Source organism: Bidens hawaiensis, unplaced genomic scaffold (assembly GCF_021521415.1).
Source record: "Bidens hawaiensis isolate Kalapana, Puna unplaced genomic scaffold, B.hawaiensis_p1.1 tig00000888_1, whole genome shotgun sequence".
NCBI classification, from domain to species: domain Eukaryota; kingdom Viridiplantae; phylum Streptophyta; class Magnoliopsida; order Asterales; family Asteraceae; genus Bidens; species Bidens hawaiensis.
Genome location: NW_027491051.1, coordinates 4,713,590 through 4,785,678, shown reverse-complemented (window position 1 = coordinate 4,785,678; position 72,089 = coordinate 4,713,590). Strand labels below are relative to the sequence as shown.

At 34.5% G+C, this 72,089-nt stretch overlaps 1 protein-coding gene and 1 pseudogene across 2 annotated transcripts; both read right to left on the bottom strand.

The window, feature by feature from the left end:
• Nucleotides 1-21,831: 21,831 nt before the first annotated feature.
• Nucleotides 21,832-23,867, bottom strand: LOC143544636 (protochlorophyllide-dependent translocon component 52, chloroplastic-like; annotated as a pseudogene). Its single transcript, XR_013137285.1, has 6 exons — nucleotides 23,255-23,867; nucleotides 22,915-23,187; nucleotides 22,682-22,832; nucleotides 22,420-22,599; nucleotides 22,159-22,346; nucleotides 21,832-22,092 (listed from the first exon to the last, which is right to left on the bottom strand). The product of XR_013137285.1 is annotated as a protochlorophyllide-dependent translocon component 52, chloroplastic-like (transcript).
• A 14,789-nt stretch (nucleotides 23,868-38,656) lies between these two features.
• Nucleotides 38,657-49,769, bottom strand: LOC143543886 (protein FAR1-RELATED SEQUENCE 5-like). Its single transcript, XM_077036108.1, has 6 exons — nucleotides 49,471-49,769; nucleotides 49,039-49,297; nucleotides 48,661-48,868; nucleotides 48,305-48,582; nucleotides 48,099-48,175; nucleotides 38,657-39,140 (listed from the first exon to the last, which is right to left on the bottom strand). The coding sequence occupies exons 1-6, from the start codon at nucleotides 49,767-49,769 to the stop codon at nucleotides 38,657-38,659; spliced, it is 1,605 nt and encodes a 534-aa protein (XP_076892223.1).
• Between the last annotated feature and the right edge of the window lie 22,320 nt (nucleotides 49,770-72,089).

Sequence of the window (72,089 nt, the reverse complement as noted above, 5' to 3'; positions counted from 1 at the left end):
TATACTAGACACGAGCCACTAAGTTAGACCACACTTGTTAGCCGAAACAAGTGTGTGTTTTAGGTCCGATCCTAAGGGACACATGACACATGGATGTTGTAGCTCCCACTCGATCCCGCATCCAAATGCTTCGAGCATCTTCTTCAACCCCGTTGTGATCCATTGGGCTTGAACTTGGGCCTTAGCTTCCATAAGCTTCCATTTGGGCTCAATAGGTGGGCTTAGGTCCTTTTGGGCTTGAATCCCCTTAATGGGCTTGTGAGACCCATTATCACCATACCCGGCCCAATAAGGCCCAAACTTCCAATTTTGCAATCTTCTTTAAATTTACAAAACAAATGTCCTAATACATTTTTTCTATAAAATAAAGATATTACAAATAATCTATTTATTACATACCCATATGAATAAATAATTACAAAACTGCCCCTAATTAATTATTACAAACCGAAACTTGAATAATTAATTACAATTATCAACCACAAATAAACATCCATTTTGGTCTACGGCTCCGTCTAGTTTTAATAATTAATAAACATAACCCGTTATGTTTTAGGATCCCGTTTCAAAACCCCTTGACTTTATCGAGCCTAGCCCAACCCATTTTGGGCTTGACCCAATAACTTGATTATGAGCTTCGGCCCACATGTCCAAAACACATGGGCTTCGGCCCAATGAAAGGTCTCATGGGCTTCAGCCCATTTAACCAAAATGGGCTTCGGCCCATTTCACTTTCTCCCCTTTTTTTTCGGTTAGCCCATTAACCAAAACAAGTGGGCTTCGGCCCAATTTCACCCGAATTGGGCTTCGGCCCATTTACTCGGTTTTATATTTTTATTTATTTATTTTTTTTTTTTTGAACAAAGCCAAAAATAATAATAAGATTAAATACAAAAAATCATGCATGTTAATTTTTGTATAAAATCTTTCAAGGGGAAAAATATAAAACCCGATGCTTAGTTTCCCGTATCCCGGCTCTTGATGCCATTTGTTGGGTTTCTATGGAAATTTTAAACTTAGTTAACCATTTAACTAGTCATTAATTAAGGCGGAAGCGTGATAATCACAAACTTAAACATATGTATCCATATATATATATATATATATATTACAAGTTTATATGATATGTTAATCTATGAATAACCCTTTATTCTTGTTTCAAGATTACCATTAATCTTAAGATTAGAAACCCGAGACAAAAGATCAAATAGTACGGGAAAAAAACTAAACTATCAAAGATTGTAAAACTTACATTCTTAAACCTTTAAGAGATGTAGTTGATGGTTGAAGAAGATGATGATGTTGATGCTAGACTTTCAAAGGGAAGATCCTCAAACGGAAGATACCCCGAGCCTCCAACACACACCGAGCTATGTTAGGGAGCTTGAACACGAGAAAAACGAGACCCGAACCTCTTCTTTTCTTGTCTTCGGCCGAACCAAAAAGCAAGAGAGAAAAGGTGTTGTATATATCTTCTTACTTGAAAGTATGTTGATGCTATTTAAAAATGAGATCATATCTCAATCAAATCCTTGGTTAGGTCTTGGTCAAGTAAGTCTTACTCAACCTACATCAACTCTTTACCAACTTTGACCAAGTGTATGGAGTGTATGTGACTCATGTTTTTAAATGATATATATATTTTATACCTTATAAAATATATAAACACCCCTTCTTTTATAAACCATTTTATAAAAGAACACATGTTTAAATAATCATTCCAATAATAATTATTTGAATAAATAAATTAACCAATTAATTTATTTAACACTTTCAAGTAATTATTCAGAAACCCGATTTCTGAATGTGTCGTGTTCTGTATTTGTTTTATAGATCATATCTCAACAAATACATAATTGGTGTGTGTCTAACTCGTTATTGGGTATGACCCGACTTGGATCAAACACAACTAGCCACATTAACCTAATTATGTGTCTCGGGCATACGGTATTCCAACAGTAAATTCATTAACTTCATATTCTTCGAATATTGTGCAGCGTTTGCAACCGGAATATTCTAAATTTTTATGTATCATTGTAGCTACGTCTACCAATTCTTTGACCCTATTGTGACATCATTGTTTTCATAATCTATTTTATTCCAACATACAATATTTACCAACCTTTCAAGGTAAAGAAATATCGTTTAGGTTCTTCTGTATAATGACATTTAACATTTATGTAGTATTGAATGAATATTTGTGTTTAAAGTGTAATAGATCCCTTAGACTCTAATAGATAATCTTAGGACAAAATTACTTACGACTCGTCATAAAGAGAAGAAATATAAAGAGAAGGTGTTTGCATAAATCACTTTTCAAGACGCGAAATGCACATAATTGTAGTAGTCCGCCTGAAGAGCGACTGCTATCATTTCGGAAAAGACTAACTTAGAAGGATGGTAAATATGGATGCGGATATCGGCTAGATAAATTCCTCCTCATGTCAGAGACAAGATTAACCTCAAAGAACCAGTGCTTAAACTAGAGGCAAGATTTGGTAGTTTACTTTGATAGACTTATCAAAGTTTGGGCGTGCGCTTACATATTGAAGTAGAGTATGTGCTTATGCACAACACAGTTGCACTCATAAAGATAACTACAAGACTTATGACCTGGAGTTAATTAAGGATGTTGATAGAAAAACCGACACCATGATAAGTATCTAACGCTGTCGTCTCAGGGAAGATTACCATACGATCAAGAAGATATGTTCTCGTTAATACCGACTAAAGATTTTATTCAAATCAGAAACGTGCACCTAGTCACGATAAAAAATTTGAAAATTTATATAATGGTAAGTTACTTACAAGATTGCAAGTTAAATCAAATCATTAGAATGTTATATCCTCAATGCTCAGTCAAATCTCGAGGACGAGATTAAAATAAGATGGGGAGAATGTGATGCCCAGAAAAATAAAAAGTATTATTATATTCCATAAATGAGATTAAGACATGTTTAGGCTGGATTAAGTGAAGACTAAGACCCATAAGTTAAATATATTATTTTAAGCTAAGAATGAAGGGAATATATACATTGTAAAACATGTGAGAAGTGAGACGACATAAAGAAATTCAAGTGATAAATGACGGAGAAACGAACGTATTCAGTTAAACGTGTGAAAATTCAACCCGAAGTTCGATAAAGTGTCCAGGGGTTAATCCATTTGAATATTTTAAAGGATCGAAAACCGAGAACACAGGCGAAAACGTGGCTCAATTCTGAGTTATAACGAAGCGGAAAAATGCAAATTAGTATTATCGAACACGGTCGTTAAAGCACATGTACCGATAAGCTTGTAAAAGTTGATATTATCTCCGTATTTGAAGTTTAGCATTTAGATAAATAAATTAAATAGACACCATAAGTTTGGATGAGTTGGTTTTGGGAAAAACAACACTAGTTTTATTAAGTTCGGAATAACACGGAACCGACATTGGGTAACAATCGCCAATAACTTATTAACGGAAATAATAAGTTAACGAGATAAATTTAAGTCGAGACGGAATAAGAATAAGTATTTTGACGAAATGTATTTGGAAAATACAACGTCACTTGTAGTAGCGGGTTCGTTAAAGCGAGAGACCGAAACACGATCGCAAAACGCGTTTAAAACCGGACTATATAAGGTGGGTTACCCCACTTCATATTCATTTTAACATCATACTTCCGAATTTTAGAGAGAGAAATTTAGAGAGAGGTTAGAGGATTCCGGCAAGGTGTCCGGCGGCCAGCGGCGGTCTGGCGGTGGTGCACGGTGGCCGGTGGTGGTCCGGCGTGGTGGTCCGGTGGCGGCCGAAGTCCGTATTTTAGCCGGAACCATTTTTCGACCTCCCGAACGCAGTGGTAAGCTCCGATTGTCCTAATTTTGAGCTTAAGTTTGTTAAAAACAAGTTTTAAAATCTGGACAGATTGTATTAGTTTTGCATGTATGCAAAGATCGTTCGATAACTGAAGATCTAACGATCCGATCATCTTAATTTTTATACAGAGGGTTCATAACCCATAGATAATCATTTTGAATGGTGGAGATGAGGATGGGAGTTGCCTAAGTTGGGTTTCTAAACCCGTTTTAGTGTTCAGCTCGCTGGGCGGATTTTGAAACCACATCTCTAAGGAAATGCAGATTCCCAGAGATCTGGCCATCGGATAGAGCTGAAATTTTTGGTGAACCTTTCTAACATATAGATATTTGATTCCACTGAAGGGATCTATGATCAGATGTTTAGATTGTTAGGTATAAGCTTCATAAGTTACTGGTCAAATTTTAGAACGAAAATAGTTTCTTAAAATGAGTTGCATGCAGGTTTTGAGGTGTCGTACGGACAATCCGAGACCGGAGAAACGTTCGTGACGCAAAAACGAACGCGTTGATGTATCCGGATTGCATTGCATGCGGGTTTTAAACAGATTTCTAGACTCGAACCGTACGCGATGAGGTATATCGTTTATATCTTTAAGTGTTGAAAGAATTGGATAACGAGAGATTGGTATAAATATTGTTATCGAAAATAACTTGGACAATGAAAATCTTGTTAATAATTATTTAGAAAACCGCTAGATACTATCGAGTGATAAAAATGGTACAATTGAGACTTGGGCGATTTCGTGCGTTTGTATATATTTATAAACACGATATTTGGACTGAAATAGTTTATCCGGATAGTGACCATAATTAATATTAAAAATAAATATATACTTTTAGAAAATGTAAATTTTTATATAAAATATGAAAAAAAAAGTTTTTATATTAAGAATATTAATATAACACGTTTCGGTATAAATAATAATTACGATTATATTATGTTTTGTTAAGAAAGTGGTTTATAATATATTTGTCAGAATTCAAACACTCGTCTATTAATAAAAGAATATTATATTTTAAAATAACTATATATACTTTTATTAAATAACGTCCAAGTGTAGTTTCAAAATCATATATTAGTTTTACAACGATTATTTGAAACTATGGTGTTCCAATATATTTATAAGATATTTTAAAACATTTGATTCAGTTACGATTTTTCCTAAACAATAAAAGTTTGTAATTTAGTTATTAAAATTATAATAAATAAGATACGTGAGATTAAATAAATTAAGTTATGATAGGATTCCATTTGTATCTATGTTTATGTGTTAATATACTTGGTATTAAACATAGGAATCCGGTTATCATTTGGATGACTATTAATAAGATCTTGACGTTGGTTGGCATTTTATCACACATAAATGTTATTTGAGCTGAGGCAAAGGTGAGTTTTCTTTTGAATCCCCACTTTTAAATGTTTTAATGATTTATAAATGTTTTTGGGGGAAAAGTATGTAAAGTAAAGGCTATATATTTTAATATACTTTTCAGGTAAATGAATAAAATGGATGTTTCGTGAAGGATTCGGGAAAATTGTGTTGTGCATTTGAATGAATGATAGTTGGACTTGTAATTTAAAATAGAACCGTGCATGCTTGACACGTGTAAAACTCTGATATTTAATAAGTCTAACTAATGGTTCATTATTTTGAATATGATTGGCTGAACAGCATCTGTCACCGTCCAAATTAGTTGATTAAGTCTTCGGCTGTTAAGTTAAGGTTTTTGGGGTGTGACAATCAATATCATCGTTCAACAAGTATTCCATTATATACGTGTGTTTACGTTTGATTTACGTGTTCGTTTTATTAGCACCCGTATCGTATGCGTAGGGGATTCCGCACCCTCGTGTTACGAGATACTCCTGTGTAGATCCGGCTGGGAACCTTCACTTCTCTTTGTATACCTTCAATGGCTTGTAGTTCATCTTCGTGGCATCTCTGTTCAAGATTATCCTGATTAGTTCCTTGTTTAGTAAGCCTTTCTATTCTTCCACATTCAGCCTGCAACGCTTCATAGGTCCACCCTCTGAATCTTTGTAAGGTGAATTTGTACTTGGCATTTTCTTTTAGCCAAAATAGTACTCCATTTTGGTCTTTCAGATACACCAAGGCTTCTTTCGTAAGCATATTGTTCCAGATCTCTTGCCTTCAGAAGCTCTTGTTGATACACTCTTGCAGTTTCTTCATCAGACATCCTTTGTGCTGCTTCTACCAAAGCTTTTGCAGCTTTTTTCTTTTGATGAGAGATCATTGTCGGTGAATCTCGAAGGGTTTAACAATTTACTTTCTCACATCGTCCTTTGACTTTTGTTCATTAAACCAGGTGAGTAATCACTCCCTTATTTTAATTATTTTCAAATGTTTTGGGGACTTGTGCGTACCAACTATCAATTTACACATCTTATTTTATTCTCAAAAGCAAATTGTTAATATTTGTGTTGTGTATCAATTGAATGACTACTTGCTACTTGTTATTTGTTTATCTGTTTATTTATCGACTTCAGAGAGATCCATCATTTATCAATTGTCACATCATGTCGTAGTGGCCGGGGTCCGATCGCATGAGAATGGTTTCACCAACAACTCAATTATTCTATCATAGTAACCAACGCCCAACTCGCATGGAAACGGTTTAGTCCACACATCATTATTTGTTTGTAATATTTACATGCTATGGTTTGCTTGTTTATACTCACAAATAATAGTTTTGTGGTTTTCTTATATATTTTATTGTTAGTGTAAAAAACTGATGATTTTCTCACTCAATCTCGTGTTGACAAACCTATTCTATTTGTACGCATTTGCAAGTTATCAAGTTGGATCGCCTATAAAAGTGAAGAATACTTAGTGATTACCTTTAGAATAAAATTTATACAAGATGGTTAAGATTTGTTTTGTAATGTTCTATGAATTAATGTACTTGTTTGTAAATTTGTTTATTTAAAATAATTTGTTAGATATGGTTATATTTAAATTGCATGATAGTACCTTGTGAGCTCTGAACAATCAGTTCGCGCCCCGACATTTCTGCCTTAGGTTGGGGTGTGACACATTCCGTGGCGTAAAGGTAATGTTTCCAAATTTTCAAGGAACACACGATCGCACCTAGTTCGATATCGTGCATCGTTTAATTTTTCTCATGAACCTTGAGTTGGCTCTAAGTGTAAGCAATGACCTTGTCTCGTTGCATATGAACATAACCAAGACCTTGGATGGAAGCGTCACAAAATACAACAAAACTGTCGTTTCCCTCGGGAAGAGAAAGGATTGGAGCATTTCAAAGCATGTCCTTAGGAGTTTGAAACGCTTCCTCTTGATCGGAACCCCATTCATAAACTTTTCCTTTGTGGGTTAATGCGGTAAGGGGTGAAGCAATCTTCGAAAAGTTGCAGATAAAACGACGGTAATACCCCGCTAAACTAAGAAATGAGAGAACCTTCGTTGGAGAGGACTGGGTCTTCCAATTTTAACGGCTTCGATTTTAGCAGGATCAACATGAATACCCTTGTCGTTGACGATGTGTCCCAATAATTGAACTTACTTTAGCCAAAATTCGCATTTGGAGAACTTAGCGTAAAGTTGTTATTTTCATAACAAGTCGAGAATGGCGCGCAAATGGTCTTTGTGCTCAGTCTCAGATTTAGAATATATCAAGATATCGTCGATGAAAACAATCACGAACTTATCAAGGTAGGGTTTACAAATACGATTCATAAGGTCCATGAAAACGGCGGGAGCATTAGTTAACCCAAAAGGCATAACTCGTGACTCAAAGTGGCCATAACGAGTACGGAAGGTGGTCTTGGGCATGTCATCTTCGTGTACATGGAGTTGGTGATAACCTGAACGGAGATCAATCTTAGAGAAACATGCGGCTCCTTGGAGGAGATCGAAAAGATCATCGATACGCGGGTGGAGATAACGGTTCTTGACAGTAAGCTTGTTGAGCTCGCGGTAATCGATAAACATACGAAGAGTACCATCTTTCTTCTTAACAAACAAGACGGATGTGCCCCATGGAGATGAACTCCGGCGAATGAAACCCTTATCCGTGAGTTCTTGGATTTGGTTAGAGAGTTCTTGCATTTCGGAAGGTGCGAGACGGTAAGGTGCTTTGGCTACGGAGTTTGCTCCGGGCATGAGATCAATTCAGAACTCCACTTGGCGAAAGGGTGGAGTCCGAAAACGTCATCGAGAAATACTTCAGGGAAGTCGGGGTGTCGGAAAGTTTCTTTTCTTCATCGGATTTCATGGTGATGTGGGCTAAGAAAGCGAAATATTTCTTGCATAAGTAACGTTGGGCTTCGAAGCACAACATGAGGTTTAGCTTTAAGGAGGGTCTTTCTCCGAGAACGTTTACGATCACGCCCCCCATTGATAAGATTCGAATGAGTTTCTCGAAACATAGAATTTTGGCACGGTGGAGAGAGAGCCAATCTATACAAACGATGAGGTCGAAGCTACCCATTTGCATAGGGATAAGGTCGATGAGAACTTTTGCCCATTGAGAGTAAGCGTGCAATTCCAAATAACGGAGTCAATAGTGATCGAACTACCATTAGCAATAGTGATCGAACTACCATTAGCTATCTCTACCATGAAGGGCTTATATAATTTACTACGGGGCACATCAAGTATGTATTCAAAATCAAAGAAAATAAAGCTCGAATCAAATAATACCGAAACACGGTGCTTATTAACTAGAAATGTACCGTTCACCACAACATTTGAGTTTGGGGCTTAATGAGCATTGATGGTGAAAGCTTGTCCTTGAGTTCCTTGGGGTGCTTGGGTTTGAGAAGTCGAAGCTTGAGGGGTTGGAGCTTGATATGCTTGCATCTATGGGTTGAGCTTGAATAGTTGGAGGATCCATGAGTTAGGGTACTTAGGGTTGATAAGTTTGCACTTGATAGGCTTGGGAGGCGTAGTAGGGTGGTGGTGCAACATAGGCTTGGTGGGATTGAGCGAGTCGAGGACACATATTACGGAGGTGATTTGGGTCATCACAATTGTAGCAAGCCCTAACGGGGTTAATGATTGGATCACGAGGGATGGCTCTATTGGGTTGGTTTGATTGTGCGAACCATGGTGGAGCGGCTTGCACACGAGGTGCTTATCGACAATATTTGGTAAGGTGGCCGAACCGGTGGCAATTTGCGCACACCCGACAAGTGGATTGGGTCGGATGGTGGTGTTGGCAAGTGTTGCAATACAGGTGTGGGCTGGTGTAGGGTTTCTTGTTTGGAGGGGCTTGTTGGGATTGTGGTTGGGCTAAGACATAATTTTAGGAGTTGGGTTTTATTTTGTTGTTGCGGTAGTGGGATGAGTTGTTGTGGTTGTTAGGCTTGGAGAATTCCGGATTAGATTCTTTAGTGGGCTCGGATGTGGGCTTATCATTAAGTTTCTTGGAACTCTTTCGCGTCAAGGTCCCGGCCTTAACGTGGTTCTCGGTGAAGGTACCGGCTAGGGTGAAGGCATCATGTAGAACTTTCAGGTCACGGCTCAAAATTGGATTTGCATAGGCAAACCCAAGATGTACTTATCAATGGACCGCTCCAAAGGAGTGACCACATGCGGGACGAGGAGGCTCAAATTCGTGGAATCGATTATTGTATGCGACATTATTACCACCTTCTTGCTTCAAGTTCCAAAACTCCTATTCCAACTTATGGAGTTCATATTTTTGGCAGAACCTTTTGAGCATGCGTTTCTTGAGGTCTTCCCAAGGCAAAGTCATGCAACCTCAGCCCCAAGAGCGAACTTTTCACCATTCCTTTAAGTGAGGACACTTGATTTGAAGGCGCTCGAGGCGTATGTGGTCTTCCTTGTCTTCCGGGCATGCACAATGGAGAAATACACTTTCCATATGTTTGAACCATTGGAGGAGGGTGGTAACACCCTCGGCTTCAAGTTCTTAATTTTAAAATGGTTCTCACATTATCCTAATCTTTTAAATAAATATATATATATATATATATATATATATATATATATATATATATATATATATATATAGTAGAGCTACATATGTGTAAACATATATGAGCATGAAAGTTTGCAGTTTAGTTTAATAACATATGTGTATATATGTTGTTACATATATGTAGGGGTGTTTAAAACTAGATACCCCGAAGTTTCGGATATTCGAATCCGTATCCGAAATTTCGGATATCCATTCGGATAGTGAAACGCAGAGCCGGCTATGGGGTATGGCAGGGTAGTTGACGGCCACAGGCCCGACACCCCGCTAGGACCGATTTTTTTTTTTTTAAATTATATTTACTTTTATGAAAAATATATGTATATTCAATGTTTCAACATAATTGCATGACCAGTATCTTGGTCTAGTAGTAATGGGTGTGACATCTAACTAAAAGATTGTCGGTTCTAATCTTATTTGAGACATTTTTAAGCTTATTTTTATACAAATTTTTTTTACACAACTCAAATCATAATAAAGTAAACCCATTTGGAATTAAATTGTTTAAACCCAAAACAATGTTCCTTTTATTAAAGGCCCAAAAGAAAATTTCGCCTTGGCCCAAAAAAATTTTCGCATTCTCGAAGTCGGGCCCGGTGAAACGAATATCCAAAGTTAAAAAAAATAAATAAACAATTTCCTCTTCATATTTTTCAACCTGCAGATTCCTTTCCTTAACCCATATGCATTGTTTTGAAACCCGGGCCGGTCTGACCGGGACCCGGCCTTAATACCGGTTCGGGTCAGGGTGTATAACCCGTTTTCTATTGGGCCGGCCAGTCTGCGCGGGCGCCGGTTGGACCGTAGGTCGGACAGGCAGATTTGTTTTTTTTAAATGATAATAAGTTCTTTTAACCAGCTTGATACATCTTGAAAAATATATGAGCACTGACTTTTATTATCATTTTATTAAGTTATATTTTATACCTTCAAGATTATATTTATATTACACTTAACCCTAAACTTGTTATAATGTGTAGTTTTGTTTTCTTGTTTCTTAACTATATATTTTTAACAAAACTTGGTTATTATTATTATTATTATTTATTTATTATGAAGTCGTCGGGTTGATGTCCGGTCCGACCTCCCCGGTCGGTTCGACCTTTGACCCGGTAAGGTGTCCAGGTCGATGGCCGGTCCGGGTTTGAAAACATTGCCCATATGAACCAGATCTATACAGAAATGGCATTTGTAGTTCTTGTTCTACCCATGTTTCTTTCTTATTCTTTTTCATTAGGTCCACAATTAAACCAAATCGAATACTAGCATAATATGAGAAATGTTCAATCGATTGAAGGACGGCAGTTACACGACCAAGTCGGAGTCTAAAGATTTCAGATTCCAGTATACGAGCAGGTCGACTTAGGGAGTTTCAGATTACGAGTTAGTGGTTAAAATCAACTTGTTGGAGGAGGGTAAGAACATGGTCCGACGAACTGATGACCGGAGATGTTATATGAGTGGTCGGAGACGAGATGAGAGATTGGAATTGTGAATGGCGGCATCTAAAATCTAGAATTAGGCTTCCAACATTTATATTCAATTATAATAAATAATTTGAAAATAATTAAATTTAACTTTCGGAGATAATCCGAAAATCCGAAATTTCCAAAACAACTATCCGAATCTGAATTTGAAAATTCGGATATCCGAATTTTAGGATAATTCGGATACAGATTCTCATATATTTCGGATATGAATTCATTCGGAATTTTTTTAACACCCCTACATATATGTATCATTATGACTAACTTTGTTTTGGATGTGTGCTAAAAATAACAATAAAAATAAAGTCTAATTATTTTAATTTTGGGAAATTAGAAAAAAAATATAAAAATTGCTAGACATTTTAGATAAGGCGAAAGGATAAAATATTTGGAAATTAAAATCATAAAACTAGAAAGTTAAATCCAACAAATATACAATGAATGAATCAAGATAAGAAGAAAGCTACAAATTCCTTATTTGAAGTTTCACTCGTTGCCTTTTGTGTTTAGATTTTCCATCCTTTTTTTTTATAATTCCGTATATTATTTTGGAAGGCAATACATATCTTTTTTCCAACAAACACGAAATGAAGAATAATAATAATAAAAAAAAAAAAAAAGGTTATGAGAGAGAGAATGAGGATTTTTAGGAAACTAGTAATTAATATTTTTCTCAAATTTCCTCTTCTTAATTAATTTTCTTTTATTTTCATTTAATTATCCAATTACCATTATGTATATTAACCAATGTTTTAAAAACCGGTATTTTACTTGTACCGAATTTGATGAAAAAATGGTACAACCGGTTGAACCGGGTTATATCGGAAGGTTCAACCGGTTGAATAAATTACCTTATAACTTTCTATAAATTTAACTTCAATCCAAAAAATAACCCAACTTTAAAAAAAAAATGTCCTAAAGTTTACACGTCTGAATGTTAATTGTGGGTTAAAAGTAATTTTGAAAATATATGGGCCACAAATATCAATAATTTCTCGGACATAAAACCGGTTTTCCGATAAAAACTGGTATTTTAGACAAAAATTGCTGGTACGATGTTCAAACAAACCAGCCAAAAATACCGGACTCAAAATACCGGTCTGCTGTGCGAAATCCGGTTTAACCGGTTCAACCGGCCGGTTTGAACCGGTTTTTAAAACACTAGTATTAACCATTGATCTAAAAAATAGATAGTTGAGATTGATTTATCTAGTTTTCTAGAAACTATGTTTTTATTTGAACCCTTCCACTATAGCTAGGAAATAATGTATTGCAATGAAATTTTAAACTAATAGTAAGTAGGGTTTTTTTAGCAAATAATTAACCACCGGCCTGACCAAGCCAATACCTAAAACTATTGGTCTTTCGTCGTTATCATGAAAACCCACATATAGCGGATGCGGTCATCAACAACAAGTGAAAAGTAACAATTTCCACCGAGCGTCTCGGGAGTAATCGTGCCACACATGTCGTCATAAACAAGCTCGAGCAATACCTTTGCACGACAGTTAGATTTTTTTTTTGGGATATCTGATCTTGTTTGTTTGCCTAGCATAAATGCATAACAAATTTGCATCGGATGTTCGATTCTTAGCACTCTATACGCAAGTTTCGAGAGACCCCGAGGGCATCGAAATTCAAGTGCCCCAATCAAGCATGCCATATCCATGCTAGATTATGTAAATTAACTTGTTAGCTGACCGGAGAAACAACCTTTAGATTAATTCTATAAACTCGGTTAAAAAAAAAGTACCTTGATTAGAAGCCTTCCAACTTGTTCGAATATCCATAAGATACAATCTTGAATCCTGATCTTGCATCGTCCTTCGTCTAACTGCCTGAGACTTATTAAATTATTTTTATGAGATGGAATAATATAAACGTCACTCAAAGCTCGTTGTTCCCCCCTTTGACCTTTACTAATATCTATTGATTTCAACACACGAACCATCACTGAAGCTTACTTTCCCGGTCATGTTGCGGTCGATGTTGGAAAACCATTCCGGATTCCCCATCATGTTATTACTTGCCCCATTATTTAGAATGCACGTGTTTTTATCACATGGGGTTGAAGCATATTGCTTCAAATTAACCTGGTCTTCTTTGAGGAGAACGACACATTCCTTACTCCGAGCTACCGTCATCATATTTTGAAACGTTCTGTCATCTTGAGCGAGGTTACTTTGAGCGTTCTACTTCCTTAGGGTAGGAAATGACGTGGCAAAGTGTCCTAGTTCATCACATAGATAGCACTTAATCTTTAACTGATCCTTCTTCACCCGGGGTTTTTCCTTTTCCTGATCCGTAACTTTACCTTTTCCCTTGTTCTTTTGACTCGATTCGATTCCCATCTTGCCCTTTCCATAACCCCTTTCTCGATTGCTTTTAGCTTTCCATTCTTCATATGTATATAGGAGTTGTTCTTCCTTATCGCACATGGGTTTGTCTTCATCTCTCGATCATTCCTCAAACGCTTTTACGCGTCCAACGGCTTCATGGAACCGTCATGGTCTTCATATCGGTAAACTGTTCAATGGTACCAATAATTGCTATATACCTCTTTTTCAAAACGGACTTCAAAAACTTTCTCACGTGGATCTTTTCTTCAAATGGTTCTCAAAGATTGCTTGCTTTGGAAGCTATTTGGCTTATCTTGGTCGAGAAGTCATCAATCGTGTCTGTGTCTTTCGTCTTTAGTACATCGAACTCATGTTAAAGAGACTCGATCCATGCTTCTCGAACCCTATCAATCCTAACAAAACGAGTTTCCAATGCATCCCAAATCTCTTTAGCGGTGGAAAGGTGAGCCACTTGCATCACCAAAATCTTCCGCATGGCTTGATAGAGATACACAATCACCAACCCGTCTATCTTTGGGTCGACCGCCGTTCCCGTTTTTGGTTCGATAGTCCCCAACAATCCTTGAACCTTAAAAATGGCCGTGATTTTCACTGTCCAAATCATATAATTGGTGGATGCATGTGAGAATCGGGAAATAAATCGATATGGAACTTGCTTTTTTTATGAAAAATAACTTGGTTGATCATCCATTCTTTTTCTTGAACGTTGATGCTTTCGTTGAAATCTTGAACTAATTAAAATAACTGTATCAATATTCTTGAACCAGATTTTGATATATAGTGTTACTATTATTATTTTAAGAATTGCCTCAAAACAAATATAATGTTTGTTTTGTTTTCCTAATATTATCGTACCATATATTCCCAGGAAACAAAGGACTTGATTACTTTTAAAACCTTCTGCTCTGCATTGTTATCTGTATACTCAAGCATGCCACAAACTTTGAAGATTAACCGAACTCTTGGTTTAAAAAAACCACAAATTCCAACCCAGTAAAAGGACACGCCGCGAAGCCGGAAAAAAAGTTTCACCTTCTTGTTTTGATTTGTAAGGCCAATATTTGTGGCTTTCGATATCAAATTACGAAACCCGTTAAATATATTATGGTCAAGTTAATAATTAATGTCGGCGAGAAATTCGGTTACGAGAAGAGAGCTTCGGTGCACGCATTTAGCTTTAACGGGAGAATGACTTCTAGAATATTATTGTTTAGCTATAAATAGGGACTTGCATTGTTCTTATTTGTGTGTGTTTGTAAGGTGTTTTCAACCACCCAAGGGGAGCTCACATTGGGTGAGGTCGCTTCGTTTATTAATATATCAATCTTTTAACCAACAACGAGATCGTTCATTTATTTATCATTATATTACTTATGTTCGGTCGTTTGATTTCACCGCACCTGTCTCGAAATGCGTATCAAGTGAAAAATCCGTTCGGTGGTCGTTTTGGGACCTACACGATTGGAAACCAAATGAGAACAATAGTCGAATTATGCTCGCTGGAAATTCAATGAACACCAGAAGATTTTGCTCGCCGAAATCATGTTCTTCAATCGCCGCTTCTTGATTTCTTATATCAGGTGTTGCAAGCTCTTGCAGTCTTTCACCATTCTTACTTGTCAGAGCTTCTTTAATTGGTAGTCCTTGCCTACGATTGTTGAACCCTAACTATAGCCCTTGATAATGTAACATTCGTTGATTTTCAAACCCGAAAACCCGACCCGTTTTAAATTTTGGGTTTTGTTGTTATATATATATATATATATATATATATATATATATATATATATATATATATATATATAATTTTTATAATGTTATTAATTATTCTCAAGTTTCGTTTCATGCATTTTATGTGACATTCGTGAATTTTGAACTTACTTGTAATTCACGTTTCAGTCATACGATCATTTCTTTGCAATTATATTTTTCATCACCCTTGTAACATTACATGCTCATATTAAACATTCATAATCAAGATCATATATTCATGTGCATATCCCATGCAGTTTATCTGAATATTTCTTGAACAATTATTATTATTATTATTATTATTATTATTATTATTATTACTATTATATGTATTTAACTAATAAAAACTAATGAATGTTTTAATTCAATAAAATTGATTAAAATAGTTAAACCTTTTGAAAACCCAATTAAACTATTTTTAATTTGCGTTTTACTTATATTAAACATGAATTAATTTCTTAAATTCTATAAAATATAACCATTCTAAATATTTACTATAAAAGGAGAACTAATCCTTTATCTTTTTCACATCTCAATATACTATTTTCATAAGAGTGGAAGTATTAACAGGTTAGATTTATGATTTCATGCATTTTATAGTTTTTGTTTGTTTTGATTTTATGTTGAATGTTCATAATTTATCTTTCATGACCATGATACTTTTATAATAAATCATATATTTTGGTTTTAAGAATCATTATGATCATGAATATTTAAGATAAACACTTTGATTTTCTAATATTAGATCAAACCTAATTATTTTGCAAGAACAAACATAAATATTTAGCTAAATCTTATGATCCACTGATCATAAAATTAAACTTTCTTTTAAATAAATTGATTTATCAAAATTATTTTATTTAAATATTTCTTATAATAGAACTAATATACTTCATATCTCTAAATAATTAATTTAGTAAATTAGTTATTGTTTATTTTTGTTCAACATAAACTAATATGTATGATTTCTTTAAAATAATTCATGTATAAACCTTTAAATTAATTAATTAGTAAATTAATTTATTATGTTACTAAAAAACAATATGTTTAATCATAAATTGTTTTTATCTTGTTATTTAAACTTGAATTCATTTTACTTAAATTCATTTTTAATAAAAAATCTCTAAGTCCCAATTTGTCGTAGTTTCCTTTCCATTTAGACTCATTGTTAAAATCTAGCATACGTATTTACTTGTTTAGGATAATACACAGTGATTCTCCGTCTCGTCTATTCGACTCGTTCAAACTAACATGTTCATTTTCGAGGTGAGTTTCTCACACCCTATTTTTAACGTTTTTATCCTTTTTGGGGGTAGCATATATATATATTCTATCAAATCAATTGTTTACTTATTCATTTACAAAACTACAAATTATATCATGGACTTGTGTGTTTACTTGATTACTTGCTCAAAACTTACTTGCACGTGGTTTTCTCAATAAGTATGATCATATTCCTCCCTTTGAACTCAGGACCATTTTATTATGAGTGGGAAAGGGACCCCTGATCTGAGTACGTTGGTTGTTACCAAATGGAAATAACATTACTTGCTCGATTATCCAAATACATTGGTTGTTACCAACTGAAAAGGACCTTACTTGCACGATTATTACACATGTCTCATGGAATTGTATGGTTTTTATATTATATATATCAAAACTTGTGTGAACTCACCAACTATTTGTTTAGTTGACCTTTATTTTATATATATATATATATATATATATATATATATATATATATATATATATATATATATATATATATATATATATATATATGCTACAAGTACAATCATTAGAGGATGAGACTTGGAAAAGACTTTAGAACTTAGGTTATATTAAGAAATGGACTTGTTTAATTGTTCTTGTAATTTCCTTGTATTTCTTGTTACAAACTTGTATACCTGACGTTTAAATTAATTACTGATAATATTGTCACTTGATAGTGTCACATGTGTTTTGAACAATCTGTATGTCACACTCAGGCGTTTCCGCTTAAACCAGGGTGTTACAGATACCAATTGGAATCAAATTTCAAATTTAAACCTGGATTGTATTATTGATCGTTATTTTTACTCGATTACAAATAACCACTATTTATTAGACAAGAATAGGAGAAAAAACTAACAAAAAATGTAAGTGTCACAAATAGGTCCCCACACTTACGCAAGATTACACTAAATTTACCATGGGACATTTTCGATTTTCGTATTCCGTTGGTGAAGGACATGTTTTCTTGCACAATAACTAGATCGATTTTTGACAAAATAAATAACCTCGTTATGTAACCTTTTCTCTCGCTCTAAAACCTTTTTCTAGTGTTGGCGATGCTCGTATAACGTGTATTATATTGTACCATTAGTAATTTTATTGATGAAAATACATAGGAAACCAGAAAGTTCGGAAATTGGTTTGGAAGTTGATCACTACATTACTAAAATAAGAATACAACGCAAAACACTAGCATAAGGAAGAGAATACGACATGATTTTTAAAAAAGAAATAAAGTAGGTAACAACATCACTTTAAGGCATGATTATAGTCATGAAAATGAAAGTTTTTGTAAATGAAAAAAAGAAATAAAGTAGGTAACAATATCATTTAAAGGCATGATTCACCACTAGAAAAAGGCCTTTAATGACACGCATTGTGTGTCATTAAAGGGTAAAGATGACACGCATATGCGCGTCGTTGAAGCCCCAGTCATAATCGAAATATGACACGCATCTGCATGTCATATTAAATGACACACATTAATGACACTCATTTGTGACCGCGTTTATGACGTACATGTATGACACGCTTTCGTTACTCACATTTATGACGTCAATTTACGACTAGCATTTTTGCGTGCCATCGTATACTTTTCTTAAAAAAAAATATTATATATATATATATATATATATATATATATATATATATATATATATATATATATATGTCATAATTACTAATTTTTACATTAAATACACAAATATGGCATCAAAAGTATATATATATATATATATATATATATATATATATTAGACATCGTAAGTCAAAATATTACAAATATTCCCAAGTTAACAAAAGTATTTGTTAATATTCAAAAGCACACATGTATCACTACCGGAAAATAAACAGTGATGCATAACTATAACTCGACCGTTCTTCTCGAATAGCATTAAAATTCGCATCCGTGTACTCGGTTTTGCCTCCCCCAACCTAAGAAAATTAAACAAACAAATTGTTTCAAAATTTGGTCGAGTTAAAACGACCTAGGTCAAAACATACCAATATAAACATAATCAAACATCTAAATTATACTTACATTGTTATTGACAAGTATTTGAAGTTCATAAACGATCTCTTTCATGAAGTTTAAGATGTAATAACCACACTCGGTACATCCCGGTTGTATGAACAAAATATATTAAACTCAGCCCCTGTTCTAGAATATATATTACATTCAGTTGACTTCATTGCATAATAAGAATTGAAATAAAAGACATGCAACTTGACAAGAGAAAGTTACTTATATGGTGTTATTAAGGTTAACGAAGTACGGCTCTAACTAGGCTATCAACCAACTAGGTTAATTTTGTTAACCAAACTCCCAATCTTACCTATGTCAACAAAGTTAATTAAGTTAAATAGATGGAATTAACTTGGCTAACAGGGTTAACCGAGTAATCTATTTAGTTAAATAACATTAATCGTGTTAACTAGTTCGTTTACTACTATTAAAAGAAAATATTTTTAAGGTAATAAAATTAGGTTAGCTTTTATATAACATGCTCACATGCTTGCAACCTGATCCGCCAGGAATCAGATGGACTTGCAACAAGTTTCTTTGTCGTATTGGGTTCGCTGCAAGGTGAGGACTGCAAGAATCAAAACTGCGCAGCAGATACAATCCACAACTTTAATACCGATACGTCTGTGGGTCTGACCCAATCATGAACACTCATTTTTTACGATCCAAGCCAATTCTGACCCACAACAGACCTGCGCATGCGCTGATCTGCGTAGATCAAAAATTCTGACCCGCAACAGACCTGCGCGTGCGCTGATCTGCATAGAACAAAAATTCTTACCCGCAACAGACCTGAGTGTGCGTTGATCTGCAACTGCACGCGCGCTAAATACAATAGATCTGCAATTGCAACTGTGTGTTCGCCCGCCCAGACTAAAAAGTCTGACATGCCAAAATTCTGACATGTGCTTGCTGACTAAAACTCATGAGACAAAATAGAAAAACTCACAATTTTTTCAACATCTAAACAACAAAAGTCGATGTTTTCATAACCGGATCGGATATCAAACCGGACACGTAACTGGTTTACTGGTCGGACCGGTTGAACCGATCAGCTCGGATTTAAAAACCGGATAAAACTATAACTGTTTAGATATTACACAATTTGTAGAAAATAACAAAAAAATAAGATGTTTAGGAAAAAAACACTATAATCAAATTATAAGCCAGTGTAAATATATTAATAGTTCAGATAGCACTAAATTACATAAAAATAATTATCTATATATGTTATTACTACTTACAAAGTTAAACAAATAAGTAGGTAGCTCATGTGGCTATACCCATTTGTTAAATCAGAGAGGCCATGGTTTCCTTTCTGTGTTCTTGCTTTTGTTGTTTTTAATTAATATTGCCCAGTTTTATTCCTTTCAAAACTAACTGTAAAGCCGGTTCTTGTTGATAGTTCGGACTGGCTAGGCTACGAATCCCGGTTGAATCGGTCGGACCGGCCGGGCCGATCCGGTTTGAAAAACAATGACAAAAGTAGATTAATATAAACAAATACAAGTAAAGTAATTGATTATTTTAATACATACAATCTCAGCAGTGAGTCCGACATATCTCTTTCTGCTTAAACGATGATTTTATTTATTCTTTGCACACACTTCTTTACTTTTCTTACTTTTTTCACGCATTTGAAACTTTAATTTGTCATGCATTTTTCTAAAACTTAATTATCATTGAACAGATACAGATAGTGAAAATCATTCTGCACTATATAGTGTATGTGTAGAAATAATAATTTATGCTATACATATTAGCGCCTAAATGGGTTTTTTGAAAGTTTAACAAACCTGCAACATTTTTGAAAGTCTTTGCACCACAAAAACTTTCCGCTCATCTTTTTCACAGATGAATACAAAAGAGGAGGATTGAGTAATTCCACTCATCTTCTATCAAATGAAATCCATGATTTATCGATGCTCGCTTGTTTCTACTTGACACCATGACAAAAAACAAAATCAAACATTCAACCTAAATGTAAAATGTATAAACTATATACAACACCATGTAGCAAATTATAAACAAATCATATGTTTCTACATTTTACACGCTCAGCACTTAATATTGGTTATTATTAGCATAATTTCTATTACTAATTGTGCGATAACGATAAATAACCAGACAAGCGAATAAGTAATTAACATTAAACCTAGTTAGTTAGTTAGTTAGGGCATTAATTTCATATATTACCTGATGCTGCAATTAATTTCCAATTAGCAAATAAGTAATTAACAGCATCCAAATTTATAAATTGTGAATGTTGAGATTGAATGAACTAAAACAGGTGTATTGTTACTTTGGGTTAATCTTACATCTACCGTTATCTAATATGGTCCAATATGACACTAATTGTTTGTCTATATGAAAATAATTAGTGTTTGACATCCATATTCATAGTGTATGTTGACTGTTGAGCTTAATTAACAGCATAAACCCTAACCGAAATTAGCATTCAGGTTTCAAAAATACAATAAAAATATTCCATATAATCAGATTTCAGCAAGCAAAAAACTAATTAACAACATTAAACCCCAACCGATTATAAAACCAACAACTAACAGTAGAACAAAGTAAAATTGAAGGAATATACCTCACTGTAGATGAACTCCTGCCAATAATCCTTCAATCAACTCGAAACCCTAGCTGTGGTGTTGCGTCGTGGTGGAGAAAGTTCGTCTTGAAGGAGAAAGATGGTCGTGGTGGAGAAAGATAGTGTCGTCATGAGAGGTGGTGGTGGAGACTGAACGTAATCTGATGGGTGGTGGTGGTTGTGGTGGAGACTGAAGTATATTTGGGGGGACCGATGATAATAATTAAGGGAGAGGGGAGTCTGATGAGCGCTATTTTTGAGTTTTTTTACAGAGAATTTAGGCGGGTGTTAAGTTTTTTTGTTTGATATTGCAAGATGACACTCAGATATGACAAGCACGTGTTATTTTTTGAAATTATGACATGATTTAATGACGCATAAAAATAGATGTCATAAATCCTTTAATTTTTTAAAAATATGACTTTTTTTTAACGACATACATATTTGCGTGTCATAAATTGACGCATGTCATTGTGAGCATGTCATTAAAGGCCTTTTTTCTAGTAGTGATTATAATCATGAAAATGAAAGTTTTTGTAAATGAAACGTGACAACCATTTTGATCCAACAAAACACGCAATTGCAGCAACTGCGAGCGTATTTCTTGTCACAACTGATATTGTCCCTTGTTTGGTTGCAGCCATAATAGCCACCAAAGCAACCGAAAACACCTGAAGAGATTTCTGGAGTGCATTAAGACCTTTATATGCACTATTGCAGCTGTTGCAACTCACCACATGGCTCCAGTACCTAAACAAACAGATCAATTAAAAAGAAAAGTAACCTTAATGTAGTTCAAATTTATGCAAATAAAACCTATCCAGGAGCTGTTTTCTAGGAGGCATGGGTGGAAGAGATCCATTATATTCGGGTCCCCAGTCGAATTGACCGCCTGCATATTTCTTTAGCCACTTTCTGTATGTCACCACATTAGTATCTGCTTTGTTCGGCACAAAACAGACATTATGCCAATTTGAAAGACCCAACTCCAACAATTTCATCTCCTAAAAGATGCATAATCATTCAAAAACTCAAATAGAACGACTTAAATCATGATCAGGGTTGCGTTGGATTAACCTGAACACGAAGAAGATACATGTCCGAATCAATAATTAAATTCTGGATCATATGGTTCCTCCACCTAGAAAAAATTGGAGTTGCCCAAAAGTTTCTAGGGACAACAGCTATCACTCTGCTATTACCAGGGCTCACTGGAATACATAAAAAGACCACACATCGTGGTTGCGCTAAGTTTCCCTGATCATTCAAAATAAAGAATGAATTACCAAGTTCCATTCATGGTGTTAAAGTTTATACTTCAAATTTTAATTAGTTATACCTTTATGCTACCTGGATCCGTGATATGAAGCAGACAAGGAGAAACAAAGTTCCATATAACATCTTGCTGCAGGGTTGTAGTAAAACCATTTTTGTCTAACTTTTGTATGTTTACACCCATCGGCATGCCACCTTCACGATCGACCTTAATAGTGCAGGAAACTTGTGTTAGATTACAGTAACAGATAACTTATAATTATTTGATTGCAAATATATATATATATATATACTTATCTTGGTTGTTCTGTTTTCGTTATCCCATAATGTGCATATGGAACATGAGAAGGGTCCATGAGATTTTCAATCAAGACTTCGCACCCGTACGGTATATCTCTGTTGTACATTTGGAAGGGAAAAGAAGGAACTTCAAGTTCAGGGATGAATGGTGGTTTCTTCTTGGTGAGGATATCTTGTATTGTGGATCGGTGCTCGGCCAAAACCAAACAATTCCATATTGCACGTTGCTTGGATAAACAGCAGCACATGCTTTCGGGGAAGAATGAACCGAAGGTATAATATTATATATTTAAGGAAATATTGTTGGGAAGACGAGCACAAGTGATCTAACTTACTGGAGGACCATCAAGGGGAGCTTGAGGAATTAACTTGCAGTCACCGGAGCCACCAAAGCACCAGCCATGGTACACACACTGCAACCGACCCCATTGATCGATTCTTCCTTCGGAAAGTGGAGCCAGTCGGTGTGGACAACGATCATCAAACACCTTCCATGCATTCTCATTCTTATCCCACCACACCACAACATCAAGACCCAACACCTTCATCCCATGGGGAGCCCTCTTGTCCAAATCATGAGTGCATACCAGTGAGAAAACCAATCAAACTTTTCATCTTGATCAAGGCTGTTTGTTGCTTGTTCAGGCGGGGAACTTAGGTCGGTTGAAACTGATGGAGAAATGACATTGTACTTTGTAAATTTGGATTTTGGAATTTGGGTTAAGTTGGATATTAATTTTTTCTTAGTAAATTGATTACTTAAAATGGGTTTTTGCAGCTTGGCTTTGATAAGTGAAAATGGAGCAATAGTAGAGACAGTTCTTAGAGCTTCCATGACTGATGGTATATCCTACTGTGAATTGAATTTGGAAGGGTTTGCATATAAATACCAGGATCTATTATCTTAGCTAGTAACAACAAAACAAGTCCATTTCTTAACAGATCGAAACCTTCTTTCTTTCTTTTTTTTTTCTTTTTAATTCTGTGTGTTTTTATTTTAAGAAAATGTTAAAAACATGTACCCTTTTCACATGTTTACTTGTTTTACCCTTTCCCTCAAGTTGTAAGACGATTACAATTTAAACTTTTGGGTTTTTTATAGGTTTTCCTTTTTTAATCATTTTATTATCTTTTATTATTTAAAAATAAAACATAAACCGATAATTACAATAATTACTATTATTATCTTTTTTCTGAACAAAAGAAAAATCGTTACAAACAAGGAACTTATAACTTGGTTATTATTGTTATCTAAGTGGACAACTTGGATATTTGTGTTTCAAATGATTATTATTTATTAAATAAAGAAAGATAAAGTAATTATTAAGATTCTAACTTTTTTTTTTAAATCATTAATAGCTTATCCCACCAATGTAGAAATTAGGTGTAGTGTCAGCTATGCATTTAGGTATGATATCATCGTGGATTTCCACTACATAAGGCAGAGCAATAACAGGGACATTTGTCATTGCTAAAGATCTCATATATCACGTTAAAAGTATTAGTGGCGACAAATCACGGTTAATGAGGTGGCTAGTGATGCTTTGCCACTATCGCCTGAAAATCCCATTAAAAAGGGTCGTCGCTAATCCCTTGGCAGAGATTATCCTGGAAAATTTTTGGAGCCAGATTTCTTAGGAAAAAAAAAACAAACACGATTAATTTGCACAAGAGTTTGATCTTGAAATTGAAAAAAAACACTAATAATTTCTCATTAAAAACATGAGTTGTTATAAATATATTAATATTATGGTTATTAATACCTAATATAAATTAGCTTTCTTTCAAATTTTTTATATCATAGATATACATCTCATTGCATCTTTTTGTATTACACATATAATTAATGAAATCTCCATATTTCTCTCTAGATGTTCATCTCTTATTGTTTGATTATTAGGCTTATTTCACAACGGGTTATCAGCATGAAGCGTCAATATTTATTTGTCATATTTTCTTCAAAACACCTTCAACCACTTTTGGAACTGAATCACACCATCATAAGTTATCACACCATAATGCAACTGACATGTTCAACGGCTTCACGCAATTCCGATCAGCCCCTTTTAATTACAAAATCAGGCATATATTTTACACTCGGTGTTTCATTGTATATTTATATATGGAAAAGATCCAATACAATAGTTCCTTAACGTACAATACATACGCGGATCCATTTTTTCACGAACCGATCCATGAAATCACATCCAAACATCTCCGAATCGTCAATACATATCCAATCAATCATTGGTTCACCGAAAAAAACAGTTTTGGATGGTTAATCGATCATTTTTTTCACTTTTTTTCACGGAGACCGTTTTTGAGCGTTTAATGAGCGTTTTAGGTTTTTGGTTGAGCGTTTATGTTTTTGTGAGCGTTTTCTAAGCGTTTTAGGTTTTTTCCTTTGTTTTTTGTCTTTGAGCGTCTCGCGTACCTACCGTACGTAAAGGCATTAGCGTATAGTAACTGAACCCTATATATAAGGAGTGGTTAATGTACACTAATATACAATCATACATTAGGTACGAGAGGATCTGGAGCGTACAATTGAACGCGGTGGCAAAGTTGTAATTAAAAGGAAATTGAAAATATACCGGTTATCAAAAGGGCATTTCCGTCCAGATAATATTTCAATTTAACCTCCCACTCCGCGAATCAGTTCTACAATTTCCCCCAAATTAGTTTTCAAACACCCCCCAATTCTGTTCTTTAATACGTTTTTGTAGAAAACGGGAGTACCTCGAAACACCATGGAGTTGAATGCGAGCTCGGCCGGAAATCCTAATTTAACGAAGCTTCTTGTTAAATCAGGTAATACATTTCTAATTTGTTAACCTAGAACGTATATTGAATTAGGTTTGAAGTTGTTTGTTGTTTTAATTTGTAACAACAAACAAATTAGCATAAGTTGTTGCTAGATTTTTTTTATTTGAAACAGAACGTGTTAATGTTCAATTTTTTTTAGTAAAAAGTGGGTGGGTAAATTTGAATTATCAACAAAACGTGTTACAACGTTTAAAAATGCATAGGTGTTTTAAGATTGGAATAATAAAGGTTGAAATCATGAGAACGTATTAAAATATGTTTCTGACAAATACTGATCATATTTTTTTGTATCAAGATGTTGAAAAGAAAAAAAGAAATGCAGAACCAACTGAGGAAAAGCAGCATGAACCTGCAAATAAGAAAGTTAAAACAAAACAAACCGAAGAAAGAAATTTCGACTCCGACTTTGAAACACCAATCAAATCGTTGAAATTCAAAAAGAAAAAGGTGGAACAAAAGCAACATGATAAAAAGAAAAAAAAGGTAAATCAGAAGCCGAGTTACACAATTCTGATTCAGACTTTGAAACACCAAAGAAAAAAGCCAAAAGGCCAAACCCTCAAACAACACGTTATAGAAAACCTTTTCAAGAATATATAGATACAAGGCTTTGGATGAGGTGTGCACCAGGTAATATTTTTGAAGCAATTAAAGTGATGAATGAAAAAGAAAAAAAAATGGATTGAAGAAATAGGATTTGGGTCATTGTTAACAATGAAGATTACCTCAGTACCTGGTCGATTGGCATATTGGTTGGTTATGAACTATGATCCTGATATGAATGAATTAAATATGGGAAACCATATTGTTAAGATAACACCACAATTAGTTCATGAGGCTTTTGGGATACCAATTGGTGAAGAAACAGTGGTAGAAAAAAACAGACCAAGATTGGGCTCAAACATTTGTGCAGACATGTTTATAAATCAATTTGAACATTCAAGGATAAGTATTCAAAACGTCTTGGATAGGATGAAAAAACATAATGGAAAAACAAACGAGTTTAAACTGAATTTTCTTGTGTTGTTCAACGCATGCATTGGGTTGTGTTAGTGCACGGTTTGTGACTGGTGATTTGCAGTTAAAGTATTCAAGATTAAAGTATTCGATAGCTACGGAAAATGGGGTGTCTGTTAGTGCACGAAATGGTTGTCCGTAGCATTCGAATAAGTTATACATAGTCTAGATTGTTTATTTATTGTAAATGGAGCATGTGGCCTATAAATAGGTGGTTCCATGCTCATAATTAGTAATGTACATATTTAGAGAGATCTAGATCTAAATTATGCTCTCCATAAGTTATTTCCATCCACCATAATGTATTCATCCATATTTATCAATAAATTAATAATTTAACGTTTAGATCTTGTACATAATCGATGTATCGTATTAGCAGCTAGATCCGTAACGGGTTTCTACAATTGGTATCAGAGCAGGAGCTGCTCTCGATACTTCGATTAAGGTATGAATCTGAATTTTTCGTGTTCTTCGTGTTCTTCGGGTTTTGGTCAGATCTGGAGTAAATTAGTTTGTTATTGGTGGATTTGAGTGTGAATTTGTGTTTATTGATGGAAGAGGGAACTTCCTGTGTAATTTGGTGTTAAGTTATGGTGTATTGAAGGATATGCCATGGAAGAGCATGGTTATGGTTTGATTCGGTTTATGATGATTTAGTGAGTGTTAAGTTAATTGGATGATGGATTTGTGTTTAGAATTGAAATTCTCATGTTTATGTGGATTTTGATGGTTAATTATGGTGAATTGAAGTTTTCACCATGGAAGAGCATGATATGGGTTAAATTATTTGGTGATGAATAAGTAATTGTTAAGGTAAATTGTTGTTGGATTCGGAATCGTGGTGAAAAACTGAGGGTTCGGTGTGATTTTCATGGTAATTTATGGTGTTTTGATGATTTCACCATGGATGAAGTTCAAAAAATCCAGATTCCGGCCAAATCTGTTTATTCCGGCCATGTAACTGAATTTTTCGGCCAAATTCGTTTTTCCGGCGGTCAGTTCAGATCTAACCATCTAATTCGTTATTACTGTAGCAATTCGTTATGGAAAATGTAACGAATTAAGGTAATTCGTTAAAGTAATTCGCCAAGGTAATTTATAACGAATTAAATTAGTTCGTTAAGGAGATTCGCTAAGGTAAACATAGCGAATTAAGGCAATTCGTGAAGCTGATTCGTTAAGTTAAAAGTGACGAATTAATGCAATTCGTTAAGGTACTTCGTTAAGTTAAAAGTGACGAATTAATGCAATTCGTTAAGGTACTTCGTTAAGTTAATTCGTTAAGTTAAAGGTAACGAATTAAGGCAATTCGTTAAGTTATTTCGTGAAAGTGATTCGTTAAGGTATTGATAACGAATTAAGGTGATTCGTTAACTGTTATAACGAATTGAGTTGATTCGTTAAGTGTATAACGAATGAGTGACTGGTTGACGAATGGTGATTAAGTTTACGAATTGAAGAGCACGGACTAAGTTAATGAATGGGATGATTATTTATAACGAATTGGAGAGGCAATTCGTTAAAAAAAAAAAATTCTTGCGTGAATTTTTTCCTGAATACTCCTCGTAAGTGAGTTTTCATTCTTGAAAATTTTGGCGTTAAAATTTATTTTTCGAAAATTTTCGATGAATTTTTGGCGGGAAAATCGGGAAAAATTTTCTTTATCGAAAATTTTCTGGGATGTTCCTAATGTATTGGAGACTCTTCGTGCAAATTTTGTTAATATATTTTTCGGACTGTTTATGCGTTTCGACTGGCCGAGGGGGAGATCTCGTGTAATTTAAGGAGGAGTGTGTTTGTTTGTGAACATTGAAGATTATTTAAGACCTTGCCGAATTTGTCAAGAAAAGGAGGAGATAAAACTTTCATTTGAGATTATTTGGCTTGTATCTTCCTACATTTGCAAGGTTTCTTGAAAAATTACTGCAATTCGGGTGGTAATTCATTCTTACAAAGCTACGTTTGACTGAGTTCAAGACTGCAAGTGTTCTTCGATTGGTGATTGATTTGTTAAAAGATTGAAACCTGACTATGTGGGATACGAGTGTTTGTTCGTTTGCACAAGCCCGAAAATCATCAGTCAAGGGGGTGTCTGTTAGTGCACGGTTTGTGACTGGTGATTTGCAGTTAAAGTATTCAAGATTAAAGTATTCGATAGCTACGAAAAAGGGGGTGTCTGTTAGTGCACGAAATGGTTGTCTGTAGCATTCGAATAAGTTATACATAGTCTAGATTGTTTATTTATTGTAAATGGAGCATGTGGCCTATAAATAGGTGGTTCCATGCTCATAATTAGTAATGTACATAGTTAGAGAGATCTAGATCTAAATTATGCTCTCCATAAGTTATTTCCATCCACCATAATGTATTCATCCATATTTATCAATAAATTAATAATTTAACGTTTAGATCTTGTACATAATCGATGTATCGTATTAGCGGCTACATCCGTAACGGGTTTCTACAGGTTGATAATAAAACCTACAACAGTCAATTTAATGTTCGTCACATCGATTGATGACTTTTCAAAAATCTCAAATATGAATTGGTGTAGCTACATGATTCATAATTTGAAGAGATCAAAAAATGACTGGAAAGGTACAAAAGAAAATGGAAAACAAGAACAATTCAATGGTCCGACAACATTGCTTGCAGTGATTTACACACACGAGTATCAAAAACGTCATGGAGCATTTGAGAAGCCAATCAGAACACCAGCAATTAGCTACATTACCACAGCAACTCTTGTGAGCATGGATAGCTATTTGTATAATAATGGTCCATTAACTGATACCGAGGAGGACAACGAAGACTCAAGTAAGTAACTATAGCTTTCTACTTTTAAAAATATGACTACTAATGCTATAATAATTTAATCTTTGAAAAAACCAAAACAGTGAATCATGGTCCTTTAAATATTGAACCAACTGAAAAGGGTAAGTTTCTGATGATCACTGCATCTTGCAATGAAAAAGTGAGTGAACATAGAACAAGCCATGTTCAATTAGTGCAAAAAAATGTGACTGAAGTGGATAATGCTTTGATGAACACTGTTGCTGCAAACGAGAATGAAAAAGTACGTTGAAATTGATCATGGTAAGTAACTATAACTTTATAATGTTAAAAATATTACTACTGATGCTATATTAATTTTATCATTGAAAAAATCAAAAACAGTGAACGATAGTCCTTCAAATATTGAACCAGCTGAAAAAGGTAAGGTTCTGATGATCACTGGAGCTTGCAATGAAAAAGAAATAAAAAATGATCAAGTGAACATGCGACAAGCACTGTTCAAAACGAGGGAAAAAATGTGACTGAAGAGGATAATGGTATGTCGAACACTAGTGATGGCAAGGATAATGAGAAAGAACAAGATGAAACTACCAAAGAAAAAGAACAAAATGAAAAAAATTATGAAGATTATTTCCAGATGCCTATAGGAACAACAACTCAAGAAGTAATAGACTACTACAATACCCAACCAGAGTTGTCTGGATTGTCTGCATATCTGCCAAAAGAACGTTTCACCAAAGAGGAAGAGGTAACAGTTCTAAACATACAAAACATTTTCTTGTAAAAATATTAACAAAAATATTTATTGCAGAATTGGAATAAAGAAATGGACAACAAGTTAGAGGAATTTGATAAAATTGTTTCTGAAATCAATGAGTTGGTAAAGAGAGGTAAAGAAAAACATGGGACAAACATATGGGTATTTGATAGGTGTTGCTCTTGGGAAGCTAAATTCTATCAAAAAGATTGTTCAAAAGAAACACCATTTGGATCTCAATCTGAAGGAGGAGGTTTAAATGAATTAGGTAAACACCATTTTTTTAATTTAATTGTATAATACAATACCTAACCAACACCCCTGTATAAAATTATAGTTGCAGCAGTTGATCTTTCAATAAATCAAAACAACTCTAGTGTGGATTCATGGTATGCTAACAAGGAAGACAATGATGTGAGCTAAGACCATGAGGTAGAAAATGATGTTCAGAATCAAGTTGAAGTAACCAAGGGGCAAGGGGGAATTCAAGGTAAAAAATACCATCTTCTTTATACGTTCTGATCGTTTGTACTTTCTTATACGTTCTGCTCAAACATTTTATATTTATTATGTGTGTAAATGACAAAGATGATGTGAGCACCGAAAAAATGAGCCTTGACCGTGAGAAAGATGTTCAGAATCAAGGCAATGTAACAAATGAAAAAGATGAGGTATTAAATGATGTTGAGAATGTTAAGAAAGATGACAATGTAACAAATGAGAAAGATGGTAAGAACCCTGCTTTATACATTTTTATATGTTCTACATCTCTACATTTTATTTTTTTTTTTTATTTATAAGGTATTTTAAATGACAAAGATGAGGTATTAAATGATGTTGAGAATCAAGTTGAAGTAACCAAAGGGCAAGGGTAATTCAAGGTAAAAAGAATACCATCTTCTTTATACGTTCTTATATGTTCTACATCTCTACTATTTATTTTTTTTTATTTATTAGGTATTTTAAATGACAAAGATGTTCAGAATGTTATCCAAGACAATGAGAATCCAAGAACCTTAGCCAATGAGGTAGAAAATGATGTTCAGAATCAAGTTGAAGTAACCAAGGGGCAAGGGGGAATTCAAGGTAAAAAAAATACCATTTTTTATACGTTCTACATCTTGACAGTTTAGTTTTTATTTATTTATTGGTATTTTAAATGACAAAGATGTTCAGAATGTTATTCAAGACAATGAGAATCCAAGAACCTTAGCCAATGAGGTAGAAAAAAATGTTCATAATCAAGTTGAAGTAACCAATGAGGAAGGGGTAATACAAGGTAAAAAATACTATATTCTTTATACGTTCTATCCCTCTGCATTTAAAATTTTTTTATTTAATATTTATGTAAATGACACAGATAATGTGAGCAAAAAAGATGTTAGCCAAGTCCATGAGAATCCAAAAAATTTAACAAAAGAAGTAGAAAAGGACGTTGAGAATCAAATGGTGGTAACCAGTTGGCAAAGTAAAAAACAATGTAAAAAGCATATCCTTTATAAGTTCTAAGATAGTAATTTTGTTTCGTTAGCTTATTAAATCTTGTTTCATTTGATATTAAAAAATCCTTCAGACACAAAAAAATTGTTTGAAGTTGATGAGAACCAAAAATTTGAAAAAAATGATGAGACTCACGAGGGATATGAAGACGGGAAAGATCAAACTCAAGGTAAGCTGACGGAGAAAAGAGACAAACTTACACAAACATATCGTAAATATCTCAGGATGAACAACTTCACTGAGAAACACCTGGATCACTTGAACTTTGAAGATTTGGAAAAGATGGACAAGACTACAAGAGAAGAGGTTAATGAAAAAGAGAAGCATAGGATAAAATTAAAGTTTGATGATGATCATAAACGAACCACTGAATTATATAAAATATTTAGTGGGAAGTGTGGCTTCTTGATTGATAATGGAATAAACTATGACCTTGTTGATGCCATGAGCAAAAGGAAGTGGAAGAGAATTTCAAGAAAATTTCAAAAAAAGGAGGTAAAACGTTCTGATACGTTCTAAGATCATAACCTAATTTTTAATTGATTTTTTATCAAATGGAAAATGCTAATACTTTCCAATACGTTCTAATAAAAAAAATATTCAATTGCAGGAAAAAATCCATTGAATGATGTAACTGACAAAGGATGTGAGGATGACGATGGTATAAGACAAACAGCTGATATAATTCAAGGTAATTTTTTAAAGAAAACTATTGATTATAGTACATTTAAAGTAAAAAAAAACTTATAAAAAAATTTGCAGTGAGAAAAATTGAAGAAATAAATGAAGAAAAGCGATATAGTCAAGGTACATTCAAATTTTTGAAAACACTGTATTGAAGGAAATGAGAAAGTAGGTAATGATACACTTGATTTTGAGAATACAGGTACATCAACATAAGAAAATGCGGAAAGACAAACGGAAGAATCTATTCGAGGTAATTAATTAAAAAACATGTTGTTTTAAAATATTATTTAAAAAATATACTAACAAAAAATGGTATGTAGTTACAGAATTGGAAGAATTAAATGCAGAAATTTGTGACAAAGAAAGTGTCAACAACTCTACTTAAGGTATTAAAAAGTTTTATATATACAATCACAAAAACACACAAAAACAAAAAAAATGTATATTCTAACTTAGTCGTATTATAGGGCTGGTTAATATTGAAGAAAATTATGAATATGATAGTGAAGATTTGGATTCAGTGATAATGAAAACTCCGTTTTTCAATCAATCAACAGAACTTAGAACTCCTGAATCTAAATCAAAAAAATTGCCCCTTGTTGCTACATCTCCTACACCATCTGCAAGTTATCATAGAATAGATAACCTACAGCGAGAAGAAAGAGAAAAAAATACTAGCACCGGCATTGAAATCACCTTATCTGAACCGGGAAATTGGAATGACTGAAAAATAACAATTGATGAGCGGATTGTTTCACGATTTGTTATTGGTGATCTTTCTGATAAACATAAATTTGAAGTGATTTACAAGTCAGAATCCGTCACTACTTTCAAATTTGTGTTTGAATGCTTTTGTCCGGATATATACATCTTAGCTGGTGCTATGGACATTTACACAGATTTGTTGAACGATGAAGAGAAGAAGAGAGATAAAAAATTATCCCCGTTAAGATTTTTTGCAACATCAACGCTTATAGTAAGTATTACACCTTTATTTATACGTTAACAAAAATGTATACACATATTAATTATACCAAATTTTCTTTTTGATACATGAAGCCAAGTGATTACTATTTGAAGGGAGCTAACGTCAGCGATTATAAAATATTGGAAGTTTTCACATACAACCTTGACAAGATAATGGCTTTGCATAAATTCAAGTCACTCAAACCAGTTACAATGTTTGTTGTGCCAGTACTTTATGAATACCATTTCTATGTGGTTGTTTTCAATTTAAAAACAGGTACAATTGAGCTGAATGACAACATGGCTAATGGCAATATATCAAAAACTGCTCATTTTAAATCAGCTCAAGAAAAAGCAGATGTTACAAAAAAATCTTTGGAAGTAAGATATAAGGGTGTCCCAGAAAAACTAGTAAACATTTAAACATTCTGTAAAAATGATTTAAATAACATATAAAAAAAACAATTTAATACGTTTGATTGCCTGCAGAGGGATATTTTTTGCATGTACTTATCGAGAAATAAGCACCCGATTGCGCCGAGGTTGGAGATATCAGAGATCAAGAGACTGCAGATGGATTAGAGAACAACAAACAATGAACTCGATTGTGGTGTCTTCGCTATAAGACACATGGAAACTTACAAAGGGAAGTATCCGTGGAGATGCGGATTTTATAAAGAGCGTCCAAGGCAAAAATGACAACTAAACGATTTGAGGATAAAATACTTGTCAAAGGTGTTACTATCTGATACCAACAAAGCCAAATCAGATTTAGTTAGACTGGCAAAGGAATATTGTAACATCCCGAAATTTCAAGATAATATTAATTATATTACTTAATAATAGAGGGAAAGTTTACTCGGGTTATCAGGAAATAAATAAAAGAGTAGGAGTTGGTATGGGTCGGGCTAGTGTCGGGTAATGGACGTTGGTTATGGATTTGGATTAATTGAGATGGGTTAAATGAGAATGGGATTTCAGAGATATAAATACCCCCAAAATCCCAAAATATCTTTCATTTACATCTATTTCTTCACACACTCAAAACACACACATTCTAACCGATCAAGATTCGAAGCCGAGACCTGAGATTTTGTTGATAGATCTGAGTTGGTAAGGTAAGAACAAATCCAACAAAGCTAATATTACTGAAAATGGTTAGGATTGGATGGGTTAACCGGACCCGAAACCCAAACTGCCCAAATCGGACCCCTAAAACGTCGATTTTAGGCCGATTTGATGGTTGGGATTTGTAGGCGCCGATCATACGATCCTGTGGGTACCAAAATCGAGTTATTTGGCTAAGAAACGAAGGATTTATGGGCAAACAGATCTGCAGCGCGATAACTTCGCCTGCAAGATTAAGTTCGCCTGATGAACTTCGCCTTCAAGCGTAACTTCGCCTAAGGATAACTTCGCCTACGGCCAAGTTCGCCTAAGGATAACTTCGCCTGAAGCCAAGTTCGCCTAAGGATAACTTCGCCTGAAGCCAAGTTCGCCTATGGATAACTTCGCCTGAAGCCAAGTTCGCCTAAGGTTTAACTTCGCCTGAAGCCAAGTTCGCCTAAGGTTTAACTTCGCCTGAAGCCAAGTTCGCCCGAGGTTTAACTTCGCCTGAAGTGAAGTTCGTTTAGAAAATAAATTAAAAACCTAATGGAAAATGTGTTAAGGCAGTTATCGAAAATAAAATTTTTCCAAGCTGACCTGGCAGCTTAACCCCAGCCAGGGGCTCTGCCCCTTGGACCCTGCTAGGGGCTGCCGCCCCTAGACCCCGCTGCCAGGGGCGCTGCCCCCGGACCCCCGTTCGTTGTGGGTAGTAATTAAGACTAGAAAGATGTTATAAGTAGTGATAGTTAAATTGATATGTATACTTGTTATACAGTCAGCCGTGCACAACTGAAGAAAGGGATTACGATCAACGGAGAACGTAACCGTGTTCAGGTGAGTTTCTAGCCCCATTTATGTGTTACGTTTTCGGGGCTGTGTGCATACTCAATGTGATAGTTAATACACTTACCTTAAATGGTAAGTGTATACCGTGTATGATATATGTGATAGATATGATTGATTGCATGACGGTACGTGAACGATCTTCGGATATTGCACGTACTGTCAGGATGTAAATAAAGGTATTAATATTGTATGTATGTGAGGATGATGTATAAACATTATGAATGGAAGCTTGTCGGTACGTGAACGATCTTCGGATATTGCACGTATCGTCAAGGGAAGTGATTAGCTCCTTACATGGATATTAAATAATAACTTATAGATAGTGTTCCTTATATGGATATATATAGAGTTCCTTCTATGGAAAGTATAATGTTCCTTCTATGGAAAGTATAGTGTTCCTTCTATGGAAAGTATAGTGTTCCTTCTATGGAAAGTATAATGTTCCTTCTATGGAAAGTATAGTGTTCCTTCTATGGAAAGTATAATGTTCCTTCTATGGAAAGTATAGTGTTCCTTCTATGGAAAGTATAGTGTTCCTTCTATGGAAAGTATAGTGTTCCTTCTTTGGAAAGTATAGTGTTCCTTCTATGGAAAGTATAGTGTTCCTTCTATGGAAAGTATAGGGTTCCTTCTATGGAAAGTATAGGGTTCCTTCTATGGATAGTAAAGTGTTCCTTCTATGGAAAGTATACAGAGTGTTCCTCCTATGGAAATTCTATATAGTATGGTAATGGTAAAGGTTCTTTTAATAGATATTACGTGATGATCCTCCTATGGATATTTATACGAGGTTAAGGTAGAAATATGTGTCTTCGGATACGTTAAGAAATATATGAGAATAAAATTGTATGTTGCCTGATTAACTAGAACTCACTCAGCGTAGCTGACTTTTAGTATGCACGCAGGTGAGCTGATTATAGAGTTAGCGTGAGGATGACACACGGCATGGATTGAACGGCTGGCATCTGAAGAAAGAAGTAAAGATGTTTTAAATATAAAGTTTTGTGTTATGGTATCAAAGAAAAGATTTAATGTTTTGTAACAAATGATTGATGTTTTATATTCCGCGAAAAGTTTTAATAAACTCTGATTTGAAGAACTGTGTTTATGAGTAAATCCGACGCTAAAGTAGGGTCACCGGGTTCGGGGCCTTACAAATATGATGCATTACCTGAGAAAAAACTGTTTAGTAACAAAATTTTAACTGCTAAAAGTGATGAGAGGCAAGATAAATAGAAACTGACCTTTATTATGTTTGTTTGGAAATAACCTTTATTTTGCAAATACGTTCTAGTTATAATTTGCTTGTACGTTGAAGTTAACAGACCGTGTATGGAAATATGATGGAGTTTTATTAGATTTGGCTTATACGTTCTCAGTTATTACAATATTTACTTATACGTTCTCAGTTAATACAATATTTGCTTATACGTTCTAGGTTAATTGTTTATAAGATAACATATAGTTATTCATTTTGCTTATACGTTTTAGTTAACATATCTTATTTTTTCTTAATTGTTTATTAGATAACATAGACTTATTCTATTTTGCTTATACGTTCTAGTTAACATATCTTATTTTTGCTTAATTGTTTATAAGATAACATAGAGTTATTCATCAAAAAGTAAACACATAAAAATACCAAATAACATAAACACACATAGAATTGTTATCAAAACCACATAAAACATAAAAAAAATACCATACCAAATAACATAAACACACTGCCTAAAATCCATTTATTACATGATAGATTTAAGAAACTCAATCTTCAATTCAATAGAGCAGTTCAGAAGTTTTATCGCCTTACACAACTCTTTCAACTCATCTACTTCCTTTTTACATGTTTCAATCAAAAATAAAGCACACAAATAATTAATAGTACTACCAGGCATGTTTGCTAGCAACTTTGTTATTCCATCCCTCATATCCATGTTTACACCAGCAGTGATGATAAACTGATGTTGTAAAGCAGCCTGATTCTTTGTATCTTCAAGGATTTGCGCTTGAATCTGCTTCAAAAACAAATCCTTAGCTGATGAAGAAGACGATGAAGAAGAGGAACCCTCGCAATCCATATATTGTTGTACTGATTTTTGTGTGGTGAGATGAAATGTGTGGTTGTAATTAAATAGATAAAATAAAGATACATAAAGACAAAATAAACTACAGTGAAAATAAATTATTGGGAAAAAGTGAATCTTTTATACTTTAATAATTTAAACATCTGACACCTATGAAAACACTTACACGTTCTAATACATTATCAAACGTTCTCATACATTCCAAATCCAAGTATTAAAAGATTGGTCATAAAAATAACCCTACTAAAATGACAACGGCATGTAATTAAAAAATTTTCATCAGATTTTAGTTTAATTATGATAAATGTTAAATCTCCAACCCATTAAAATACAAAGAAAAAAGTAATTACAAATTTCATTAATACATTCAACTACTCAATTTGAAAAAAATGGCAATGCAATCATGTCTACTAAAATGTTAATATGCCTAGATATAATTATACCCAGTTCAGATATTAAGTAAATATTGTAATAACTTCATTCACCAACCAAAAAATAAAAAAAGTCTATAAAATGAGATAAAACGAATCCCACAAACACACAACAAAAAATTGAAAAAAAAATGGATTATGGAAATGTTACTGTTAAAAGCATTTTTAGAGCAAGAATCAATATTGAGCTTGAAAGAGACTACAACCGACTACGAGTAGTTGAAGATACAAAGAAGTGTGTGACAGATGAAGCAACAAAAACCGATGCTCTTCACCAACAAGTTCTGAAGCAACCATGGTTCAAGACAGAGGCTATAACCTACCTGGAAAAGCAAGCTTCATACTATGGTCAGCTTCAAGATGTGCTGGAGAGAACGGCTCACAAGGTGACGGTGAATAAAAGAGTCAAGCGTGAAGGGGCCCAAGAGATCTTCAACAACTACTAGGGTTTCTTGGTGACTGCTGGTGTGGTGGTGTGGTGTGGTGTGGTGTGGTGTGGTGTGGTGTGGTGTGTAGAAATAAAATAAATTTGTGAATAGGTTTGATGTGATCCTCTTTTGTAACCTACTTTTTCAACCGGTTTTAATATAAAATCTGTTTAGTATCAGTTTATTTACACGCTCTTATACGTTCCAGTATTGCAACTTGCACGTTCCATGAAATATAAAACATAAAAATTATAGAAAAAATAAAAAATATAAACAAAACAATAACGCTAAAAACTATTCTTCTTGATGTTGAGGGCAATTTCGACTGTTATGACCCTGTTTATGACAAACTTTGCATTCACTATATTTCTTCCCAGACCAACTTATAGCAATCTCTTTCTGGGATTTAATCCGTTTATGTGACCCGCAACCCTTATTTTTTATACCACTAGGCACACGGACAGTCACCTCTGATGGTTGATCATACCCTAGAATAGCAGCAAACCTATCCCTTTTTGATAAATGAGTTCTTTTGTATCTTGTCTCATCAGCTTGTTTGATCATTATATTCATTTGATCTCTGACTTTAGTTAGTTCATCAACATCAGTTGCATAGCTATTTATGAGATACTCACCAGCCAATGTTATATCCCTTGAGATCTGTTTGACTTTTAAATATTTGTCGTTACCAAAAGTTGAAATTGGAGCAGTTCTAGGATTAACACCAGCATCTCTCTTCCAACGATCCACCATGTATTTCTTTGGAAATCTTGTAACTCTAAACAAATTTAAAATATAAAGGTTGTTGTTAGTGCACAAAAATTTGACACTGTGGATATGTTATCCTGGTATACGTTTTGGATCAGTTATCCTTAGCGTGTGTTCTAGATCCCGTCAGGATCAAGGATCCACAGTACTTATTATTTACTAACGGTTGTTCTCATGTGTGGTATTATATTTAGCAGGTATAACAGTTAGAAGACCTAGTCTATCCACTAAATTGCAGTCAAGAAGATATTGACGTATCTAGATTAACTATCCTTCTGAAGAATTCCAGAGCTATGTCAGGATCATGGATCCTCGGTATTTGTTGCTATTAACGGTTGTATCTTATATGAAGGCCGATATTTAATAAGTGTAACGGCTAGAAGACCTGGTATACCACCTATTTTGCAGCCTGAGTGATGGAGCACGTGGTCAAAGCGGCTGTTACGATTATATTAAAGACATGGCGGATTTTTAGGGATTATTAGTTAATAGTCTTTATTAATCATAACTCCCTTGAGTTATTATCTTTTATATATAATGGAGATTGTGATCAGTTAGGGGACACATGTACTAACACACACACTAGAGCAGAAACTAGCATTCTCTCTACGCTCTAGCTTACTTTGTAATCTCGATCATATACTCCACCGCACTTGTAACCATCTTTTATTTATCAATATAATTGACGGTGATAGTTTTCACCGTCCGGGGGTTTTTTGTGCCGGAGACTACGATAATCACATACTCATCGATCAAAGGTTACCTTGTTGATCATTGACTAAAGTAATTTGACCAAAGATTATCCTATTAATCCTTGACCGAAGTTATTTTACCAAAGATTACCTTGATAAGTTTTGACCGAAGTAAGACTATCTTGGTTAAGGGCTTTTTCCCTCAAGATCAAACCTTTGTGTTCACCAATACTACGATTATATACTTGCCATTATCGAGTTAGCACCTTACCTCACATAACAGATTTGGATAATTGATCCTTAGCAGATTTTTTGTCCAAAACAATTTGGCACCAACCGTGGGGCAATTGGTGCTATAATCCAGATTATTCCCTATCAGTTTCCAACCTTTCATACCCATATCACCATCAATGGCCTCTCAATCAACCTCTGCTTCATCAACCATGCCATCCTCGGTTTCTCTCTCATCAAGAACTTTGCCGCCGATGCCTCCTCCAATTACGGGAGCACCAAGGACCACCGCGGATGGAAACAAGACACAAATTCCAGTCTTCCAGAGCTCAAAAACCACTGCTGCCACTTCGGTGGTCAAATCTAACAATGATGTTTCTGCAATGTTTTCACAGGTTAAGGCATAAATGGAGCAGCAGAACAAAACCAACCAGAGGATCCTACATGAAATTGAAGATCTCAAAAAAAGAAAGAGGCCAACGGAGGATCAGACTCCCTTGATGTCTAGGGTGCTGGATTTCACTACTCCATGATCCGTAGCTCAACATACTCAAGGATCCTCGATCCTTCAGCAAGGATCATCCATCCTTTAACCAGGGTCCGTGGGTCAACAAACTCAAGGATCCTCGTTCTTTCAGCCAGGATCATCTATCCTTCAACAGGGGTCCATGGGTCAACAAACTCAAGGATCCTCGTTCGTTCAGCCATGATCATCTATCCTTCAACAAGGGTCCATGGGTCAGCAAACTCAAGGATCCTCGTTCCATCAACAAGGATCATCCATTCTTCAACCAGGATCCTTTGGGTTGTATCCTCAAGGATCCTTCGCTCCCAACCTCAAGGATCCTTCTGGTAGAATCAAGGATCGTTAGGAATTCACCATTAAAGGTCTTTTGAGGTCCATGAAGGGGACATCATCCCCATGCAAACCATTGCCTCTGGTGGACTTGCTACTGTAGCAGACGCCTCTTATCTTGACTACACTTCTGGGATGCCAACGTTCAACCAACCAAGAGGTAACGCCTATAATCACATATCCTTAGACAATAACCTTGGCTCTATGCCGGATACAGGTATCAATCAGGCTATGGCTAGGGAACTTCAGAAGCTTAAGGATATGATATCCAGCGTGCCAGGAGTGGTCCGTCCAATTCCTGAAATACCAGAAGGGAGCCACAAGCTGTCCAAATTTGCTCCACCGATATGCGATGCGGAGATCCCGAAACGCTTTCAAACCCCCAACATGAAGGTGTATGATGGGACCACTGATCCGGAAGAACACGTGGCTCAGTATAGGGAAAGGATGGAGATCAATCCAATTCCTGAAAGACTCAAGGAAGCTTGTCTATACAAGGGTTTTGGATCCACACTAACAGGATCTGCACTTAAATGGCAGCTAAGTCTTCCTCCTTATTCTGTTACATCTTTTTCACATTTAGTTAGCTTGTTCAACAGCCAGTTTTCTTATAGTAGGAAATTTGAGAAGTTAACTAGTGATTTATATAGAGTTGTCCAACCTTATGATGAATCCTTAAGGGATTTTGTTACAAGGTTTGACAGGGAAGCCCTAGAAATACCTAATCTTGATATGGCTACGGCTGTTGAAGCATTCAAGATGGGACTTCAAAGGGGCTCCCCATTTTATGACGATCTTGTGATGACTCCGTGCAGGACCTTAGATGAAGTCAGGAACAGGGCGCTCAGATTTATACGGTTAGAAGATGACAAGAGGATCCAGGATCGTCTGGGAATCAAACAAAACAAGAATCCTCTGACAAGAAGCAAGGATTCTCATTCAAGAATAACAACACAAAGCCGTATAACAAATTCAAAACCAGAACGTACGAGCAGTCGAAGAAGGAGACGACGATGAAGACTATCCTTGCATCTCTGACTATTATTTCTCTGTGGACACTCATGGCTTGATCTGTGCCATGAAGGACCTAGGGGAAAAATCAAGGTGGCCCCGAAAAAACAAGAAGACAACCGCGTTCAAGGACAAGTCTAAGTGGTGTGCTTTTCACGAATATTTTGGCCACATGACAGACGAGTGTATCGGCTTAAGAAGGGAAATTGGATACCTCCTGAGCAAGGGTCACTTTAAAGAACTCTTGGGAAGGAAGAAATCCAAGATCCAGGATCCTGAAGACCTTCCACAAAAAGCGACACCACCACCACAAGATGCTCATGTAATCAACTTCGTCGCCCGAGATTATGACATATTTCAAACCTATTGTTCTGAAGAAGTAGAACCTGTGGAAGACTTCAAGTTGGACGATGAAAGAAGGTAGCTCATCCACACTACTCGAATAACTGATCAGAGAGTCTTCTTCGATTCAAGTATCCAGGATCCCCACCAGGATGAAATGGATGTGCGAACGGTCAATTTCATCTCTGGAGGATCAGACATATGTGGAACTTCCTTCTCCGCAGCAAAGAGGCTCGCTAAAGAGATCAAGTTGGATAACAAAGACCGACCGATATTATCTACCTCTTAGACAATTGATAAAAGGATCTTCTTCGATGAGGAAGATAAACTAAACATCCAGGATCCTCACCATGACGGTTTGATTATTACTTTATTTATCGCTAACCATTATGTACGCAGGATCCTAGTTGACAGTGGGAGCTCGGTCAACATTATCCAGCATGATGTCCTCAAGAAGATGAATATACCGGATTCGGAAATCATTCCTAGAACATCAGTGCTAGTCAGTTTCAGTGGAGAAACCAAGAAGACATTGGGGGACATCAACCTCCCAATCTATATTGAAGGGTTAAATTCATAACAAAATTTTTGTGTTATTGATGACCTTTCTTGTTGCAATGTTATTTTAGGCAGGCCCTGGCTGTATGGAATGAAGGCAATAGCCTCAACTTACCACCAATGCATCAAATTACCTACTCCGTGGGGAGTTGTGAAGATAGTTGGTGATCAGGCAGAGTCCAAGAACTATTATTCTTCATTGATGAAGCCAACGACCAAGCAAACTATAGCATAGCAATTACAGCAACATCCTAGGGACGTGCTGGAAGCTCGGGAGAAAGACCTTAAAGAAGTATCATTGAACCCCGAGGATCCAGAGATAAAGATGTTCCTAGGATCCAGTATCCCCAGTAAGATTGAGGAGGATTTAATATCCTTCTTAGGGCGAAGAAGATCAACCTTTGCCTTCAAGCACTCAGACATAATAGGAGGATACAACGTTCATGACTCCTACCGACATATACTGTTATACTGCTATGCCGTTTGGACTAAGAAATGCAGGGGCAACATACCAAAGACTAGTCAACATGATGTTCAAGGATCAGTTGGGAAAGACTATGGAAGTATACATAGACGATATTGTGGTAAAGTCGAAGAAAGCTGAGGATCACCTTAGAGACCTCGAGGAAGCATTCAATATCCTCGACCAGTATAACATGAAATTGAATCCGTCAAAATGCCACTTTGGTGTTAAGGCTGGAAAGTTTTTGGGATATATGGTATTGAAGCAAGCCCCGAACAGATTGAAGCCATCCTCAATTTGAAATCTCCTGCAAACGCAAAGGATGTCCAAAGGCTCACAGGAAGAATAGCCGCTCTCAATAGGTTTATCTCAAGATCCTACGAGAAGTGCAAGGACTTCTATGACATCCTTAGGAAGAATAAGAAGTTTGAGTGGACGGAAAAGCATGAGGTTGCGCTTACAGCCTTGAAGGATTACTTATCCTCAGCTCCAGCTCTAATGAAGCCTGTGGATGGAGAATCCTTATATCTGTATTTAGCTGTCTCAGGAAACGCAATGCAGAAGCCAGACTTTGTGGCTGATTTTAGTAGTTACATGCAAAATGAAGCTGATCTAGAGGTCCAACAACTTGAAGAAACCAAGGATCCTTGGATCCTCTTCACAGATGGAGCATCTAATGTAAGAGGAACAGGTTTGGGCATACTACTAAAATCGCCACAGGGGGACATAATACCCCAGTCCATTGCATGTGCATTCCAAGCCACTAACAATGAGGCAGAATATGAAGCTCTGATCGCAGGTTTGCAATTAGCAAAAAGCATGAGGATCAGGTATCTTCAAATATATATAGATTCTTTGTTAATAGCTAACCACTTTAACGGTTCTTATACTGTGAAAGGTGAGAATATGGTCAAATATTTAGAAATTGTGAAGGAATTGGCAAAATCCTTCGAATTGTTTAGTATAATACAGGTACCAAGGGAAGAGAATGCTGGGGCAAATGCCTTAGCAAACTTAGCATCATCGTTGAAGATCCCGGATGATGTAAAGATACCCATCATTCATATATTGTATCCGACAATTGGAGAACAAGAATCCGTGAAGATAACAGTGGATTGCACAGGAGAACATACGGATCCTCCATCCTCTTCAAAAGTAGGATCTTGGAACCTTCCAATCAAAAAATTCCTTCAAGATGGAGAGATCCCTACAGGGGAAAATCCTAAAGCTTTCAGATTAAAGGTATCACAATTCATTATTTTACAAGATATTGTGTATAGAAAATCTCTTGCAGGTCCTTATCTGAGATGCATTGAGGATCCTGAAATACAAGAGGTACTTCAAGACTTCCACGAAGGCGATTGCGGCAACCACACAGGGGGAAGAGCATTATTCTCCAGAATACTTAGGACTGGATACTTCTGGCCAACAATGAAGAAAGATGCTATGGAATACTCAAAGAAGTGTGATGCTTGCCAAAGGCATGGAAATATTCTTCACCAGCCAGCAGAACCTATGTATCCTATATCCTCTTCATGGCCTTTCATGAAATGGGGAATGGATATTGTAGGCAACTACCAAAGGCACCAGGCGGAAAGGTCTTTATGCTTGCTATGACAGACTACTTCTCTAAATGGATTGAAGCAGAAGCATTCGTGCAAGTCCGAGAAAGGGAAGTTATATCCTTTATTAAAAGAAATATTATAACTAGATTTGGTATCCCTTCTGAAATTGTTCGTGACAATGGTTCCCAGTTTATCGAGAAAAGAACCACTAACTTTTGTGACAATTGGGGCATCAAGATGATCACTTCTACACCAGTTCATCCTCAAGCCAATGGTCAAGCAGAGTCAAGCAACAAGATTATCATCAACAACTTGAAGAATAAACTAGGATCCAAGAAAGGCAAGTGGGCTGAAAAACTTCCTTATGTTCTTTCGGCTGATAGAACAACACCTAAGAATGCAATAGGTCAAACACCCTTCTCATTGGTCTTTGGATTAGAAGCTGTAATCCCTACAAAAATGGTGGTTCCTACTGCTAGAACAAGTATCTTTGATCCTGAGGCCAATAATGAAATCCTTCTCCAAGATCTAGATACCGTTGAAGAACTCAGAGACCTAGCCAAAATCAGAATGGCAGCATATCAACAAAGGGTAGCTGGGGCATGCAACAAAAAGATAAGGATAAGAAGATTTCAAGAAGGAGATCTAGTCTTGAGGAAAGCCTTCCAAAACACAACCAATCCGGCAGATGGGAAACTAGCACCCAAGTGGGAAGGTCCTTATCTGATCGAGTCGGAAGCAGGGAAGGGGGCATATCATTTGCTCACCATGGAAGGCAACATATTACCAAGAGCATGGAATGCTATCCATCTCAAGAAGTATTTTTTCTAGTCAGGATCTAGTATCCTTCGAAAATCAAGCGTCCATCTAGGATCAAGGATCCTAAAATTGGTAATATCTATCTGATCACTTATTTATTTCATATTCTTGTTAATAATTTAAGGATAATGTATTCTTAAAATTTATCTTTTCCAAGTTTTTAAGTAACAATGCAGATTTCAATAAGAGGTTCAATGTCTAAGAGGTTGGCCACCTCTCCCTCACGCTTAAGGTACATTGCTATTTTCCTTGGCCTAGCCCACGATTGGATATGACCCCCGATGGTCATATCCTCCAAGGTTTAAAGGTTTTCACCTTTCTTATAAATTAGAGTTTCTACACTCTCGCATGGAGCGCACGCTATCCAACGTATAGTCCGGGGCAGCGGGACCAGTACACGCTTAGTGGCTGAAAATTTCGTTGCTTTCGGCTATATGGAGGATCCTACGATTTATGGTAGACGTACCATACCACCGGTTTATAACGTTTTCACGTTATCTCAAGACAAAGGTTTCTAACATTTTCATGTTAGCTAAGGTTTATAACGTTTTCACGTTATCTCACGTTTGGGCTAAATCCCGGTTTGGGCGAGTCCCCAGTTAACATCCGTATTTGGGCTTGTCCCCAGTTTTTTGGGCTTGTCCCCAGATTACACAGGCTTGTACCCAGATTACACGGGCTTGTCCCCAGTTGCACGGGCTTGTCCCAAGTTTATTTTTTGGGCTTGTCCCTAGTTTATTGGGTCTAATCCCAGATAATATCATAAGTTATTTGCATCAGGTATCATAAATTAGATTCTGAGGATCACCGAAGGATCAATACTTATGGATTCAAAATCCTTAAATTCAGTTTTATAAGGATTGCAAAAGGATCAATACTTATGGTAACTTAGGTCTAACCAGACCTTACGGTATGCTTTCTGTTTATCGGTTTACACTTATTTGATTTCAGTTTATATCTTCATAGATATAAGGATTAATTATTCTCAATCTATTTTTATAAGGATTTAAGATCCTGGTTTATTTTTACAAGGATATTTTATACTAAAAACTTTTTACTAAAGAATATTATTTCTTAAAACTTTCAATGAGACTTAAGCTATATCAAACAAACTTTCAAAATAACAAGTAACAAGCGAATAGTCAAAAGTTTTAGATTATTATTAAACATAAGTCATCTAGACTTATCCAAAAATCTTAACCCAGATTTTACCATTCAAAAAATGGACCATCCACCTGGGTTAATCAGGTGTTACTAGTTGTTCATGATTTGCAGGGAGAAGGATATACAGCCGGAAGGAAAATTCCCAAGGAAACTCCATTGATATATGACAATTATATCCAGCTTGTCAAATCTCATATGTTTTTGCAGGAAGTTTGAATTCAAAGGCAAAATGACCCCTACGATCTTATCACAACCGCCATTTTGGGGGCAATTGTTAGTGCACAAAAATTTGACACTGTGGATATATTATCCTGGCAATGTTTTGGATCAGTTATCCTTAGCGTGTGTTCTAGATCCCGTCAGAATCAAGGATCCACAGTACTTATTATTTACTAACGGTTGTTCTCATGTGTGGTATTATATTTAGCAGGTATAACAATTAGAAGACTTAGTCTATCCACTAAATTGCAGTCAAGAAGATATTGACGTGTCTGGATTAACTATCCTTCTGAAGAATTCCAGAGCTATGTCAGGATCATGGATCCTCGGTATTTGTTGCTATTAACGGTTTTATCTTATATGAAGACCGATATCTAATAAGTGTAACGGCTAGAAGACCTGGTCTACCACCTATTTCGCAGCCTGAGTGATGGAGCACGTGGTCAAAGTGGCTGTTACGATTATATTGAAGACATGGCGGATTTTTAGGGATTATTAGTTAATAGTCTTTATTAATCATAACTCCCTTGAGTTATTATCTTTTATATATAATGGAGATTGTGATCAGTTAGGGGACACATATACTAACACACACAATAGAGTAGAAACTAGCATTTTCTCTACACTCTAGCTTACTTTGTAATCTCGATCATATACTCCACCGCACTTGTAACCATCTTTTATTTATCAATATAATTGACGGTGATAGTTTTCACCGTCCGGGGATTTTTTGTGCCGGAGACTACGATAATCACATACTCATCGACCAAAGGTTACCTTGTTGATCATTGACTAAAGTAATTTGACCAAAGATTATCCTATTAATCCTTGACCGAAGTTATTTTACCAAAGATTACCTTGATAAGTTTTGACTAAAGTAAGACTATCTTGGTTAAGGGCTTTTTCCTTCATGATCAAACCTTTGTGTTCACCAATACTACGCTTATACACTTGCCATTATCGAGTTAGCACCTTACCTCACATAACAGATTTGGATACTTGATCCTTAGCAGATTTTTGTCCAAAACAGTTGTGACGACACAATAACCCATAATGGTCTAATCTTTTGCATCCGCATGAAATCGTCGAATCAATTCCTTCCTCACCTTCCTTCTTAAACAAAACCTGACACACAAAAATATATTAAAATACTTTAAAACAGTCTGTCAAAAATCAAAAATAAACTTACAAAAATGTTTTAAAACGTTCTACAACGTTCTAGCAAAAAAAATAGAATATTTAACTAATTCATACCTCCAAACATCCTGGAACATATGTATTAAAGTCAAATACTGAAAACCTCACAAAATCTTCTTCTTCAGTAGATTTCAGACATGCAACACCGCTTCTAATATGATACATTTCATCTTGGAAATCATTAAAAATAGCCTTTGTATACATCAGTTCTGCTTCCTTCTCAAAAGGGTTTTCACTAACCGGATCTAGATGCGCGTACCTTGTATCATGATCATTTTTCCTACCATTGTGCCTTTGGATCTCCATACAATGATCAAAATGACTAAAGAACTCAACTAGTGATAATTGTGAGTTAGAAACTAGAGAAAAAAAATGATTTTCACTTTCTGATCTGGATGTAGTTCTCATAAGACCAGACAATAGTTCATCCATATAATAAGCAGGAATCCAATCATATCTCATTTCAAACATGTCACACGACCATTTATTTGTTTCAAGATCATACTCCTTCACTATAAGTTCCCATTGCGTTTCGAATTCAGATTGAGAAATTGCTTCCGTCCAAACAATGTCACATATTTTACGTTTGAAATATTCATTGTTACAAAGGGCAGCACCAACCTGATGTAACAAAAATTAATAATTTGGTAATAATATGTTTATATGTCCTTAAACATTCTAACACATTTAAAAAATATGCAGCTATCAAATAGTGATGGATGCTAATATGTTTATACATTCTAATACGTTCTGAAACATATGCATAGTACTTTGAATACATTAAAAGTTACCTTATCGGCAAGTTTTTTCATAATGTGCCAAATACATAGCCGATGTCTCGAGTTTGGTAAAACTAAAGAGATTGCTTGCTTCATTGCTATATCTTGATCAGTAACAACCACCTTTGGGGCAATACCGAAAGAATCAAGAAAAACTTTCAAAAGCCATGAATAAGATTCAATAGATTCAGATGATAATAACGCAGCACCAACAGTAACTTTACGATAGTGATTATCAATGGCAGTAAATGGTACAAAAACCATATTGTACCTGTAAAAATAAATTTATAGGAAACGAATTTAAAAAAAAATATGTAAAAAATATAAAAAAGTAAAAAACAAATATATTAAATTGGCATACTTGTTGGTCTTGAATATGGCATCAAATGATATAATATCTCCAAAAGCCAAATAATTTTTCTTTGAAATTTATCCGCCCAAAACAAACGATCTAATTCACCATTAGTATTAACAGTATACTCAAACGAATAACCATCACAACAGTTTTTCTTCCCACTTAATCTTTGTACAACCATTTCAGCAACATACTCCCCAATATAACAAGTTAAACTTTGTTTGAAATTCTTACAATCGTCTTTTGTAGCCCCAACTTCCTCAAATCCTCCATACTTTGTTCTCATAATATTAAACGCCTTAACAGGGCCTAAATTCAATGTTGACAACTCATATATAATATCTTGTTGTACATGAGTCAACTTCCTATTTGATCGTACAAAATGCATATCTTTTACATCCACCAGTTCATGATTATGTCCTTCGACAAAATCGTTTATTTCAAACCTCAAACCGTCATCAGATTATAGAAAAATTTGAGCTCGACAACCACACCGAATTGTTGGCCTCTTCCTTCTTTTATAATACGGTCTATTTGAACCATCTTTTTCAGCCATAGAATCATAACTGTTTGCAGGTTTATGACCTTATTTCGAACAGGTATAATATTTAGACTTTAATAAACCATCATTCATATACGAACCTCCTTTACGAACACAAAAACCAGCTTTCTTTGCATATTCACAATAGAAATCATATGCATGATCAACAGGTTCAAAAATCATTCATTTTACAGCTTTACAAGATGCATTAACTTGCGGTATAACAAGATCTGATGAAGGATCTGAATATGCATACGAAAATAGATATAATTTAAAATATAATCAAACATCAAAAATAAATTAATACGTTAAAATATGTTCTAACCGAATCAAAATTACTAACCAACTATACGTTCTCATACGTTCTAAATAGAAAAACAAAAATCCTATCCACGATTTGCTATTAAAACAAATAATTGGAAGTCAAAAATAAATTAATACGTTATAATATATTCTAACCGAATCAAAATTACTAACCAACTATACGTTCTCATACGTTCTAAATAGAAAAACAAAAATCCTATCCACGATTTGCTATTAAAACAAATAATTGGAAGTCTAATCAAATCACAATTAGTTGACAACTATAAAACACAATATCGATCATAAATTCAACAGAACAATAACCTAAAAATTGAAAAAATTAATTTATCGGTCGATTAAACCTACAGTATACAGCTAAATACGTTATAGTATGTTCTAACCGAATCGCAATTACTAACCACCTATACGTTCTCATACGTTCTAAATAGAAAAACAACAATCCTATCCACGATTTGGTATTAAAAAACATAATTTAAAGTTTAATCGAATCACAATTAGTTGACAACATTAAAACACAAATATTGATCATAATTCAATAGAAAAATAACCTAGAAATCGAAAAAATTAATTTATCCGCCGATTAAACCTACAATATACAGCTAAATAAATAACAATTGATCAGAATTAAACCTAGAATTACCTACTTTGATGATCGTAATACATGACGTTAAAATCAAACGAATACCGTCAAAGCTAATCGAATAACAAAACTCGCCAATTGTTAAGCAGTTTTGGGATACAAAGATCAAATTGAATAAAACAGGGTATATGCAAAAACCGTTTAATATACTGGCGCGATTAACTTTTAAAAGTAATGTAAAAAAGGCAAAAACACCCTTCTGTTAACTTACGCGATCAAATTAATCAAATTGGTAATCAACGATAGGAAGCCTCGTGTACGTAATGTACGATAACCAATTTTTGTATTGGATCATTTATCTATCTATCTATCTATCTATCTATCTATCTATCTATCTATCTATCTATATATATATATATATATATATATATATATATATATTGTGTTGATGTTATTAAAATTAGCAAAAGTGCCCACGCGTTGCCGCGGGTTCGCACAAATTATCCCCCCGTATGGGTTTGTAATGTTTGGTGTTTAATGAGTTATTAGTGCGAGTGTGATGTGACATGTGCATATGGTTTGTTGGATTTTTTTGTGAGGGGGTGCTAACTAAAATACTGGTGTATGCATATATATTGAATACATCGTGTTTTGTGAAATATTTGTTAATAAAATAGGTTTATAGATTTTGTGATTTTTAATCAACATAAATGATTGAATGTGTGTTAATTGGTGGGTAGTTAGAGTTAAAATTTAATCAAAAGATTTTTATCGAATTATAAAAAGGGTAAAGTAGTGGACATACGTGATTTGATTGAGTACATGCATACCGTTGGTGTTATAAAGTGATTGGTACTTAACTTGCAAAAACAAAAAGTTTTTATTTGAGGAATTACAAACTATAAAACTGACAAGTAGCAATGTGATGGGAATTAAGAAAATCATACCACATTTCCAGACTTATATAGCGGGAGAGACAAGGGTCTTAGTGAAGATTGCCCCCTTTTCGCTAGTAAACCAATTCATGTGGTAGACACATCCCAACGATTTGGTGACAAATGCAATCTCATGACAACCATAGCAAATAGTTTTCCGTTTGTCACTTAATGGATAATGGGGATCAAAGAGTGCAAGGATATTGATGGGATTGCATGGTTTGTGAACATGGGGATCCACTTATCTCGTAGAAGGGACCATAGGTTGAATTATATATTGCGGCTTCCATGAGTTAGGAGCTTGTGCATGGAGTTGTCATTGTTTCCAAATGGGCCTAAAAATTGATTTTGATGGAATAGGATGGAAGAGTATCTCTTTAACATGTTCCATTATCATGTGAAATTTTATAACAACGTTTGTAAATACATATCAAGCCTCCGAAAATGACAAAGTAGAATGCATGTTGACATAGAGTTCCGTTGGACCACATGGAATTCGTTCTTGCGTATTCCCTTTCTCTCTCAACATCGTTTTGCGTTCCAATCTCGTAGTACGTGCCAAGCTCTAAAGTTCTGACGGTTTAAGCTCGATACGCGATATAGAGTAGAAGTGTTGCTCGATAGTTTTTAAATATCTAACTCCAAATACCCGTGTGAGGTAGGGGTTCTGTCTAAGTTATTATTTTATTATTATAAATGGCTTAGACCATAGTCAGGGGTATAGCCCGAACCTTGATTACGATTAAGCATAATATAAATTTTCTTAAGCAAAGGTTATAGTTCAGACTATTATATACTTATGCAGTTACGTTGTATTCTAATCATTTAGCAAAGATAAATAACCAAAAAAATTATGAAAACCAAGTTGACTTCAGTACACTTGCCCTATTTCCACATACCAAAAGAGAGTCACTTAATCTACTAAATAATTTGGTTGACTAATAATTAGGACAATTGCTATCAACTAAACCCTGGCTTTTCAAATTAAGTTCAGTTACCCATAAAATGTATCCTTAATTAATCTTATTATGTTTGCACATAAACAATTTAAACAAAAATTCATCATCATTATCCACCAGCCTTTTTTCTTAACATCGTTTCTTTCGATAAACGATGGCTTTTGTGGTTGCTCTCGGGCCTACCATTCAATTGATTTCTTACAATACGACCTTGGGGCTTTGGGAGATCATGCTTTATTTCTTTGTTGTTCAAAACAAACACTGACATCAACGGCGTGCTAAAATATGTAGATACAAAAACTTGTTGATCAACCTACATAGATAAAACGTAAATGGATTAAGCTTTATGAAGACGTAATTCCTCTGCACTTTGCTTCTTTATGGGTCCACTTCCATTTGCATTTCGAGCATCTTATTTTTTCCTTTCCTTTTGACTTTAAGCAACCTAATCATGGTTCCTGTAGAAATGTAAGGTGGGAAAAGGGTTAGCTAAGTAGACTATAGAAAATGATTTGTTTTTAAAACTCGACGGGCAGGGTCGGGCTGACCCATTAAGTTTATTTTCAGTTTGAATTTCATAACAACGTATATATAAAATGAACATGTATAATCTATTAGTTTATTACTACAAATAAAAAAGTTGTACCATCAAAATTATCATACCAATTAGTAATTACATTTATTGATGGGTCAAATAATAATTTGTCGAGATGAACCCACAGAATATTAACTTTCAGGTTATCATTTGTGAAACTCAAAACTAAAATGAAAATTTTTATTCAAGTGGCATTCCTTACATTCATTTGCAACACCTCTGCAACTTCTTCATCACCATCTGGGACTTTCAAATATAGCTAAAAAAGAAATGAGGGAAAATGAGACTAAAATTAGATAATAATATTTATGCATGTTTAAAACATTAAAAAGAAGACTTAACACACTTAATGTATATACATACATTTTTTTTTCAAATTTAGTACCCAAATTAAATTATACACAAACTAACTTACAATTTATTAGAGCTTTAACAACCAGAACCTTTGTATTGCTAATATCATGCTAGCTGCCACACATGAAAAAAACTAATAACAAAGTTATCAACAGGTTTGAAAGCAACAACGTTTTCTAATGTTATGATTAAAAATAATCAAGTGTAATAAAATATGCTATATATGTATATACATTAAGTTTAGCCATATTAGTGTAGATGACATACATAAACATATAAACCTTGAAATACATGTTCCATCTTAAATTTTATTGGTAATTCCTACAATGCACTACTGAATAAATAAGATGGATAATAAAAGCAAATATATAACATATAACAATCTATTATAATGGTTTTTAGTGAAAAATAGTTGTGGGCAAAGAGGAACCCAATAACCACGGTAATTTTGTGCACCTTCTCATATTAGAGATCCAACTTCATCATAGCAATTAATTGTGCATAAACCTTTTAAATAATAATTATCCTTGAATGAACTAATTAATTGGGAAATCATGATTACCTTATAGTTAAATAAACCTTTTGTGTACCAGAGGATTGAAAAGTAATTACTCCAAACGCAAAGCTTTATTCGGTTATACGATACGCTTAAAGAACGATATGATGTAATGGCAAATTACTTTTTCTGTCCAATTGTGAATTGTCTCTTTTGTTATTAGGGTTGTTCACGAGCCGAACCGAACCGAGCGAATGCTTGCTCGTTGCTTGGCTCGTTTACAACCGAACCGAACGGCTGAAATTCGAACCGAGCGAAAACCGAAACGAGCCAAAATCGAATCGAGCAGTTTTTGAAAGAACGTCGAGCGATTTCGAGCATTATTTATTTCTTTTTTATTTTAAAATTTTCAATAAAAAACAAATTCGAAGGTTGTAAATATATATATTTTATAAATAAAGTAGTAGTTTCTAGACAAACGTGTAATATATTGTAATTTTTTATTAAAAAATAAGTTTGGATTGAGATATAATGATCATTTAAACAAACTTCTAATATTCTAAAAACTTGAATTGAACAAATAAAACTATAAAATTGACAGAATATGAAAAATTTAAAGAGGTAAAAATAATTGTAAGATTATATTTGTGTTTTGTATATAAATTTATATATTTGTTCATATATAATTATATATAAAATAAATTAAAATTATTCGAGCCGAACCGAACCGAGCAGACCTTTGCTCGTTGCTTGGCTCGTTTACAAGCCGAACCGAGTAGAGCGGCTCGTTTTCAATCGAGCGTAAAAACGAGCGAGCAATTTCCGAGCGAGCGGCGAGCGAGTTCGAGCGACGGGCAGTTTGGACGGTCCTATTTGTCATTGTCTAACAATTATGAAATTACCATGGTTGTCCTTCACTCTTCCTTAATAATATAATATAGATAAAAACCCACTCATTATTTAAACTAGTATGATTCTGTTAATTTATTTTTGAAAGCAAACATTCATCTATATATATATTAGTTTTTTTTGTATATTGAACTGTGTAGATTAATCGATTATTGCATAATATTTAAAAAATAATATAAATAATAAAGATGGTGATTACCATGTTGGTTACCTAGAAAGCTGCTAGAAACTAAACTGTCGAGACCCTTATTGTTGACTGGTTCCACTTCTAGTTAATTTTATAAGTTTGATTTGGGTGGTACTGGTTCTTCTTATTCATCGTGAGTCGGTTTTATCTAATCTTATTAACTTGTTATTGTTCCATATTTTTCTCAAAACGAAATAATTCATATTTAATTTCATATTATTTTAGGTTTGTTTTTATCTTCTATGAAATCTCTTAAAATAAATCATTATGATTTAGAGTTAAATTGAAGTTCATATAAGCAGTGGCATTTTTGTTTATCTTATATGCTTTTAAATCATTTATTGTAATTTTTATTAAATCCTTAAGCGCTGGTCAAAATTACTATTTTACACTTAACATATTAGTATAATGATATATAATTTTTATTATATGCTTTTTATTAATATATAATGATATAGTTTATAATTGCCTTTCTTTTAAGATTTGATTATTTATAGTTATATTTGTTTATATTACTGCTAAATGTTATTGTGGTCATAATTAACTAATTAAAGTATCATATGCGTGCTTATATAATTGTAACTTATAAGATTTAAGATGCAAGATTTTCATACTCTATATCATTATATATTAATTTTGATCTTTATGAAAAAGTAATATTTTGAAAACTGTACTTGATGGTGAAAGATAAAGATCGATAGAATATGAAATATTTTCTCTATAGAATTTTTGTAAGAGATCAAAATAAATATCGTATGTTTTATATGACTACATCTTATAAAGTCATTGTACTGTATATTGATTTTATGGTATACCTTTATATTCTATATGATATTATTTATTAAATAAATTATCTAAACCAATGATAATTGTGGTTTATATTCTCATGAAATATTATAAACATATTTAACTAATTATAGTGAAATCACTTATTTATTTAGAATAATATGACACCAGAAATATCATTTTCTCTAAATCTCATTATTGAATGTTATAAAATATTAGCATGATAAAACTTATATGATATTTGTTTATGGCTCATTAGTTTTAACTTTTAGTGAATTTACATTCCCATCATTTGTGAGAGATATAAAGAAGTTAGAAAACGAGTTTAGTTGGAATGTATTATCATTGATCCTCAAACTAAATTACATAGGAATAAAGTTCAAAGGATAATTCATATACAAAGATTAATGAATCAATTATTAGACGATTAACTGACCAAAAGAGAGTGTCCAGCTAAGAAACCTATACAAACTGCTAATGCTCCAATTATTAAATGTCCGAGAAGGACAAACACATATTGGTAATAAGTCTAACGTACGCGCGTAGCGTGGTAGACTGATCACTTCCAAATGTAAAATTTCCACGAAACTAGAGCAAGTAATGAAGATGGTCAACTCAAGGAGCAATAAAAGGTCTCTTGAAAGAAATTAGGCATGATGGTTCTTAAAGAACCTTAGGTACCTAAAAAAAAGAGCTCTCAATAAATTATATTTTATCATATATACGAGATATATGAAATCGAAATAAAATCGACGTCTTATACTCTTGTGTATGTATATATATATATATATATATATATATATATATATATAACGCTTGAAATTATGAAATGAGGAGGATCAAGATTTAAGGTCTGCCTATGAATGAAAACGTATAAATGATTAGCCAAAATTGAAAGACGCGAGTAAGGCATAGTTAAAATTCTCAAAAGAAACGAAAAGTTTTCGGACCATCAGTTCATACTACTGAAGTTGTAAAATGTGTTGGATACAAGAATCTTTTATGCAAATCGCATGAAAATCAAATTAAATGATATAAGGCAAAATTGTGGCACAAATATTTTGCAAATACTTATGATTAGTTTTGTGAAGATGTGTTCTCTAGTGGTGGATGCAATGACTTTCCGGTACCTAAATAGTTTGGTAATACAAAGAAAGAATTTATACGCGTCTAATAAATGTTGTGATTCTGATACTGGAAGTTTACATGAAAGTCTATGAAGGATTTGAATTATCAAATCATGTAAATTAAATTATCAGGAACACTATGACTCATGTTGTATACAGATTCATAATTGAATATGTTACGATTATTGAATATGTTGAGCAAAAATGGGACTATAGAGTGTTCCTTAAGGTAGTTGATTACGTGAAAGGTTAATTGATACATCTTAATGATGTATTGTGTATCAATAAATAAACATATAAGATAATGTACCTAATGAGTAAAATATCTCAATAAACAAAGAAATTTTACAATATGGATTTTTAATATGTGATAAAAATGTTGTGTTAATGGGCAAGTTTATGCAACAATAATCCTGAAAAGGTGAATGTATGCGCATAATTTGTCAAGATGAAAATAAGTCCATGAAGGATTGGTTAATTCATGGATTTATGTTATTACCTATGGACTAAATTATTCGGATTGAGCTTGGCACAAGTCAAGAGATATTTTGATAAAGAGGGAGATAAGTTGGATATAATTAGCTATACTTTTATCAAAATTTCATTCTTAAAAGTTCATCATAATCACAGTTTACAGTGAGATGTACACATCATTAAGAGAAACTTATGAGTTTTTAAAGAGATAATCGTATTTGAAAGACCTTGACACGGTGTTATTATTGCTTGACTTATAGTTCAAGTATATGTGTAATTATATGTTTATAATCTGTCAAAGTGCATCTAGAAAATGTTGACACATTTTACCATTGACAACTTTAATCTTTTTAGCATGTTAAAGTATGTCTAATAATGAATCTATATCATTTTCTATCTGAAAATGAAATATTATTGAATCATAAATACCATAATTAAATGCATATGTGCATTTTGACATACTATTAGCTATATATATGATTATTATTTTCTTTATTTATGTTTATCGACATGTGTCTTACCAGGAGACATTAAACTGGGTTAAAACATATATTTCAGGTATGAAAGATATATGTTTATATTTTACTGAACCATCAAAACATGTTTGGTTAGTCTTGTTGATGAAGAGAAACACAACATGATCATAGTGTTTACCAGATAAAGAAATATACGTTTTCATGTTAAGAGCATACAACATTATTCAACTGAAGGATTCAAATGTCAAGGGACGAATACGCAAATGATTGACTACAAACCTTTTGGGGAACTTTCACAGAAGATCGATATTTACCGTTCTAACGAATATATAAACTAGGGGGAGACAATACAGTTGCACTCTTTTTCCCTTAGCTATGGTTTTGTCCCACTGGGTTTTCCTAGCATGACTTTTAATAAGGCGGCATCTCCAAGTGTATTAAGTTGATAACCAGGGGGTGTTATAAAAATATATTAATATTATGGTTATCAATACCTAATATAGATTAGCTTTCTTTCCAAGCTTTCCTATCCTATATATATACATCTCATTGCATCTTTTTATATTACACACCTAATTAATGAAATCTTCATTTTTCTCCCTACATGTCTATCTCTTATTGTTTGACTATTATGCTTGTTTCACAACAAGATTTTATATTATACAATTTTTTTTACAATTACGAGCAAGTGGCTGGAGCACTAGTTAAACAAAAACTATACATAAAATTACAAGAAATAGAAACTAGCGATTGTTGCAGGTTTCGGTTGAAGTAATCTCCAGAAGAAATTTCTGAAATTTCTGGCGAATGAAGTTACATGTGGTTGTTGATGACAGCGGTTGCAGTTGCAGTTAATGGTGGCCTTTGACAAAAACTGAAGTTGCAGGCTGGTGATGAGGTTTAAGTTGCGTGAAAGAGATGTAGAGATGTGTAGGTGATAAAATTTGATGAGTAAATCTCTGTCTTCGATCCATTTCTTTATCTATATTGTAGATTAAGCCGTCAAGAGAGCCCATGTATCGCCACCATCATCGGCGAAGACTTAACGGTGTAACCGTTGAAAACTATAACACATAAAGAAAAGGAGAAATAAAGCAGGAGAAAATTTTATTATCTCATAATAAAAAATTACACATACACGAAACAAGAAATCTATTTATATAGGCACAGCATATGCGGCATATATGTTATCTGGCATGTAAGTTACACACCGTATAACATATGCATCGTATACATCTTGGCGTATAAGTATATACGCTCACATGCCCAATCAAATTGGAGGTTGAGAAAACCTTAACTTGGTTAATAGCAAGTGAAAATGAGGCCCCAGTAAGCTCTTAGTAAAATCGTCAACAAGCTGATCCTTTGTGTTTGTATGCACCAAAGTCACTAAACCCTCTTGCAACTTTTCGCGAACCAAATGAAAATCTATTTCAATATGTTTAGTCCGATCATGAAAGACATGATTCTTTGCAATATAAATCTCAGCTTGATTATCACACTTAAGCAAGACACAAGTAATGTTAGAAACATCAAACTTCAAGAGAAGTCATATCAACCAGGAAACTTCAGCAGTTACCCGTCGAAGAGATCGGTACTCGGCTTCAGCCGAGCTAGTTGGTTGCTTCTTAGATTTCCAAGAAATAGGAGAGCTCCCGTTATAAATACAAAAAACACTTATCGAACGGCGATTATTAGGACATGCGGCCCAGTCAGAATCACAGAATGCTTGCAGATTAAAGGAAGTATTATTATTGAAGAATAATCCTTGAGATAAAGTTCTTTTGATATAAGAGAGGGTATGAAGTGTGGCATTCCAAAGAGGAATCTTCGCATCTTGCATGTATTGACTTAAAATTTTAACAACAAAAGAAAGATTAGGTCGTGTATGAGTAAGGTAATTAAGCTTACCAACAAGCTTCATGCATTGTAAAGGGTCATCAAGAACAACCCCTCATGAACTTTGAGTTGCAAATGATGAGACAATGGTGAATTTGTGACAGCTAGATTGGAAGTCTAAAATTCAGAAATCATGTCCTTAATGCGTTGGGACATGATAACACTTTTGGCTGTATAAAGAACTTCCATGATAACACCATGCGTTGGGTCTAAACCATAGCCATGCGTCGGGCATTGGTTACCAAAGATGGGTTGTCGGTGAAACCATTGTCATGCGTCGGACGCCGGCCACTACGACGGTCGTATGATCATACTATTAATGATGGATATCTCCGAAATGTATTAAAATAAAGCGAGTAAGCAAATAGCAAGTTAGGCATAAACTGCTATTCACACAAGGAGTAACAGTTGCAATTTTTAAGTACTAGATAACAAATAAATACTGTAAATACGCATATGTCCCCAAAAGGTTTAAAATAGGTAAAAAAGGGGAGTGAATTACTCACCTTAGCAAATAAGAAAAGTGGGAATGATTAGATAAGAAAACGGTAACCACGCTCTTCGGGAACTACCGACGAGAAATCCTGAGTAACAATAATTATGGAAATAAATATGGATTGATTAACGAAGCTAAACAAGATAGAGATTCGGGAATTTTAAATGATCAAGTGTTAGTATGGATGTTAAATATTACTTAGACTTATTGTCAATTTTATTACTTTGAATCATTACTTTTATTTATCAATTTTATAATGAATAGCATATCTTTACCAAAGTTATAATTATAAGAAAAATACTTAAATAAATAGATATTTATAATTTTTGATAAATTATATAAAAAGATTCGTTTTAAATGTTTATTTTAAACTAAAAATACGTTTTAATATATATTTATATTATTATATAATATTTCTTATTAAATTAATATTGTAAATAATAATAATAATATATAAAATATAAATCTTTTTATATAACACTATATGTTAACTAACTAATTAATGAATCATTTGAGCCATTATCCTGACTACTTACAATTCTATATTATGACACACAATTGTACGTTTTATGATTTTCATACGAGGATTTGGATAATTACGTAGGCCTCCATAATTACTTAGATCATCGGATGGTCCACATAACTCGTCCCATCGTGTGGGTTACAATACATTTGAAAGACATGATTTTAGAGAAAACAAGAATCTTAATACGTCTTAGTTATAAATAGAAGATAGTCAGTGTGTAAAATATTGTTAATAATGAATTGAATTTTTGAGTTGTTTTAATAATATATTAAAATTTCCAAAACATCTTTTTGATATAAGGGTATAAATCTTAAGAGTTAGAAAGAATCATTATAGTGGATATAGAGATGGGTTAGGATTGAACGAGGATAAACAACTTCGACAAGAAATACGGTATCATAAACGATTGTCCTTGGAAAGTAAGATTAATTTTATTGTCTGAGATAAAACGCTTAAAATTGATGGGTTATTCAAATTGTATTGTTTCAAAACCAAAATTAAACAAAAAGTTGATATAGTGTATGATTGATTAGACAAAAATATGTTTAGATAAAAATGACGAAAACAATAAAAGTCTTCTTTGAGAAAACTTAATTACGATTGATTTGGATTCATCTTGATTAATTGAATTTATGAAAACTTGAATAATTGAGGTTGATTATTTGGGATTGCTTGATTAGGTTGAACTTGTATGTGTTACAAAAGCGGTGTTTGATTAGAGTTGGTTTGATAAACTTGAGCGCGGTGAATAAGTCGAGGTCACACATGGCTTAGATAGCAAGCACGTGTGGCAGGTGTGCAGGGCTAAGTAGACAACGCAGACCGTTGTGAGACATCTTGTACAATAGCCGATGTAGGGCCAGTATTTGCAAGGATGATCGAAGCGATTACGCTGGGTGCAAAAACGATATGAGGATTGAGTCGGATGATGAAAGTTTACTAGTGGGGCATAACGAATGAATACCGATGTAGAGTTTCTTGCTCGGGATATATTGATTTTGTTGAGATTGATGATTGATTTGATTAACATCATAGTTTTTATGGTTAGACTTGCGCTTGTTGTTGTTGTTATGAGGATGAGTAGTGGTAATTGAATTGAATTTTCCATTAAGGAAGTTAATTAACAAGATTGAATGGTTGTATTAATGTTATGAAACTGAGTTCACATTCTAGAGATTGCAGTAGTTAACTCCTTGGCTATACGAGCGGCCATACGGTGGTCATGAGAACTAGACGATTGATGTCAAGGACAACGGTGGTTTCATAGGTGAGACATTCTACAGGACCAAAAATAAAGATTTATAAGATGAAGGATAAGTTGAGGAAAACATTTAAGTAATAAAATGTTTAATTGTTTAGATAACTTATAATAACTTTGTTTTAAGAAGTGCAGGGATTTGCGTCATATCATGAGGAATAAAGGTAAAAGATTTTAAGATAAGGGATACATTGCGTAAATACTTATTAGATGAGGTAGTCAAATTGATTAATGCGTGATAACTAGATGAGGAGATGAGGTCAGTTTAAAAATTAAATTTTTTATTTGATTAAGTTAACTTTACAATAAACTAACGAAACATAAATCATGTGTTGGCCTCTCATGAGCTTTCCATTGCTGTTTGAATGGCCCAACGAAACCAACGAATAAAAATAACTGAGTTGGACGGCCCATGAACGTTACATGGCATTTTAATTGTCCCAACTAATTAACGAATTAACAATGCAATAGAGTTTGTCGGCCCATGAGCGTTACATGACGTTTTAACCGACCAAACTAAATTACGAATAAACAAGAGAAAAATATAAGTAGTTGGAGCATCCCGTGAACCTCCACATATGACGAACTCCAACAAAAATAACATTAAAAACAAGTTGAGCTATTGATAGTAGGAGTGCCCATGGATACCATGGATTTTTCACCCAACTAACCATTTAAATAACAAAACACAATAATTGGAATTTACCGAATTTAGCCATGAACCACCTTGAATTCGGTTTAAAATCAACCTAAGGTGTCAGTCATATGACAGTTGTGTTCCGCTTTGGCCTAGATGAACTTGTCATACTACCTAACCTTAAGGTGAATGAGTAGAAACAAAACTAGGGAATTCTTAAGAAATTTCCCAAAAATAAAAGACAATCTAATCTGATTTAAATTATTTAAGAAAAATTATCTTTGAAGGTTGAGGAATAGCCTCGGAGTTGTGTGTGTGTATGCACGACAATATAATAACAAACAATAATTAAATAATTATCTAAGAAAGCTGTAAACAGTTAATTTTGAACACATAAGACAAACAGGTAAGCACGTATGGGGCTCCCAATCATGTTACTAAGACACCACTAACGAACTGTTTTAAACATTCGGCTCTAATACCAATCTGTCACACCCCAACCTAAGGCGGAAATGCTAGGGTGTGAGCTGATTGCTCATATCTCTCAATGTACTATCGTACAATAATTAAAATGATAATATCTATTTAATTGAATTAATTATTCAAACAAATTCAAGTAAACAAAGTACCTAATTTAGAAATAAACCAAAGAAATAATTTAAATTAAACTAGTCTTGATTTATTCTTGATAATTTCTTCTAACTTAAATTCTTCACTAATTCTTCACCAAATCTTGCAACTAGTTCAAACAATAACCTGCATATGCGTATAAAGTAGAAATGTTTGTCGACAACACATGTTGAGTGAGTAAAATACCGGTTTAAGACACTACAATAATAATATATAATAAATAAAGAAAAACGCCAACTGTTCTTGTGAGATAAAAAAATTAAGCCCTAGCATATAAACAAATCACACAAATATAAAGAAAGGGCTAAGTTGTTGTCATGCTTCGGGCATTGGTTACCAAAGATGGGCTGTCAGAGAAACCATTGTCATGCGTCGGACGCCGACCACTACGACGGTCATACGATCATACTATAAATGATGGACCTCTCCGAAATGTATTCATATAAAACAAGTAAATAAATAGCAAGTTAGGCATAAACTAATATTCACACAAGGATTAACAGTTGCAGTTTTTAAGTACTAGATAATAGATAAATACTGTAAATACGCATATGTCCCCAAAAGGTTTAAAATAAGTAAAAAAGGGAAGTGAATTACTCACATTAGCAAATAAGAAAAGCGAGAATGAATAGATAAGAAAATGGTAACCACGCTCTTCGGGAACTACTGACGAGAAATCCTAAGTAACAATAATTTTGGAACTAAATATGGATTGAATAACAAAGCTAAACTAGATAGAGATTCGGGAAATTTAAATGATTGAATGTTATTATGAAAGTTAAATATTACTTAAGCTTATTATCAATTTTATTACTTTGGATCATTACTTTTATTTATCAGTTTTATAATATATAGCATATCTTTAATAAAGTTATAATTATAAGAATAATACTTAAATAAATAAATATTTATATATAAAGAGATTCATTTTAAATTTTAATTTCAAACTAAAAACATATTTTAATATATATTTTTATTATTAAATAAGATTTCTTATTAAATTAATATTGTAAATAATATATAATAATAATATTATATAAAATATAAATCTTTTTATAAACACTATATGTTAACTAACGTGATATTCTATGTATATATATATATATTAAAAACCCTTTTTTATAAATCAAAACCTTTAATAATTTATAATAATCTAATATATATATATATATATATATATATGATTGATTTATTTTGAGAACCAATTTAAGTTTTAAGAACTCGAAAGAACTCAACGTAACAAAATTTTTTTTCCAAATTTTTTTTACACATGTGTAATACGTAAGTGTAAGTGATGTACAAAAATTACGGTATTTAGTTACACACCGAATCGACTTTTTACACATGTGTAACTAACGTTTAAACTTGTGTAATTATCAAAAATACTTATTCTCTCTCCTGCTTCATTTTTTAATTAAATTTAATCTCAACCACATATTTCATATCATTTAATTAAATATGTGGTTTAAAATTGAGTTTTTAAAGTTCTTAAAACTCACCATGGTTCTCAAAATAACCCTCACACACACACACACACACACACACACACACACACATACATATGTATATAATTTTAACCAAGGTTCGGGAAAACGATTAGTTAAGGTGTCGGTTTTGTAAAAATATTGGTTTATTATTATTTATATAATGTATTTTAAAGGTTTAAAGTAGTTAAAATATTAATTGTTCAATTAATCATGGGGTTTTTGACGAGGAAGAAACGACGAACAGAATCATAACAAATATTACCTATTTTACTGATTAAACAAGGGTTAGTTTGAATATACAGTAGACTGCCGTTAACGAGATCAAGACGGGTATATGCTGACGTTTATAATCCAATTACTGTTGGGGGTTATGCAGGCGATGGTACATGGACTGTGCAAACATAAGCAATCGAGTTATAATGAGCTCTAGACGTATATTCCTTCTATGCCTATGACGATTATTATAAAAGGTTAATGCGTATCAAATATGATATGAATTCCCAATTATGAGTGTCAGCATGTTTGATTAGGCAAGAGGATCAAAATACATGATTCGATTCCTAATTTATGACGATAATTGTGGTAAAAACAAGCTAAATGGGTCGTGGGTTAAGGTTAGGATATGGGTTTGGGTTATTGGGTGTAAGGCCCCGTTACTGGTGCCCTACATTTGGTCGTTGAATTTACTCGTCAACATAGTTCTAATGATCAGAGTTAATAAAAACATACGCGGAATATTAAAACATTCATAAAACATTTCAGTAATCCTTAACTTGGCTTAAAATAAACATCTTGTCTTTCAAAATATCATAATATTAAATATAAACGTCTCGAGTCTTCCGATGCCAGCCTCTTATTCAATGCCATGTGTTCCCCTCAAGCGAACTGTCTCATCCTACTCACCTGCGTGCATACTAAAAGTCAGCTGACTTTTAGTTAATCACATAACATACATTACATACATACTTACATACTTTCATTTTTACTTCCATACTTCATTCATAGTATATATATATATATACTTACCTTCATACTTTATTCAAATTTCTACTTTACATTATTCTATTCTGCCTCGGATATTATTAGGGTCCGGTCCCTTTTTCTGCCTTGAATATTATTAGGGTCCAGTCCCTTTTCTGCCTCGAGATTATTGAAGGGCTCGGTCCCTTTTCTGCCTTGGATATTATTAGGGTCCAGTCCCTTTTCTTCCTCGAGATCATTAAAGGGCTCGGACCTTTTCTGCCTTGGATATTATTAGGGTCTAGTCCCTTTTCTACCTTTCTATCTCTTACATTCATTCATAACATACATACATATCATTCATACATTATACATTGTATTCATATTCATAATTATAACTTGACAATACGTGCAATATCCGAAGATCGTTCACGTACAGACAAGCAATCATTCATACATTATACATAGCATTCATATTCATAACTATAAATTGACAGTACGCGCAATATCCGAAGATCGTTCACGTTCCGACAAGCAACCAATCATACCAATCACATATATCACATAGGGCATACACTTATCACTTAGGATAAGTGTATTAACAAATCACATCGAGTATGCACACAACCCCGAAAACATAACAAGGAATGGGGCTAGAAACTCACCTGAACTCGGTTACTTCTTCTGCTAATGGTTATTCCTTTTTTGAGCTGTGCGCGACTATCTGTTTAATAGTTGAGATGTTAAACACTACTCTAGCCATTCTCATTGCTACTTAGTTAATCTTACACGTCTATGCCGGTTTTACTTCATTGAATCATCACCGGTTAGTTAATCGTTACTTGCTAACCTTTGAAGGTATCTTTCACCATTTATCAAAGTCCAAGGGCTATTATGTATTTATATCATTCTTTTCTAAGTCCAGGGACTACTTATGTAATTATGCCAAACTTCTAGTTCGTTATACAGCCCTTAACGAATGGGGTTTTTAACGAATGAACCCATTCATTATAACGAACTGACTATAATAACGAACTGGTCCTTGTAACGAACTGGTCATCATAACGAACTAGACCTTAACGAATTACCTCTAGTTCGTTATTCCTTCATAAAGAGCTGTTTCTAATTCGTCATTTCGGCTTAACGAAAGGGCATAACGAACTACTCGCTAATTCGTTATGTCTCCGTTAACGAAACAGGGTTAGTTCGTCACGTTCCCGCTAACGAACTAGGATTAGGTCAGAACATTCCCTGACAAGACCTTAACCTCGTATCACACTCTCCGGCGCCGCCGTGCCGGAAAACCGCATCTTACCCAATTTACCCGTTTTTCATTCCAAACAACTTGTTTATGTTAAATTTTACATCTTTCTCGCATAATAGGGTCCGATTTACTATCGTACCAAGTTTTATGCAAAACCGACTTTGTTTACCCGTCTTTTTTACAAACCGAACACTACTCGTTTTATCTGAAACGAACCAACTAACCCGTTTACTATCAAGTTCATTACTTTATCAATAACCATGACCCAATCTATCATCCTACCAATTTTCATGTAAATCCGTACACGAAAAGTAAACCTTTTTAACAAAAACGTACCTTTGAGGTTTTTGTATGGAATCACTCTAGATGCTCAAAACCATATCAAACGAACTCCGATTTGAGTGATTCAAGCGGCCACAGAACCGTCTGTAACATCCTACTTTCGGTTATATTAATAAAATAAAGTTCGTTTATTTTATAGCGAGTCGTTATCGGTTTAGTTGAATAGAATACGAGATGGACTTGTGTTGGGTAAATGGATATGGGTTATGGACTTGGGTTATGGAGGAATGAAGGAAAGACCATGGGCTTAAGCCCATGATCAAAAATATATATACCCTTAATCCTCCATTTAATTCATTTACACATATCCCTTACACCATCCAAAACACACACTTAAGATTCTCTCCCTAGTTCTCTCTCTCTCTAAACCGATATCAAGAAGGAAACCGAGAACCGACCCGAGGTAATGTTAGTATTTTATTGTTTGAGCTTAAAACCTTTAGTTATGAACACGAAACGACGAGCCGACACCGTTAAACCGTTTAAGTCACGAGATCCGGGTGGATTCGGGTATAAACCGAACCTATGATAAGCTTAGGGGTCACCCTAGCTCAGATCTGGATCGAACGGGAAGAAAAATGGTGAAAAACGAGTTAAAACACGTTTTTCCGGCGAATCCGCGGTTTTCTGGCGGTGGCGCCGGAAAGGCGGTGCCGGAAAAGGTTGGTACGAGGTTAACGATGTCAGGAAATGTTCTGACATTCCCTGACCTAACCCTAATTCGCTAAGGGTAACTAGTGAAGTAGGTGTGATTCGCCAGCCGATTCGCTAAGGAAATATTAGCGAACTCGCATGTCATTCGTTAAGGAAATAAGGGCGAACTAGGCCATTCGCTAAGAGAGGGACGAATGAACCCCCTTCTTTATAGGGTTCATTCTTTGACCAGATCAGTTCGTTAAGGTCCAATTCGCTATAAGGACCAGTTCGTTAAGATGCCTAATTCGTTACAAAGGCAGATTCGCTATAATGGCTAATTCGTTAAGAATTCCCATTCGTTAAGAACTGAGTGACGAATTAGAACTTTGAAAGAATGACAGAACAGTCCCTGGACTTAGAAAAGAATGATATAATTACAAAGTGACCCTTGGACTTTGATGATTTATGAAAGATGCCCTTAAAGGATTAACGAGTAACGATTAACTAACCGGGTAATGATTCAATGAAGTAAAATCGGCTTAGACACGTAAGACTAATTAAGTAGTAATGAGAATGGCTAGAGTAGTATTTGATATTCAATTATTAAACAGTTAGACGTGCACAGCTCGAGAAGGAATAACCAGTAGCAGAAGAAGTAACCAAGTTCAATTGAGTTTCTAGCCCCATTTCCTTGTTATGTTTACGGGGCTGTATGCATACTTGATGTGATTAGTTAATACACTTACCTTAAGTGGTAAGTGTATGCTTTAGATGTTATACGAGGTAGCTATTATACAATGTTTGTCGGTACGTGAACGATCTTCGGATATTGCACGTATCGCCAAGGATAGTGATTGCCAAGTGGTTATTAGTGTGTATGAATGCTATGATGTGACTTGCTTATTATGTAAATGATATGAAGCGTGTTGTAGACAAGTAGAGGTAGAGTATGTTAGAAGTGGCAAGAGTCTAGTAAGAGTGTTAGTGGCATGACGATAGTACGTGGTAGGGTAAGTGTATACGTGACTACGACATTAAAGTGGCAAAGTGGCAAAGTGGCATAACGTTATACGTTATTAAAGTGGAAAAGTGGCAAAGTGGTAGGTGTAAATAAGATGCTAAGTGGTAAGGTGAGCAGGTTAGATAGTGGACTACGTGTCTTCGGATACGTATATGATGCATGTAGTGGTTGTATGATAAGTTGCTTGATTAACTAGAACTCACTCAGCGTAGCTGACTTTTAGTATGCACGCAGGTGATCAGACTAAAGAACTAGCATGAGGATGGCACATGGCATGGATTGAAAGGCTGGAATCTGAAGATGGAAGAAAAGATGTTTTAAATAAAATGTTTTGTGTTATGGTATCAAAGAAAAGATTTAATGTTTTGTAATGAATTATTTAAGTTGACGTTTCCGCGAAAGTTTTAATTAACTCTGATTGTAAGAGCTGTGTATATTGTGACAACTGCCCAATCCGACCCGACCCAGGTACCCGTTTTCGAATCCGATTCTTTTTATGATTTAAAATTTGATTATTAATCTTTGCAAACTTAACATTAAATAAATTACATATACTTATATTTTTATATTACTTACTAATAATAATAATTTCTTTCCGCCGTCCCGCCTCTTAATCTCTCTTGTCGCCGTCCCGCCTCTTTCTCTCTCTTGTCGCCGTCCCGCCCCTCTGCTTAACCCTTTAGCCTGAACTCCCTTTTCTCTTGACTCTTTGTTTGTCCTTTGGTTCTTCCCGCCTAAGGATGTCTGCGCAGCTCCACGCGCCAGACTCTTTTCAAGGAAGCCTGCGCGAAGACCAGCTGTTCCTGCGATACGCGAGACGAACTCTTCTCGCAGCGCGCTAAGAATTGCAGTTCTTCTCGCAGCGCGCTAAGAATTGTAGTTCTTCTCGCAGCGCGCTAAGAATAGTAGTTCTTCTCGCAGCGCGCTAAGAATTGTAGTTCTTCTCGCAGCGCGCTAAGAATTGTAGTTCTTCCCGCGACGCGCTAAGAATGGTAGTTCTTCCCGCGACGCGCTAAGGAATTGTAGTTCTTCCCGCGACGCGCTAAGAATGGTAGTTCTTCCCGCGACGCGCTAAGGTTTGTTCTGTTTGCCTTCGCCCTCGCGCGTGCGCTCGAGTTTTCTCGCGCTTGACCTTAAGTCTTTTCTTCAGTTTGTGCCAGCCTGTATTCTTTTGAAATATCTTATCTTTTGTTTGAGCTCTTTAGGTCAGTTCCGACATCTGTCCGAAAAGCCACTTTCGGCGCAGCATGCGCACCAATCCTATTGGTTGACAGAAAAAGTGACTGACATAATCTTTTGAAATCTTCTTTTGCATGTCTTGAACAGTGTTCTCCCATGCTTTGATCTGTATCATGTCAGCTTTTCCCCCATCCCCTGCAGCTGCCGGCATATCTTTGGATATCTTTTGCTTTTGGATTCTTGTACTTTTTATATCTTTTGCTTGTTTTGATAAGATCTTTTCCTCCTTTTTAGGGATTGTGTTCCCTAGGGTTTTCCTATAAATAAAACTATTTTCTTTTAACACTACACACACTACACTTAAACACTCCTCAAATCTCTCTCCCTTTGTTCCTCAGCAGCGCCACTCCTCTCTTTGCCTCCGTCTTCCCTTCTGTTATGCCCAGAATCTCGGTAAATATGAATATATATATTTTGTTTTAATTTGTTTAACTAACAAAAATCGATACTTACTGCATATATTCAAGACATAAAAACCAATAGTTAAACCAATAAACTTTTATTTATAGGTTAACTTGTGCTTGTTTAAAAGTTGGTTCTTGCATTATCTTTCATCGCGCCGTTTGCAAGTGAGTAATCTCGTACTTAATCCCCTTTTATTTTTAACGTTTTGGGATGTTCATGTGTTCGTACAACTTGAGTCTTAAACTTGTTTATGAAATTTATGTGCGCAAAACCCCATGTGTTATGGACGTTTACTTGGCTGTTTATTTGTATGTGTGACTCATTAACCGCTTTGACGGCCTATTCCGAAGTTTTCATGGATCCATTAGATGAACACGGGAGACCTATCGTTTACGGTTTTCTTGTTTTCTTACACATGCACGTATGTTTTCTTGTTTTTGTGCTCAATTGGGAGCACGGATTGAACTATGAGCTATGATCTAAGGCTTGATCACAATCTGATTACACTCTATGTTAAACCCCAGTTAAGCACATGTTGCGCGCAGTGTTTGTTATTATCTATTTATATCTATTAAACTTGATTTCTCCCCGACACGCAAGTGTTGACGTTTTATTTTAACACATGTTCAGGTTTGCTGTAGCTGCTTTTGGGAATCTCTTGGACGCGTAGGATGTTTTCTTTTTGTTTGGACCTAGATTAAAATGTAACAAGACAAGTTATGTTACTTGAATATTTTAAGTTATGATATGATTTATGTTACTTTATGTCGTGATCTGCGCGTGCGCAATGAAATGTATTTATTAAATATTGACACCCAAATAGTGTCACGAGTAATGAAACAATACGTGGCGCCCCGATGTATAATCCGCCATCGGTCGGGGTGTTACAGATTGGTATCAGAGCTCCGTGACTTTAGGATAGGTGGTTAGACGTAACGACCTAGAATACCTAAGAGTCCCTTCTCGCGCTGAGAAATATCTCATGTTTGCGCGCTAATTGTTAATTACTCGATATTTATAAATTATGCTTGCGTATATGCAGCACATGATTTCATGTTTTATTCGCGATCTTTCAATTTTTATTGTTAAATTTCAATCTATTTCTTTACTTACATATTCGTTTGTTGTGGGGATTGAAAATCCGAGAAGTCATGGTGGTACATGA

What these genes read in the sequence shown, in the direction of transcription:
- LOC143543886 (XM_077036108.1), bottom strand. Translation starts at nt 49,769, where the DNA reads ATGCATTTTGTACGATCAAATAGGAAGTTGACTCATGTACAACAAGAT. An exon ending in TGAAAAAACTTGCCGATAAG is followed by an intron (nt 48,869 to 49,038) that starts GTAACTTTTAAT and finishes TTGTTACATCAG; the next exon opens with GTTGGTGCTGCCCTTTGTAA. An exon ending in AAAAGATTAGACCATTATGG is followed by an intron (nt 39,141 to 48,098) that starts GTTATTGTGTCG and finishes AAATTTGTTTAG; the next exon opens with AGTTACAAGATTTCCAAAGA.